This window comes from Solanum stenotomum, chromosome 3 (assembly GCF_019186545.1).
Source record: "Solanum stenotomum isolate F172 chromosome 3, ASM1918654v1, whole genome shotgun sequence".
Classification (NCBI taxonomy): domain Eukaryota; kingdom Viridiplantae; phylum Streptophyta; class Magnoliopsida; order Solanales; family Solanaceae; genus Solanum; species Solanum stenotomum.
This window is the reverse complement of record NC_064284.1, coordinates 34,064,288-34,126,340: the sequence shown is the minus strand read 5'-3', so window position 1 is coordinate 34,126,340 and position 62,053 is coordinate 34,064,288. Positions and strand designations below refer to the sequence as shown.

General features: G+C 36.2%; 1 protein-coding gene and 1 pseudogene across 4 annotated transcripts; both read right to left on the bottom strand.

Annotated features, from left to right (window-relative positions):
* Positions 1 to 8,449: 8,449 nt before the first annotated feature.
* On the bottom strand, positions 8,450 to 38,264 carry LOC125860299 (uncharacterized). 4 transcript variants are annotated; one of them, XM_049540225.1, is made up of 15 exons: positions 38,056 to 38,258; positions 37,789 to 37,975; positions 34,817 to 34,896; positions 34,406 to 34,444; positions 32,938 to 32,956; positions 26,853 to 26,906; positions 25,769 to 25,896; positions 25,622 to 25,693; positions 23,160 to 23,245; positions 19,190 to 19,299; positions 17,589 to 17,639; positions 14,315 to 14,373; positions 9,938 to 9,982; positions 9,779 to 9,853; positions 8,450 to 8,761 (listed from the first exon to the last, which is right to left on the bottom strand). In XM_049540225.1, the coding sequence occupies exons 1-15, from the start codon at positions 38,188 to 38,190 to the stop codon at positions 8,606 to 8,608; spliced, it is 1,296 nt and encodes a 431-aa protein (XP_049396182.1). In that variant the 5' UTR covers positions 38,191 to 38,258; the 3' UTR covers positions 8,450 to 8,605. The 4 variants fall into 4 exon arrangements, with proteins under 4 accessions (XP_049396182.1, XP_049396183.1, XP_049396184.1 ...); XM_049540226.1 differs by having other exon boundaries at positions 25,622 to 25,690; positions 38,056 to 38,248; XM_049540227.1 differs by lacking the exon at positions 26,853 to 26,906 and having other exon boundaries at positions 38,056 to 38,264.
* LOC125861090 (U6 spliceosomal RNA) lies at positions 35,067 to 35,163 on the bottom strand (annotated as a pseudogene).
* Positions 38,265 to 62,053: the final 23,789 nt, after the last annotated feature.

Genomic DNA, 62,053 nt, shown 5'->3' with positions numbered 1-62,053 from the left:
ATTTTTTTTTTTTTTTTAAAAAGCTAAAAATATGGAATGGGCGAGTACGGTGAGAGGAAGGATGGAGTGGGGTAAATAAACTATTTGACATTTTATTTTATAATTTTTTGGGGGGGAATAGTAATACTTTAATCTTTAACTTTAACTATTACTAATAATTTATTTAATTGTTATCGAGGTGAAATGTTTTGTCCATGTGGAGTGTGATGTAATAATTTTTTTAAATAAAGAGAGTGTATTACACACACCATGATAAAACTGTAATAAAAGAGAAAAATGTGTTTCTTAAGTGATAGTTTAGGTATAAAACCCACACTTTTAATAGTTTTCATATGAAACTCAAAAAAATGGATAGTTTAAGTGTGCTTTTGAATCTTATTAAATTTGTGGCCTAAAATTGAATTAGCAGTAAATATCAAAAAATTTAATTAACACCCCCAGAAACTGCAACATAAATGATAAAACTATATCGAAACAAAAAGCAATAGAAATTACACCTCAAAAAGTTATATTAGATTTTTTTAAAAATGCGCTCTTCTCTCTCATTCAAAACCCCACACTCGCGATTGAACCCTACAATTCATGTGTCCATGACCACTTATTAGCCATCGTTGGTGGCTAGCCTTTCCTCTTCATATCTACGTTACAATGTCAACCACTAATTCATGACCTAACACAACAAACACAATGAAATATGTTATTTTATTGTAATCCGACACATTATTATTGGTAAGTTCTTATATGATTAACATGAACTGAAATAATTACGTATGATAATTAATACCAACTCAGTGTAATATAAACTAGAGATAGTCTATTCTCACTCAAGCTAATGTCTGGTTGTTCATTGATTGTTATTTTGGAATTTGAGAAAGTCAGAAATAAATACATTTTTTGGGTTGAGAAACCATGAGTTGGGTGTAGTTAAAACCAAGGCTATTCATGCAATAATTAATTCTAATTCATTATAACACCTATCAAAGTCTTACCCCTATCTCGAAGGAAAAATGAGTTAAAAATTGCCTTGTAAGTTTTCAATTAAAAAAATGGAATAAGTGGACCCTCTTTATCTTTTTTCTCTACTTTTTTATTTTTAATATTAATAAAAGGGATTAAACTAATAATGTTAAAAGCTTTAAGACTGAAAATAGTATTTTAAAATTGTGATAATAGGGATTAACATATTTCCAATAGTTTTTCAAGTTTTTCTTTCAAAACGACGAGACGAGGGCAAACGTTCCAAAGAAAAGAGAGCACATTCTTTTTCAAATTTTTTGCTTCCTCTTCAACTTCAAAATCATCAAACTTTTTTATTGTGTTTTCTTCCTCATACAAGGTAAATTTTCTTCTCTTTTCTATTTTAAAAGATTAAAACTAGGGTATCATAAAGAAGAAAATCATTATCATCTGTCTATTATATTTTTTTAGTTTTTTTTTTCGCATCACATTTATTCTGTTTGAACTTGAAATTAGCTCAAAAGAGCTTTTTGTTAAGTATAAACATTATTTTGTGTTAATGAATTTAGTGAATTCAATTTAGTTATTTCATGTAACAACTTTCGTAGTTGTCTAGACAACTATTGAAGTTTTTTGTAGGAATAATTGGACATATCTGTAAGATACAAAATTGTCCAGCAATTGCTTGTAGTTGTCGAACGACTAGAGAAGTTGTCCCCACAACTACGGTTGTTGTTGAACAACTATTTTCAGTTGTTGATCAACTGATTAATTATAGGACAAATAATATAATTATTGGTGTTTAATGTACTGTAATTACTATTTTTCTACTAATTCTATTAAGTTAATTTTATACTATTTACTAATTTTTATATAGATATAATACCTCAATATAAGAGGAAAAGAATCGAAACATCTTCATCCAATCCAAAGTAGAGAAAATGTTGAGAGCTTAACTATTGTTAGAAAAAGAGATACTGCAATACTTCAAAGTATCACATCTAGAGAAGAAAAAAGTGACGAAATAGCGACAAGCAATCAGTGAGATGGAAAAAAATAGTAAGAGCAGTAGTGACCTATCAAGTGAAGAAAAAAGTGATGCAACAAAAATTCAAACGAAGAGAAAAAAGATGATGAGAGTAATGGAGATAATCAAGTACAGAGAAAAAAAATGATGAAAGTGAAAGTGAGCAATCAGCTGAAAAAGAAGAAGAAGGTATTGAATCCTCTCCAAATTATGTCAAAATCATTTCCAATAATACATACAAAATTTAAGACTCACTTGAATGTGTCTGGGTCTTATGATTCAAGGATCAATGTGAGAGTCGGTTTTGAAGCTCAATTTGTTGAGCTTAGAAAAATTCTAATCGCACAATCGCACAACATATGGAAAATGATTTTAAAAAATCTTGCTTTGATCACTTTTTAAGTTGGATAAAGATGTAACAATACAATTTCCAATGAAGTTAGTACACGGCCTTTGTCTTCGTTGTATATTTTCTAAAAAGAAAAAAGGGATTTGGATGGATTATAATGATTTGCCTATTTGTTTTAGCATTAATGAATTTGCTATTATGACTGAACTTCGATGTCATTCTCTTCCTCCTCCAAGTCAGCAATTAGCAAAAATTGAAAAAGAAGGTGAAATTTTGATTGATAAAGTGGGTAAATCTCAGATGTTGTTGTACTCATAGAAAAAATGTGTAATCCAAACTTGACCAAAAAGTAAAAGGTTGCTATTAGTATGACTTGCTTTTTGCATCGTATATTGTGTTAAAAAAGTGTAGATAAGAAGATCGAAATTCATTGTTTAAAAATAGCGTCGAAAAAAAGTGTGTTTGATTCATATTCATGGGGTCGAGTAAGCTTTAATCTTACCATTAGCTATATTTTGAAAGAACTAGATTCAACCAAATCTCAGTATAATTTTCATGACTTTCCGTGGGCATTAGCCGTAAGTAATTAAATAGTGTTTTCATTTTATGATTTTTAGTTAAATTATTATTTGAATATGTTATGTATATATTGTAGACTGGGCTTTTGAAGCTATTCCGATAATTCAATGATTTGCCAAGGATTCTTCACCTTGAAGAACAATTCTAAGAATGATTAAATAGATGGTTGCAACACCTGCTTACAAGACAAATGTTGATCCTATTTATCAGACAAAAAAACAAGTAAGATTATATCTACATAAAATTAAATGTGTTATGCACTAGTTAAACAACAGCTGTAATTCTTGGACAATTGAACTTGTTGTTCCCATAACTACCTTAATTATCCAACAACAATAGAAGTTGTACAATACAACTGAAGTTGTTGTTGGACTACTAATTAGTTGTTTCCAAAGAAATTATATAGCTATATAATCTTGATTTTGTTATGCAATATTTAAATACTACTGTAATTATTAGATAATTGAACTTGTTGTTTCCACAACTATTTCAGTTGTTCAACAACAGTAAAAGTTGTTCCCACAATTATATATTAATTGTGTTATGCAATATTTATGCCTGAGCGCTGCCATAGCGTGTTGGCATGGTATTTTGTCCAAGTCAATCTCTCGATACAAACACATTTTGCTTCGAAGATGGACCATTGTGATCCCATTATCCACGGTGACGCTGAAGTTATCTTCATCAATTTGATGAACCAATAACTTATTTCCCAGATTCTTATTAGCCATTATTTTGATTTCAGCTGAAGGGACAAAAGTGTTTTTTAACTTGGCATATGCCATCCGTCTCTTATAAATTTTTCTGACCATCTCTTATATCATTCAACTGGACAGTAATGAAAAATTCTTTGGAGCGAATTGAATGATCGGGCTGAGGGCTGCCCCTTCTTCCCCTCACTCTCCTTTCCCTAATATGAACCTTGAGTCATCAAAGCCTTCTGACTCGGCCTGGCCCGGTCATCCTACGCGACTGGCGCTTCAAAAGGCGAACTCTCGGTCGTAGTTTGGCGACCTATCTTCAGTAGGGGTCTTTAGTCTTTTGATTAGAGTAGGGGTCGCGAGAGAGAAGAGCGTACCACTCTGCTATAGTCACTAGTTTGTTTATAGTCGCGATTATTGCCATAGGCAACAAGGTTGAAACTTCCACCTCATTGAACATTGCATAACATACTTCACAATATTTGAAGTCAATACATTATATCTGAAATATAAAAATTGAAAAATATCAAGAACCTAAAATACAAAGGATTGTTGATTTTAAATAAAGATTGCATATTTGGAACAACTATTTTAATGTCCCTGCAGTTGTCGAAACAATTGTAAAATTTGTTTCAATAACTATAGTTGTTCCAACAACTACAATAATTGTTTCAACAACCACATTAATTATTGGGAACCTGCAATACTTATGTTCGAACTAGTAAGAAAGTTTACATGTTTCCTGAGAAATATGCTCTACTCCATTCGTGAAATTCAACATTCTCAAGATAATCCGCGACTTCCGCATTGATAATTTTGATTTGTTCAAAATGATCATGGACCACATCTCTCCGATATGCTTTTGTTGCATGATAATAAAGTCCAAGAAAATCTCTACAATGAAAATTTTTACGGGCATTTTCACCAAGATGCCTCGTGCAACACCGTGGTGCACTTCAGAGTAAAACTTTGATATCATTTTTCCTATGCTTGGATGCCGATAAGAAATTATGCATAACTCTGAAGTATTAGGACTATGTCTAACAGTTTCTAAAAAAAATAATACTCATATGCAGCATCACACTCCTTATCTACTACACAAAATATAACAGGAAAAATATATTTTTTTGTATCCTGTGCGACAACTAACAACAAAACTCCATCGTAACGACCTCTTAAAAATGTACCGTCAACATCTAAGACTTTTCTCATATGCACAAACCCGCTAATCCAAGCTCCATATGATATAAAAAAATATTTGAACCTTCCCTTGTCATAAAGCTTCAATGATGTCTTGCTTCCTTCATTTACAGTCATAAGGATATGACGATAACCATCTAAAACTGCATATCCATGCTCCAGTGTCCCTCTTATCATAGCCCTTGCAATTTCACTACTTTTCAAACACTTCCAGTTAGGGGTGTACATGATCGGGTTGGTTTGAATTTTTCAAATATCAAACCTAACCATTTGTGTCAAATTTTTAAATTTATAAACCAAACCATACTAATAAAACTCAATTTTTTTCGTGTTTTTCAATCTCAGATTTTTTGGGTTGGTTCGAATTTTTCAAATACCAAACCAAGCCATTTGTGTCAAATTTTTAAATCACAGCAAACTAATAAACCTTGAATTTTTCCGGCAAAGTATTCGTACAAACATATAATTAACTTGAACTCCAAATATTTCTTTAGTCCAACCAAAATATAACAATGTAAGGTGTTTCTTAAGAATATAACACAAAATACGAGATAAGTGATGACCCTAAAATATTCAATAAAAAATAAGAACGAAATTGTATAAAATAAATATTGCAAATTGATAAGTCGTAATGAAAATTATTATAATTTAAAAGTACTAAATCATGCTAAAATAAGTCTAATATGTATTAATTACATGATTAAACATTAAAGAAAAATTAAAATCAAGTTATCTATATTACCTTAAAAGCATGAACTCCTAACTTGAATGTTAAATTACTAAAATATCCCTAACATAGGTTGTGACTTTTTCAATGAGTTGTGACTTTTTCGATAAGTTGTGACTTTTTTCAAAGTGTTGTGATTTTTCGATGAGTTGTGACTTTTCCAAAGTGTTGTGATTTTTCGATGAGTTGTGACTTTTCCAAAGAGTTGTGATTTTTCCAAAGAGTTGCGACTTTTTTAATAAGTTGTGACTTTTCCAAAGTGTTGTAACTTTTCAATACGTCATGACTTTTCAAATAAGACACAAAAACTATTTGTTCATTCTACCCTTTGTTGACTATAACTAGAGGGACTTCCTCTCCTTTTCCAACCACGATTTTTTCTAATCTTCTACTCTTCTTCTTCTTACATTTTAATTTTTTTTTGTGTGATTTATTGTTGTTGAGTGAGTTCAAAGTTTAGCGGAATATGAGGTACCACTATTCTGACGAAGTAAGTTGTTCTATCCTAAGAGGGCTCCATAACCTCGAGTACTTGAGGAAAATAATATAATTTTGATGATATAATAATTATTTTTTTGCTTAATACACATTAGTATGTAATGTTCCAATATATGAAGTTAAGATGATGTAGACTAAATTCATTTATTTTTGTTAACAATTTCTCTTGTGATGTATTTTCTAAAATTTAGAAAATTGTCACGATTTGTTTTTGATACTCAAGACAAAAGAATGACTTTATTTATCAATGTTACTTATGTGATTTAGAATTCCAGGAAGTTTGCTTCAAAATAGTTATTATACTATATAAAGATTGCCCTTTTGTTTTACTTATTTACTATTTCTTTATATTTCAGTATTTTAGACGAAAAAAATGTTCATATGACTTGTAATAACGCCAGTTAAAGTTTGTATTAGTTTAATTTTTATTATTTATTTAATAGCTAATTTTATGAGATAAATATTTTCATTAATGCAAATATATACTTAAATTTGGGTAGGTATTTATATTTAAATTAAAGTATTATATATGTCACAAATGTATTATCAAGTTAACAAGATCTTCTAATTTCAAATTATACTATTTTAAAATGTTCCGAGTTCTTTTTTTTAAAAAAAACTCACAACAAATGTGAAAATATGTGAATATATAAAATGTTGTTGTTCTCTTCACACGTTCATATGACATCTAAACAATTTAACGTAGAATACACATGTAAAGCACATATGGTTAGATGACAATAAAAATACAAAACAAATATTGTCTATAAGGTAATATTAGTAAGATAAGACTAATTACATTATTGAGCCTCAACACATTGAAATAAATATATACATAATTGCATCTAACTAATAAAAAATTTCGCTGACAATCTTCATAGGTTTGCGTGAATAAGAGATATATATGACGATCCACATTGAACATTCACAAAAGAATCTGCAATATTATTTTTTGCTAAACTTATTATTCAAATCTTCGCTTAAATAAGCAATACTATTTACTAGAACATATATTTTTGAAATTGGTAATCACGTGCAACGCATGTGTCAAAAAACTAGTGTATTTTAAATGTCTAAATCAATGTAAAACTAAAGAACAAATATTCAACATTATTGTCATTCTTAGTGTTGAATTAATTTATTTTGTTAACATTAGTATTGATTTGATTTTGAATTGAACTTTAATAGAGTTACTAATATTTATGGACTATAACCTTTATTGGACCATTCAAAATTCTTAGTCTAAAAAAACTTGAAAAAATATGTTAAAAGATAAAAATTATGAAAACGTATAAATAATATTTAGAAATTACATTAAAGTAAATACTTTTATGTATAAAATAAATTTTAAAGATTATATATATAATATCGAGTTGGTTTGGTCTCGGGTTGACTTTTTTTCGTTAAACCAAACCAACTCAAGTATAGTCGGATTTTTTCTTCCGGTTTGACTCAGTTTGATTCGGTTTTGTACACCCCTACTTCCAGTAGCTAATCTTGCAGCCAAAATCTACTTGAGCAATAATTTTTATATCTTTTATGGAGGGGTCTTTTCCATTCAAGAAACTAGGTAGCATGTATTTTGTGACGACCTTCGCTGAAGCATGTGAATGATGACTTGTAAGATGTTGTGCCCCACATGGACAATGATGATTGTATTATCTCCATAAAACAACTAAAGTTTGCACTCCATTTTGGCATGTCAAAACCTATGTGCAACCCCTTTTCAAATAAATCATTGAGTGATCTGGTTAGTACCTCTGTAAATAAAATGAAGAGAGCTGGAGAGAGGGGATCCCCTAGCTTCACCACAAGTAGAGTGAAAGAAACCTTGTGCTTGGCCATTGATTAGTATGGAATACCAACTATTAACATTATCTCTTCCACCACCGTTGTTTGAACTTTTCAAATATGTTCCAACTACTAGGCCTTGTTTGTTCTTCACCAAAAACAATATTTTCATCAATAGACTCCACAATGCATAATTTTAAGGCATTGTGTTGGAAGGTGAGGAGTACACAAATAATGTGAAATATTGCTTGTGGAACTTGATTTTTCTATTTTTACTAGGAAAGTCATTTTCTTCATTCAATAAAAAATATTTTTCCTACTTTCACTAAGAGAGTCATTTTCCTCAACATTAGATGAAACAATATATTGAGATAAACTTGACTCTGATACCATGCCAATTGCAGCTATTCTAGTTGAGAAATGAAGGAATCATTTTCATGCAATCCATCAACAACCTTCATATTTTAGGAGTTGCATAGAGAGTTTGAAGAGATGAGCTTGTTGCATGCCTAATGTGGTTTACATCTCCTATGTGGTTTGCGAACTATTGCATAGTGAGCACTTGAGCATGAAACCACAAAGTGCTTACCACAGAATGCTCACCCAAACGGCAGAGGTTGTGCGTTTCCCAGGGATTTCCAAGGAAAAAAAAAGCAATTAACACTGCTAAACTACTCTTTAATATCTCACTATAATATAAGTACAACCCAAAAAAGCTATAGACAGAATTGGGAACTCTTTACATCACCATTAGTTTTCAAGACTCGAGTCTCTTATCAGGCAGATGCAACTTTTTGGTGAATGGTATCTACAGTTTGCTTCTCAAGTTTCTTCCACAAATACAAAGTTCTTCTAATTATGTTATCTGCGGAAAATCCTTCCGCATAAGCACTAATAGCTGTTAAGAGGCTAGTAAATTTCTCCCCACCATCCTGCATAAAAAATCTCAGCTTTCAGATTGTAGCAAACATCTAAGCATCAGCACTAGTTATATTTTTTGACAAGTTCCTGAACTGATTTTCTAATGCTTGCTGCCAACTATATAAATTCAAGCTTCAATATAATATACTCACTCATACGAAAAGCTATCAATGGACATATAGCCAATCTCAGAAAATAGAAGTAGCCGTCACAAGGTTCAGGCATCAGTCTAATCAAAACTCTCACAAACACTAAGGAAGACAAGGTGCTTTTAAATGTATGGACTGCTCAAGCTTCTGCCAATGTGGTCCTTGAAATTCATTGATGTGGACAGAGGCGAATCTAGGATTTCTAGAACATAGGTGCACCACTAAAAAAAAGAAGGAAAAAATGTATACAATGGGAATTGATCCTAATCCTCTAGGTGAACAACTCAATATTTAACATGTGCACCATTTGACCTTCTTGTATCACGGGTGCTAGCAGATAATATTATATTAATTTTAGAAAACATATATACATAAATACCTAGTTTTACGGAAAGACCATGGGTTCACGAACCTCATGATTTGGCCAATAAATTTGCCATTGGATGTGGAACATGTATCGTTGAGCAATGTGAAGTCATATTACAAGTCAATTTTTTTATCATTCGGAGCATCTATAGGCTGAAAAAAGTTCCCACCAAATTTGGGCTAAAAGGCCAACATACCTTCCAATTAATAACTATGTATATATTAGAAATATGGTGCGAGAAATTTAAAAGTCTTAATTCCAACCCCCTTTCCTCACTCTAGGAATTAGGAAAACCAATTTACTATTTGACACCCACCACTAAGCAGTGCAAACTTGGATGGTTGGATGCTGGCCTCTAGTCAACACTTAAATAGCTTCTAAACATCAACGAACATGGAGATACTTATAGGACATTGATTCTAAGTGAATTGAGTGAATTGTAGAGTCGCACCCAAACATAGACAGCATTTAGATTTATAGAGGTAGAACGGAAAATATTAAGATTGATTCACCTCTGGTTTCTCAAATATCAAGTCATCAGGGACAAAAGGAACCATGTAGGATGGAAGATCACATCGTAGTATTGCCTGCAAAATTGACAGAATTAGTCACTATCCAGCGGGATGAATTATGAGGTCAGAACAACATATCATAGGGAAAAAGCTACATACTAGATCCTTGCTAAGTCTAGCCAGCTCTGCATTGGATAGCAATGCCTGAAAGCAGATTAACCAATCAAATTAAGAGATTAATTTATTACTCATCTACTCTTCAGAAGTAGAAGAATCAAGAACGTGGAAGGAATGACATACAGACAGGAGGAATATGAGTAGTTCCATGAAGAAATCAGTAGCACAAACAAGAACAATTATGTGCTTATCTTGATATTAGAAGAAAAGGAATCATGATTAAAAAATCAGTAGCACAAACAAGAACAATTCTGCGCTTATCTTGATAAAGGAGTTCCTTTTGAAGAAGAAACCAGGGAGCTACTTAAACCATATTGCCAAATGAGATTGTTACAGGTATTATTACAGATCCCAGCACAGGAATGATAAAATATTATTTCCTGAGAATGTCATTACGTCATACTAAAAGGCCAGTAAATTAATGCAAATTTAACTTTAAGATCTATGAGATAAAAGTCATGAAGAGAACTTTTGACTGCTTCTTGTCAAAGAATGCAGTACATAACTACTTCTGATGGAGGAAAAAAAAAATCAAAATACGAGGAGCTAAACAAACGAGCTAACTTATAATGAGCTATCCCAATCTACAAGATTTGAGTAAATCCGCAGAAATAATACAGCAAACAAACAATGTACACTGATTTAGTTACTAGTTATATCCTAGTTGAATCTTCTATTCTCCAACACTCCACCCAACCAGCTTGTGGATAGCTTCATTGCCAGCATGCTTATCAAACTGTCGATTTGCATTTTTTGTAGTCCTTTGTAAGTAAATTAGTAATTTGACAGGCAGTTGGTATGTATGGCATACTAGACAGCCCATTATCAAGTCTTTCTTGACTGAAGTGCCTATTCACTTCTGCATGCTTTGTTCTGTCATGAATAACCAGATTATACACAATAGAGATTGTTGTTTTATTATTGCAAAGAATACTGAAAATATTCTAAACTTTTACGAATTGTTTACTTCACATTTCACAAATCACATGAGCAACTAGTCTAAATTCAACCATTGCACAACCTCTCGGCGCCTGGCCACCATATTTTGTTTAGTACTTACAATGTCACAAGATTTTCTCTGACAAAGGTTACAACAACCAGAATTGGATCTTACATTAGCTATCCCAAATCTACATCAGCATAGACTTCAGTTCGTAGATGTCCATATCTTAAATAACTAGCCTTTTCCACGAGTCCCTTGCAACTTACAAGTATCTCACAGTTTGCACTCACCATCAAAGAGTTGCTTTTTTAGTGAATGCATGAATTGACTCACCAAGATTACTGCAGAAGTTATTTTTGGACATGTATGGAGCAAATTTACTATTTTCAACAAGCTTTAAGTATCGCACCCACCACATCTTAGTTATTGACGGACTGTAACTTTAAGATCAACCGATGTTTCAACAGCTTTGCGACCAAGTAAGCTTGTTTCAGTGAGCAAGTCATGCACATATGGGCATTGACTGACAAATTTACCTTCCTTAGACGTAGAAAACTCCAGCATAAGGATATATTTGAACATCCCCAAGTCCTTGATATCAAAGTCATCAGCAAGTCTCCTTTTTGATGTTTCTAGTAGAGGGGCACTTAACAAAAATGATGGACATTGGAGCATGGATAACTTGATATGGGGGACCAAGATTGGGTAAAAAAGAAATGAGATTGGTCTGGCTGTGATATCATGTTTAAAAAAAGGACCTTGAGCTTAACTCAACCCCAAAAAGCTAGCTCATAAGATGATGATTGTCCAAGGTCATATGTGTCCCTCAACCAATACGAGACAGTTAACAAGAAAGCAGAAGGCCGGTGCCTTGATTGAGACCTTTTTCGGCGTGAGTTGCTTAGTGTTAATAAAATTGTCAAGATTCGTAGGAAGTTCACTTCATGAATGGAGTGGTCATAATCTGGACAGAGTGTGGACACTAGTTTTTACTAAGATTGCACGTGAAAAGTCAGATGGAACTTCACATGGTGGACAACATGCCAGCCTCTATAAAAAAGGACAGAAAAGAGCAACTAAGCTTTCATACCATGAGAAAGAGAAATATTTTTGAGGAGAACTCTTTGATCACTTCTTGTTAAAGAATGTTGTACACATTTTCTTATAATAGAAGAATGAAGATCAAGATCAAAATACTAGCAGCGAAAACTGCTACAGAATCACAGATAACCTTACAATTAACTTTCTTAAGTTTCTAGATTTGAATAAATGGTATGGAAAATAAAATCAGCACGTCTCTGAAACCAGCAAGTCAATATCTACTGATTTGGTGATATCCTAGCATCTTCCGTTCTCAAACAAACTTCAAGCAAGCAATCAGTTCTATTCAGGCTTATTTTATTCCAATATTGAATAATTGGACACTTAGGCAATTTAGGTGTAGTTGTATTGCCTTGCGAATGTTTAGGCTTGTTAGTTCCTTTAATAGTACTAGTCGTACCCTTGTAGTTCTGGTCATATGTTGTTTATTGTAGTTTGATTACCACACTATTTTGTAGTTGTTATTGTTCTTTCTTGTAGACTTTACACTGTTTTCTTATTAAATTCTATGATTTCTTCATTGTTTTCTTCTTCTTTTACTTGAGTTTGATGCACTTGAGGCTAGGGTCTTTCGGAAACAATCTCTCTACCTCCACGAGGTAGTGGAAAAGTCTGCATATACTCTAACCCTCCTCAGACCCCACTTAGTGGGATTTCACTGGGTGTGTTGTTGTAAGGCAATTTAGGAGTTCTCTTAAGACTTGGTTTACATACAAGTCTCTAACAAAACTAAGAAGGAAAATACAAGTATTAGATTAACTAAAAAGAATAGAGTCTCATTTTAACTAGGTTTATATTTTAATCTGTCAGGTCCTACAAAAGGAAATGCCAAACCCTTTCTAAGACTCAACCAAAAGAGTTTAGATGTAAGACAGTTGCATACTTCAGTTGCTCCATTCAAAGATCAATTGAAAATTGCTGCAATAGAGATGCAACAGTAGAATTGTTTTGGAGGGGGAAGAGAGACAAACCTATGAATACGTTATTACCACTTTCAAAGATGGGTCTAATCCAAAAGATTGACTGTGTCTACTCGCTATAGCCCGCTTCAGGTTATGCACATCCTATAATTTGGTGAACTGTGAAATACAAAGCCAACCCTGACATGCACATGCTGTGATTCCATATACAAAGGGAAGTGACTCAAATTCCAAAAAGATGGCATTTGGCAGATAGAGATGCAACAGTTAATAATGTTGCCAATATTTTGGAGCTGGCTGAGATCCTAGGATGCAGAACTGCTGGTTTTCCAACTACATACTTGAAGTTGGGCCTCTCTCGGTGACAAACATAGGTCACAGGGAGTATGGCAAGGAATTGTGGAAAAAATGGAAAACAGGTTGGCAAGCTGGCATAAATGATGAGACAGAAAGAGAGAACAATAGAATTGTTTTAGAAGGGGAAGACAGACAAACATATAGCTACCATATTCTTACCATTTTCAAATATAGCTTTCATCCATAAGATTGATACTCGCTATGGCCTACTTCAGGTTCGATCCATAAAATCCATTTCTTTACATATCAAAGCAGAACTCCTCCCAAATCTTATTACCCAATGTTGGGCCACCATATTAAAAAAATTGTCGATGCTTCAAATGTCCTACCCTGGAAAGGGAGGGGGGGATCGAAGAGTTCCCACATCAAGGATTTACAGGATTGGTGGTCTCTTTAAATGATTTGGGCAATCTTCCCCTCTTGAGCTAATTTTTGGGGTTGTTAGGCCCAAGATCCAGCTCCTTGCAAAATACAAAACCAACAGACACACTCATGCTGTGATCCATGTAAAAAGCAAGGTGACTCCAATTTCTAAAAGATGGTATTTAGCAGATAACATATCTTAATTGTCAGAAATCACAAGTGATAAACTAGTTTTCTTCTTCTCTTCTGTACATATTCTCTTTTTTTAGCAGAGTGAATTCCAATGGTAGTCCATTGAACAGACATGGTCTAAAACAATTGGGAAATCGTATCATAATTTAAGCTAAGGGAATAAAATGGACAAAACAGTTAAAGTGTAAATAATTCACAGCCAGAGTAATTTGGATCCTGTTCACGTCACCAGTAATACTGGATCAGCAGATGTGGATTCAAGACTGTGATATACTACTTTGTTAATAGAGTACTATTAAATCTAAGCTCAGCTACTGTTTCAAAATGATACCCTGAGATGACAAATTTACACAGGCTTCCTCTGGAGGAGGCAATTTGAATGGACAAATTAAAGAAAGAATAATTGGAAATGGTGAATCTCATGTGACAAGTCACTACCAAGAAAAGCTAAATAGACCACAATCATAAATTAGCAGGAATTACCTTCCTAATTCGCTCCTCCTCAACTTGTTCAATACTTTCTAACAAGTTTTCTAGTGTACCTATTAAATAAAACCAAAATAGAAACAAGTTAAAAGCAACCTAAATTACGACGGAACTGAAGGAAACAAAAACTACTAAATAAATGAAGGAAGATAGAAAAGCAAACACAGAAGAGTAGATAAAAAACCCAATACCATTCAAGGAGATAAATGAACGTCTTATTTTTATTAACAAACAGTTTTTTTTTTTTTTTTTTGATGACAAGGGAAACCCGCAGCCGCTACCCTTTGGGTGCGCACAGGGTAAAGCCCCCGCTCCTATGCAATAGCTTGCAAACCACATAGGAGAGGTAACCCGCACTAGGCAAGCCCGATGCGACGAGCTCAACCCAGAAGGCAAACCCCTTGCTTTCGCTGGCAAGGGGTTTCGAACTTGAGACCTCCAACATGGAAGTCCCAAGCCCAAACCACTGGGCCACCCTGAAGGGTACAAACAATTCATTTTTTAATGAAGAATATTGTAACACTTAAACACACTGCAAAAATATTCTGATGACTGTACGAACTATGGTACCACATTTATGACATGATAATAACATATTTTGGCCAAGGGGAAAGATGTCCGAGTAATGGTGATTTTGGATTATACTAGTGGTGTACGAGAAGGCTCCAGGTCATAATTTGCAGGTAGTTAGCCGCTTTCTTTGTAGGATAAGGCCAATCATCCCTCTGTCCCATAGAGAATGGCCGGGGATTCAGAGTACAAGGATCAATCATATAATTTCCATTGTGACTTTGAGAATCATCTTAAAAGAAAAAGGTATCACGGGTTGCAAACCCGCAAAATCACCACTGAAAGCAATCATAAATTACGAACAAAATTGGAGAGTTAAGTTTTCAAGGAGAGATATCAAAGGAGGGTTGGAAGACTCATTAATCTCTCTCACACTAGACCAAACATAGTCAGTTCATGCATCATCCCCGAGATCCTGATATGCAAAGTTGTCATTCACATTTGCAGTATCTGAAGTGTGCTCCATGGAAAGGTCTACCTTTTTTCAGACACGGTCACTTTCACATAAAAGCCTTTATGGATGCGGATTGGGTATAATCTCTAGATGACAAAAGATCTACATATGATTACTCTACACTTGTATGAGGAAACTTGGTCACTTGGAGAAGCCAGAAGCGAAGTGTAATCAAGTGCGGAGGAAGAATATAGAGCTATGGCCTAGGGTGTTTGGGAACTTTTGTGGTTACAAAAGCTACTAGAGCAATTGAGATTGTCTGAAAAAGTAAAACTTTTCTTGTATTGTGACAACAAGGCTGCAATCAGTGTAAGCTCATAATCAAGTCCAACATGACCAAAGAAAACACGTTGAAATTGATTGATATGTCTTCAAAGAAATGTTACGAGTGGTGTGTTGAGTTTGTTCCATGTATCATCAGAAAAGCAGCTAGTTAATGTGTTTACCAAAGGCCTCAACAAACGGAGTTTCCATACACTTGTTTGCAAGTTGGGCATGTGTGAAGTCTTTGTTTCAACTTGAGGGGGTGTGTTGATTGATTGATATACTAGCTAAATTATAATATATAGGATTAAATTTATATTGTAATTAGATGTAATTGATTGAGTAATATTGTCTTCCCTTATTTAGTCTTAGGATTCCTTGTACAAGTACCCATTCTCATGGGAAGTAAATTCATCAATAAACAAAGAAGTTTTTTCTTCTTCTTGAAATCTTCACTTTCACCAAGTCTTTCACTGGTCCTCGAATAAGTTACATTTTTTTTTTTTGAGAAGGTAACATTTTTTGTATAATTATTACCAGCTTGAGGGGAAGTGCTAGAATATAAATATATAGTGTCCCATAAGGAAAAGGATTATTATAGCATCCCATATGAAAAAAAAATTATTATGTATTGTGTAGTATATAACTATGAATAGGGCTCAGCGGAATAAAGAAGATACACATCTTAATAATATTTTTCTGTGCTTCCACTCATTGTAGGAACGCAGAAGGCCTTGTATTACCTTCCATGTTTCTGAAGAAAAGAATACAGGAAGAAATGGGAGCAAGAAATGTAATTGTAGCTCACATTTCTTGTTATATAAAATGGATTTGAACTTTTCCTTTAAGGGAAGTAAACAGAGCTAACAGAAATGGAGAATAAGATATTATTTTTTTAGTCAGTGGGAATATTTTGGAGTTTTTGGCCAAAAACATCCCTAAACTATACCCCAAACTTAAACTACATCCTTGAAATATTTTTTTAGGCAAAAAACATCCTCTAAGTATTTAAAAGTTAACAATTTCCATCATTCTCTTAGATATCGTCTAAAAACTAAGGGATCCTACAAAAACACGAGCAGTTTAGACTATCAACAAAAGTTTTCCTGCATAATTTCATTACCTGCTATAAAAAGTTCTTGAAAAAAAATCTTACACACCATTGCTTATTGAAACAAAAAATGTTTGGAAGGTGTGAGGATATATGATCTGCTCTTTTTCTCATTTAGTAACGGAAAGAAGCTGGAGCTTTATTATCTTTACCTTTTTCAAAGCCAAACTATATTCAGATCAATAAATTTTTGGGCCAATCTGATATCGAAGTGATCAAAATATTGTTGGAGACTTCAGCTTCTAGCATATTCAATTGAAAAGAAATATATTTCAACTAATAATATTTTTAATATTGAATTACATGAAAATAAAATAAAAAACAATTGTCAAATTAAAAGATTTTGCATAATGCTAAACTTAATTACCGAAAAAGTTCACGATAATATTTTTGGCATATCTAAGAATAATAATTACGAAGGGATGACTTGATTTTTGTGGGATCTGTTATTTTTTTGATAAAATTCAAGTAGAAGGATGAAAATTGTTCACTTTTAAATACATGAAGGATGTTTTCGACTAAGAATGATACTTTAAGGATGTAGCTTAAATTTGGGGTATAGTTTAAGGATGATTTTGGCCAAAAACTCGAATATTTTGCATGCCAGTCTGTTGCATCACACTAATAATTTGTCTAGAAACTAAGCAACCTATAGGCACTGAGAATCAGAATTAGAAGTAGGCATACTCCGGATTATAAGCATTTTCACGTTCACTACATTTGCGAACAATTATAAGTGCAGCAGTAACATGCAGGAAAGGAGGATTATGGAAAGGATTTATCCTTCTAAAGCAGGGGAAGCAGTTCTAACTTGTAACAGCCCGTCAAAATTAAGGTTCCCCAGAGTATATTACTAACAACAATTAACATACCAAATTTTGCAATAAGTTGAATTGCATGTACATCTCCAATCCCGTGAACTCCTGCAAAAGAAATGAAAAAAAAGAAGAAGGTATATAGTGCCAGATCTTTTGAAAATTGAGTTTTATAAAATGAAAGATTCCAATGGAGTACTACCATTAAGCTGAAGCTGATTTGTATCTACTAATAAACTACTTCCTATAAGTCCAGTGAGACAGACTTATCTATTGTGACTTGATATATTGGAAAAATACCAGAATCTGTCTGTAGGCAGCGCACATGTAACTAGCAGCACCATTTTTTATAAGTGATCTATACAACACCATTCCGAAGTAATGAGATATCGATATGACATCCTTTTCTCCTCTTCATTTGGACTTTTACGATGAGAATGGAGGTGCCATGAACTTCCCAGTAAAATTCTAAGTTGGGTGGACTCTTCACTTTCGATGCCGCACTCGTGTCGGTTCTCCAAAAATACACTACTTTTGGAGAATACGGCATGCACCCATTGACACTTTTGAAGAGTCCGAGTAAAATAGGTAAAATTTCTCAAGCCATTTCCATTTTTTAGAACTCACAGCTTTTCTGTCTCGTCATTGCATCAGTCGTTATTGAACTTTAACCTTCAGAATGCTTAAATAGGCCAGCAATGCTTTCAAGTCAGTCACTCAGACCTCCAATAAAGAAGGACCTAAGTATTTTGTCGCGGTCCCCTGTTATGGACTATGGGACGTTGTAAGATGAAATCTGATGTTTTCTTTCTATGACTTATGGTGCTGGATCGTTAAAAGAGAACCTGCAATCTCGAGTTGAAGTACTCAAAAACTGGAGTATTTTCTGCTTATCTTTCCATTGAGTTACAACAACTCTAAATACAACATTGGTGGTTTAACCACCCACCTAATAACAAGGAAATAACTTCCTACTGCCACTGAAATGAGAAAGTGGAGGAAAAACCTCCTTACTGCTAATAACTGCTACAAAGAAATAGGAAAACACAAATAATAGATAAATTGTCCTTACTGCTTATAACTGCAACAGAGAAAACAGGAAAACATAATGAATAGCTGCTAAAGTAATCTACTTTCTGATTTAATTTTCCCTGTGTAAACTATTGGTAGACTAAAAGGGTGCTAACATATTTTGCTAATGCTTTTCTTTTGCTCAAGGCATAAAGGCTTCTGGCGCAATGTTATACTTTCTTGACAGCACTTGACAGAATACTTCTGGGTAATGCCGTTCAGAAGTTGGAGGGACTGAGTGAGTTTAATTGAAAACAAAGAGAAGTCCGGCAATCTACCTTTATTTTAAAAAAATAATATTCGATAGGCAGAGCCTAATGACTTATTTTACTGATTTAATCAGACAGGAAAATAAATCTAATTACATAGTGTTCAAAATTGGAGTTAGCTAAAATTAGAAAAGCTAATGCTAAACTATGATTTACATAGTGTGTTATATGTCTATCTATCTTGTATATACTTGGTGATCTGTGAGCTTGACTTTACTGGTAACTTAATAAAAGATAGCAATGCATCTCCAGATATAGTGCATCTTCTGACTACCTTTCAATCTAATGAAAAGATTATATAAGGAAGCACAAATGAACCTGGTATGTTATCAGATTTATCACCCATAAGTGAGGTCAAATCAACAAACTGAGAAGGTTGCAGTCCTCCATATTTTCCAGCAAACTCCTCCATTCCAAATGAGACCATCCTGCCAAAAGGCCAGAAGCAAGAAGGGACTTGGTAAATATTTCAGACACATGTCAGAAGACTGAAAAATAAACAATTTCGTGATACCCCAATTACCATGTATCTTCTAAGTGAAGGAGATGGGACTCAGAATTATCCATAATGAAACAGCAAACAACATCAAAATCATAGCAAAACTTATGGCAGAGGAGGAAAAGATTATCTGTAGCAATAACTATACCTTATCCTTGAAGATAACGGAACTAAACATTGTGGTTATCCCTACATAATGCTGCCTCAACTTTATAATACACAAAGCTAGTCCAGGATTCACCTATCTCAATCAATCATCAAAATTCATGGTGTACTTCCATGATATGATATATTGGTTCATTAATTTCCCGATCCCCTTTTTAAGGAAATCTGGGGATTCAGAATCCATCCTATCAACTTCAGAACACTGATTTCATGAAAAGTTCCCTCGACAGTTATAGTGTGAGAAACATCAAAATATGGGCACATTATTAAATTTTCTTATACACATGAATCAAATTCACCACTTCCACAAATCCTTAGTCCATCCAATAACTGGAATGTCGCCCCTTTTACTGATCAGAGTCAGAATGACACTTGTTCATAAACAAATTCTGAAGTACATAGACAGTTGATTTTGGGTATAGCAGTAAATTAGCTCTCAATCACTTCAGCAAAAGTTGTATCTCCTACCCTATTCTAAGTGCATCTTGTAACACCTCGTACTTCCGACCTAACAGTTGACCCATTCGAAATGAGTAATTTGATCCGAACACGGAGATTATGGTTGCGCTCGAGAGTTAAAGTTCAATTTGGATGGGTTATGAGGCGTTGATAAGGATGTATGCTTATAAACTTATAATAGATGCCATGCTTGTGTCTAGTTTTCAATGCTTCAAACCATTCGTCAATCCGAGCTCGTTACGGAAAGTATTCAATGCGATGGGACATGCAGCACATCGCCCATCATGTCCGAGTTGGATGTAGTGGACGTCATGGCTCATTTCGATGTGATGCACGATGCAACGCAACACCCATTGCCAGTGGAGAAAGCAACACATCGAAACCCAGGCCCAGTCATCAACTTATATCTATGACCCTATGCGAGTTTTTTTCGAAATTTCACTTTGTTTCTCTGGACCCTAGGACAATATTTCTCTCCTCTCCTTATCCTCCCACATCAAGTTAAGTCTATTCTAAGTGTTTCTAAGCTATTCTATCGTTAATATATGGATTGTTAACAAGAATCTCTCAAATCATAGGGTTTCAAGAAAACCCCTCTCAAAGGATTAAACATAGAGTTTTTGATGTTCTTCGTCAAAGTTCAGATTTTCCTTCAAGTAATTTGGAGCGATTAAGGTATGTAAGGCTAACTCTCTTCATGCGGAAGTGTTATTGTTTTCCCTACATCGCGTTCTTCATATCACGTGAATTTCTCCACTATGAGACGAGTTAGGGTTTGAATTTTGAAATATTATGTATAGTTCATGTATTTCATTATGAACATCATGAACTCCTTATGATATCCCTAGATTCTAACAATATCCATGTCCCATGAATGTTATTGATTTCACTATGATAATGATAAAACAATGATCATATGATTTTCTTCAAAAAGTATGAACTTGATGATTTTATGTTATGATACACATGACGATGAGTATAAATTATGATTATGGCTAAATTTTATCACATAAACAGTTTCGGAGGATTATTGTTAACCGAGAAGGCATGAGTTCTTCAACAAGCGGCCGAAACCAGGGAAGGATTTACGTGGAGGAAGTGGGTTCATGTGAACCCATGCTCCCTTCCTTAGACTAGGTATAACAATAGTATTGTTTCGAGTTAAATACTTAAATAAGGGCATGTGAACCCAGGCTCATGTGACCTCTTTCGGCGGTTGCTGAGTGCACCTTCAACCTGAAAGTCAAGAGATTGATTCCCCATGTGTAACTTTTACAATAACATTCTTCCGTCTTTTTATTGTTTTCTTTTGTACCTTGGTTACTGTGTGATGGTAAGTCTTTTGAATTTTTAATTCCATAATCGCTAGGGACATAAATTTTTTCCACTCGGTTACTCCCGCTTTCTATACATTTTCCCCTTTCTTTCTTTGTATTCTGACTTGGGTTCTTAAATCTCCTAATATAACATTATACTTTTGCTGATTTTTTACTTCCCACATTTTTGTTTTGGACATATCTTAAAATGTTATAAATAAGAAATAATGTTGACTAATTTGTCTTCATTTTTATAATAGATGTGTACTCAATTTATGTGTTTTATATCTAATCAATATTGTTTACACTCAAGAAAAAATAATATTAATGACAAAATGAGAAAAAATTAATGAATTCTATCTTATCTTTCTAAATGATAAAGTATTTTGGACCAAATAATTTTAATAACCATGACCATTCTCCTCAAACACTCTCTTGAAGATCATTACTCATAACGAATTAGGTGTTTGTTGAAGAATTGTTTTATGATTTCTTAGTTTGGTATATAGAATGTAAGGTATTCAAAACTCTAAGCACTAATGCTCTTACTGATAGTTTTCAAAGTATGAAGACTCATTAAGGGAAATTGTAAAATGAATGATAGGTTTTTGTAATAATAGTATTAATTATAGTTTGCTCATCAACTTTTTGTCAATGTACAAATTTATATAATCAAACTTATGATAATAGTATTAATTACAGTTTGTTCATCAAGGTTTTCTCATCATAAAAATTTATATAATTAAACCGAACATCTATCTTAAAGGTGATTGTGCACCCATCTTCTTGAAATCCTGGATACACATCTGCTTGAAACTATATGCCAATGTACGATAAGGGTGGTACTGTTAATTTTCCTCTACGTTACCCTCAATATGAGTATTATGTGGATTTAAATGCTAACTTATGATATCTATGTTTCATTAACCTAACAAGGTAATGGGATGGCTTAGCCAATCGAGCAGAGATCGGACTCCATGTGCTCACATGGTGGATATGTCGGTTATTTAAGAAACTCCTATAAAAGGGATACTTTATGTAAATGATGACAATGTTAATTTTATTCTAATGTATGTATTCCTTGATTCTCCTCACATTTTTTTCACTATGCTTTGGGTTGTCCTTTTTCCCTTCATGCAGCTCTTACGTTTCTTCAATATATTTTACATACGAGTATTATTCCACATGTACTTACACCCATTTTCTTGGGAGCACTGCATTTCACAATGGAGGTTCAAACACCCAGGACGACAAGGCTACTCACTAGGTTTCTGCACACTCAGCTATTAGTGAACCCCACTTGATCTTGGGGTGTAGTCTTTATTTATTTAGCTTCGATAGCTTGAGGGTATGTCAGAGCCTTGTCTCGATAAACGTTGTTATTCACATTATGCTTAGAGGATTCATATATAGACGAGCCTAGGTGCTCAGTTATACATACTTTATCAGTTTTTTATTTTTATGACAAGTTTTGAATTTAAAGCAAGTATTTATGAATGGAATTCTTTTAATGATTTTATCTTATGAATCTATTTCATCTACTTTATGTACGTTTCAAGTCCTATGTTATGTAGAGCTAGTTCACTCAGGCAAGTTGAAGGAATTGCAGGTCTGTCCACCCAGCCCAAGGTTCATGGCGTGATACATCTCATGACACTCCAAATTTAGCATAATAGCTCCAGCAGTTGTAATTAACTACAGCATCTACACCAGTTTGATCCTATACAATCCCAAAGGTAAAAGAAAAGGATGTAGTGCTAAGATATTCATCAAGAAGCAAAGTAATATGAGCTGATTCAAGTCTCAACCAGCACAAATTAATCAACATGCTGAAGGGAAGTGAACTAACTCAAATCCACGAGGAGCTATTCGTAGAAGGCGTAATGATGGAGATAGAATCTGGAAAAAATCTTTATCCGGGGAAACAACTCGTACCTGTATAAATAATAGAGCAAGCAACAAATATATCAGCTAGATAATAAGTCAGGGTTCTTAAGATACAACTTGTTTGCAAGAAAAACTGACCACATCGATCCCTAAAATATAAGAAACGGACTATACGTAAGCTGATGAAATTCTGCAGCCCAAATTTTGGGTATATAAACAAATGAAAAAATCAATGCAGAGATTATGAAAACAAAGAAGACATGCCAACGCTGAGATCTCAAAATGAAGACACGACAAAATACAGGATACTCATATTACAATTCAATATTTATGTCCAGATGACAGTAATTTTCATTATTAAAGACAAAGTGATGTTGGAAAACGAAAAGCTTTTAAGAAGATCAATTCACAGGGGAATGCTTTTCAGATTCACTTATTGAAAGGACCTCTTAGCCCACAAATACTTTGAATACGAAATAACTTTTTATTGGCACTATCAGCTCTCTTCTCCAGCTATGCAGCAGAGATACAAAAGGTCACTACTGTCCAAGTGGCCACCTAACATACCTTTTTCATGCTACAATTATATGTGTGATTGGTATGAAGGAAAATGCTTTCTACGGAAAATGATTTCCTAGAAAAAGTTTTTTTGGAAAATAAGTGGGTTTCTTACTTATTTTCTAGTGTTTGGTAAGTAAACAAGAAAATCTTATCCCTAGAGTATTTATATGTTATCTAACAAAACACTACGGAGGTGGGATGGGATGGGGAGTGAGGGTTCGAGGGTGGCGGGGGTGGGATTGTCAAGGGGTGAGAGTTGGGGAATTAGGTGGGTGGGGAGGAGACAATAAACTTGGAATGCCACTTATGCAACTTGTTTTCCTTACTTCCGTTAGTGAGGTCATTTTCCTCATTTTTTAAGAAACTTGTTTTCCTAGAGAAAATATTTTCCAAACATTTTGACCAACCATAGGAAACCAAACACACCCATATATTTAGGGGTGGCAATTGGGCAGGTTCGTTAAATTTGGGCGGGTCATAATGGGTTAAGACAACAATCGGGTCAAGACCCAACCCAAATTTGCTTGGGTTAAAAAGGGTTAGGTGATGGGTTATACAACGGGTCAAGACCCAACCCAACCCATTTTTTACGAAGCTTAATTGCTTTATTTGTTCTTCTAAACTATTTTAGTACCTAATAAAATTATTTTTTCCTTTATTATGGCTATATATAACATATCAAATTGAAAAAAGTTTTTTAAAAATATTTTGACAAGATTCCTCATGAGCCAATTCGGGTTACATTTTCAACCCAATTTTTCATGGGTTGAGGTAATGAATGGGTGGGTCAATAACCTACCCAAACTTAAATGGGTTGGGCGGGTTGGGCTTGATTTTGCTACCCCTACATATATTATTTTTTTTAGAAAGGTAACATTTACTTCTATATATCCATAGGTATATTACATCAAAGTGTCGTCCCCCTACAAAAAGTTTTACTTACATCATTCCTAAGATCTTCTTGTTACAACCAGTCAATAACATTAAACACATCTTCAGTATCTCCTATCACTACTTGCTTACACCAACAATAGTAAAGCCCTAGGAAGTTTGTCTTTATCTTCTGAATATTGCTCCGTTTTCCTTCAAAACATCTTTGATTCTTTTCCTTCCAAATTAAATTGTCCACCAAACGCAAGTTGGGACAATCCTCCATCTCTTCAGTATATTCCAAATTTGTTTTTGGCCATCCATAGAGCTCCAGTGATCACCACTACAATTTTTTACTCTATCTCAAAGAACTAAGTACATTTCTTTGAGCTCCACTGATCACCATTACAATTTTTTACTTCTATCTCAAAGAACTAAGTACATTTCTTCTCTATAATAAGATTAGTTAGGATAACCTAATAACCTGAAAGAGTAAAATTTGTTGTACTTGTATGCTATGTTGGCGATACATGCCTAGGGATGGGCGAGTGCACAGAGACTCTGAGCCATCATGGTGGAGATGGGGTTGCAAGTGAAGGGTTTCAATGGTGATGTTGCCACATCTGCTCCACTCCCAGACAACTGCCATATCCCCATTCACTTTTCCACCAGATTTCATCAGTTTTCTCGTAAAAAATAATTTTTTGCTTTCTAACATTTCAAGGACAAGACAAGCTTGTTGAAGGAAAATGCAAATACTGTAAGATGAGGCCAAGTATTAATTCAGCAAATTAGTCAGAGAAATTCTAAGAAGGTTCAAAATTCTTTTCGTACGCCTAAGCAGTTTTTTTATTTCTTTATTGTTGTTAAAGTAACAACTTGGATTCTAACAGTTAGGGTTGACATAAGATGAAAATGTAGAAATGTGTATGAAATTCTTAATGTCAGGTAATTTTGTTCCTGCTTAGCAATTTATAAAGATTCTTCATTTACCTTGAATCCAGCATCAACACTTCTAACAGCCAAGGTTCCAATTACATCATCTGCTTCAACACCTGGCACCTGCTGAAGAAACTAATGAACCTAGCATCTCGCAAGCTTAGAGGATTGATCTTTGACCCAGTGCTCGACAAACCTCACCTCAATCACCTTGATAGACATGGCCTTGAGGGAAGCTTTCAAAAATTGAAGTCCTTGAACAATTGTATCAGGTGTTGGAGAACGATTGCTCTTGTAAGAGGGATACATATTGTGACGAAAATTCAGGCCTATGAAAGTTAATCTAGAATATTAAGAATGGAACTATTGACAAGAGAATAATACTTCAAATGATTTTGGCTTAAACGCAAGACCTAAATTATCAATGTGGTCTGCAATGTTTGTCATTTGTTAATGGCTTTATCCCGAAAAAAAACACACTAATTTATTAAAGGCGCATTTGCAGAATTGGAAGTAATATCTCCTATATGTATTATTCAACAGTTACTACTTTCATTTTCTTCAGAAAAATTACAAATAATACTGCCAATGCACATGTAATCTTCTTCTCTGTACAAGCCATGCACTATCTATTATATTGCAAGAAAGTAATTCATATACATAAAATCACATCAACTAGCAAAACCAGAAGAGAAACCTGCTAGAGAACGAATATCTTCAGTAGAACTTCATTTTCAGAACTAAAATAAACTTGATTATCCTATTGTTTCCAGAAAGAACTTTTACCAACTTGACGACTTTAAGTTATATACTAACATCAAACGCTCACTGTTAAAGGTTAGTGCTCAACCAAGCCACTTCCAAATTAGAGTTTACATCCTCCCTCTCCGTTCAAAACAAAAGAAAGTGAAACAAACAAATTTGCTGGTATCAAATCTAAGAGAAAGAAAAATTGACATAATGGTGTAGGATACTAAAATGGCATGAAGTAATCATCAAGAAGATACCATAAGAAACTGATATACTTCATTGCAGTACATGTTTGTTTGTATTTTTGATAGGATAATGAAATCCATTGCAGTTTATGTTAGGGACAGTGTCGCACTGGAATAGGCTTGTAGTAAGTGTTAATATTTTCAATAAAAGAAGTGTTATCTCATACATAAGATATTGTTCGATTCTCTATAATCTCTAGCTGCATCAGTACCAAAGAAATGTTCCAACTTGGCTCTCAGTGTAGTTCACTTATGAAAAAGGACAAAAGAAGAAAAATAGTGAAACATACCTTTTGCAACAAAATTTTGTTTGGTTGAAAGAGACGTATGGCCAAGTGAAAATCCTGTAAGGATTTGGTTTGACAAGCATTATTAAGAGAAACTCGCTTACTCCCAGTTATTTCTTAAAAACTTTAATCAATTATCAATGTTTGTGTAGATCAATGGTATTGCTAGAAAAATTGTATCAAGAAATCGATGTGCCCAAGGACTATCAAAAAAGAAAAAAAAAAGAATCAACCTGAATTTCATCAATTGCATACCAATAAAAGATTAACTGTACAAAATAGAAATTCCGATGTTACTATAAAGAAATTGTTACCTAAAAGGCGGGGATTCAAGATAGAACCGGAGTTTCTAGGAGTTGGACAGGAGCTTAATGGAGAAGCTCGAGTTATTCAGCTATGGTGGATGAGAAGATAGAAGATGAAGAATAAAATTCAATAGGAAAGTGTACTTGTAAATTCAATTGATGATTCAATCTGTAATGATACAATGTCTTATATAGAAATGAGAAAGAATCATATCTTGCTAACTACTTCTAACTAATCCAACAACATAACTTACTGATAAGGCAAAGCTAACTAACTTGATGTAATGACCCTCCAGGTCATTTTTGAGTTAATGCATTCATTTCGGCATTTAGAGCGTTCCTATAGTGACCCCAAGTCATTTATGACTTGTTGGCACTGACTGTTCGGTCGCCTGGTCATTCGTTTGGGTTTTAGGCCCGTTTCCCTGTTTTGGAGCTTCTGAACCTTGAAAAGTTGACTTGAAAAACCACTCAAGATAGCCCTAAGAATCACCGAAATAGGATCTAAAATGGCTGAGATATCAAATCTCAAAAATTCCCAAAATCAAGCTCACAAAAAGGGGCGTGGCAGCAGGTATTTCACGAAATTTACCTCAAACGGAGACCCCAAATCAGTTTCCGAGCTCACCAACGCATTCCTTGCGAAAAACCCCACACGATGGACCTTCGAATCACTTAAATCGGACTTGAAATGAGAGAGTTAAGACCTTTTAAAGTTTTAGAACAAATGCTGATTTTTCTGCATAAATACACCAGATTTTCAGCATTTTTCGGAAACTTAAAAACATCGACAGGGCGCTCCGAACTCCTTCAGAACCCCGTGCACTCAAACAAGATATGCAACCATACCAAAATTGATATTCTGGACTCGATGGCGCAATCGAAATTTCCATATGAGGTCATCTTGACAAAAAGTGGGTCTCACACCCAAAGGCCATTTTTAACCAAAATCCACCGAGGGGCTCAGAATGAGTTCGGAGGCCTCGGGAGTCGAACGAAAGATAGTTCTAGACCAAACTCGACATTCCGGGGCTAACCGCGCTGTTAGAATTTTCATTCGGACACATTTTCCAAGAATGTTGACCAAAGTCAACCGCTGGCCAATTTTCAAGGCTAAAACGCTAAAAATGGTTTAAACTCACACTGAAAACCTCAAGACTAGAGTCAACCACACTTCTAGCCTAATTTGGTCATTCCGGAGCTGAACGCCTTCTACTAACCCGACCGCGGTAGGAAGGGAGGGAATCTAATCCCCTTGAACCCTGGCTCGTACTAGGACCACCCTGTTGATGCTAGCTTCTCTCAGAAGCAGGTAATGCCGCCTTTACAGGCCTGCTGGACTGACCCTGCTGGAACCTCTGGCGGGGCCTATCATAGGAATCCCTCCCTCTAGTCTGGGACCCGTTGTAGTTGCCCTAGTAGCGTGCCCTCTTATCGATGCCCCCTTGGGCCTCGCGATGAATATGCTCCATGGATCGAGCATGATCGACCACATCAAGAATTGAACGGCCGGCTGAAACCATGCTCTGTGTCGACCCTTAGACGGTACCACAACCCACGTACAAAACAACGAACTCTCTCCTACTATGTGGGCAGGATCATGGTAGCATGGCGAGACAACTCATGGAACCTCGCCTCATACTCTGAGACGGTCATAGGGCCCTGCTCCAACCTGGAGAACCGATCGCAAAGCCTATCCCTGACGCTCCGTGGCATAAACCGGGACAAGAAAGTTCTTTTAGTAGTGGATGTTGTAATGACCCTCCAGGTCATTTTTGAGTTGATGCATTCATTTCGGCGTTTAGAGAGTTCCTATAGCGACCCCAAGTTATTTATGACTTGCTGGCACTGACTGTTCGGTTGCCTGGTCGTTCGTTTGGGTTTCAGGCCCGTTTCCCTGCTTTGTTGCTTCTAAACCTTAAAAAGTTGACTTTAGTCAAAATATCAGGTTAACGACCTTAGAATGAAGCTTCGAAATGGCCAAATTAGGCTAGTAGCATGGTTGACACGAGTATCGAGGCCTTCGATGCGAGTTTGGACCATTAGGCGTTTTAGCCTTCGAAATTTGGCCTAATGTTGACTTTGGTCAACATTCTTGGAAAATGTACCGAATGAAAATTCCGTCGGCGCAATTAGTTCCGAAATTTTGAGTTTGGTCTAGAACGACCTTTTGTTTGACTCCCGAGGCCTCCGGACTCATTCTGAGCCCCTCGGTGGATTTTAGTTAGAATGGCCTTTGGGTGTGGGACCCACTTTTTGTCAAGATGACCTCGTATCAAAATTTCGACTGCGCCATCGAGTCCGGAATATCAATTTTGGTATGGCTGCATATCTCGTTTGTGTTTTTTTTTAGTTTCCGAAAAATGCTGAAAATCTGGTGTATTTATGCAAAAAAATCAGCACTTATTCTAAAACTTTAAAAGGTCTTAACTCTCTCATTTCAAGTCCGATTTCAGTGATTCGAAGGTCTATCTTGTGGGTTTTTTCGCAAGGAACGCGTTAGTGAGCTCGGAAACTGATTTGGGGTCTCCGTTTGAGGTAAATTTCGTGAAATACCTGCTGTCACGGCCCTTTTTGTGAGCTTGAGTTTGGGAATTTTTGAGACTTGATATCTCAGCCATTTTAGGTCCGATTTCGGTGATTCTTGGAGCTATCTTCAGTGGTTTTCCAAGGAGAACGCATTGGCGTGGTTGGAATTCGTATTTGAAGCTTTGTTGGAGGTAAGAATTATGTTTTAGCTGCTGCCATAGTTCATTTTCGAGCTCAATTTTTGGGAAATTTTGGAAGATAATTTCTTGGTCATTTTAGGTCCGAATTTGGTGATTCAAGAGCCTAGATTGTGAGGTTTTTCGTGAGGATCGTCGTGGTGTGGTTGGTTTCAGCAGTTGGGCCCTCCTTTCTGGTAATTTCTTGTAAATAGCAGCTGCCATTGTTGTTCTTTTTTTTAGTGTAATTTTGGGTTTTTCGTTGCATGTTCGTGCTGGGACTGTTCCGATCCCCGAATTGTGTTCCAATATGGAACACAAGTTCGGGGAGCTGTTTAGAACCTATTTTTGGGGTTAATTCCGGAATTTCCGGCGCAGGTCCCACTTCGAAATTGGTCTGCCTCCATTTCTTACGAATTTAGTGTCTAAACGACCGTAACGACATTGTGATTCTGTTTTTGACAGCGTGGCAGCGATCCGAGGCCGTTCGGGAGGGAAAAGCTCCGGCAGAGTAGTTTGGAGCACGCGTGATCAGCCTACGAGTAGGCTATGGCTTCCCTCTCTTAGATTAAGCTCGAGAATCTAAATGCATGTTGATTAGTTGGGATTTGGGTTGGGTAGTTATTGAATCATGCATAGGTGTTTAGAAATCATGTTTTTGGCCTATTTCGAGAATTATCGGGTAACTGTGAGCACGCTATGTGTTATTAATTGACCCTCTTTTCTATGTGGAGTACTTGTATGCTTGATTACTGTTTATTTGAAGCATGTTGGGCCTTAGTTTAGGTTTGACTAGGGCTTGCTTTAGAAATGCATGATTCGGAACCGATAGGCCTTTGTTTTGCCCTGACGTCGCTCGGTCGTCTTAGATCCCTATAGATTGGTGTAGCAGACTTGAGTCTGATAGTTTGGGCCTTATTTAGGTGATACGCTTGCTCCAACGATAGTTATCCTTATTTCTCCGATACTACGGCTTCACGAGTTACGTCGGCGACACTGAGTTTTGCTCTGCGATTTGAAGTTGGTTTTCGATTCGGTTCCAAGGACTTACTTTGATTGGCTAAGTGTGGACGGCGTTCCACAGACATTTATGATTATGGATTGATTGGGACTCTTTCAGCAGCTATATTGGCACCTTTGTTGGACATCCGAATCCAAGCTCCGGCCTCGACCTCATTGGTATTTTCGAAGAGCATCCGGTTCAAGGTTCGGCCTTGATCACACGGATACTTATATAGAGCATCCAATTAGAGGTCCTGCCTCAGTTACTTGATACTTGTGATTGGTTACTTGGGTACTTCTGGAGAGCATCCGGTTCGAGGTCCGGCCTCCGTACTGTCAGATTCTACTAATTGGGGATGAGAGTCTGGTTCGATGTTCTCCGATCTTGAGTTCTCAAATACAATTCTCTTTAGTTATAGTTATTTTGTGTACTCGTCGAGCTTATGGGGGTCCGTTCGGGTTTTTATTTAAACTTGTGCACAAGTGTACCTTTTAGGCTTATAGGGGTCCAGTTAGGTGTAGTTAGTTTATATATTACTTTAGTTAGTTCTTTCTACACTCGTGTGCATTCCATTGTTTACTTAGACTTCCGTTCTTGGCCCCTATTTGTGCTATTCCTTCTTGTCATATTGCCTTTACTTTTCAAGCGCAGTCGGCCTATGATGCCTGCTGGGTACCTTTTGTTTTGGTACTCATGCTACGCTTTGCATCTGTTTTCGTGATGCAGGCCCGAGCACCAGTGGTCAGCGTTGATATCGAGCTTGGAGCAGTCTAATCCAGAAACGGAGGCGAGCACACGGCGTTTGTACTATTTCAGTCTCCATCTGTATATATAGACTTGTCTTTTGCCTTTCGAGACAGTCCAGTTTATGTGGTCCACTTTTGGGACTGGTACTCGTTTTGTTAGTAGCTCTGTACTAGTGACTTCCAGGTTCTGGGAGGGATCTTTATTTGTATATATATGTTTTGGTTTGCTTCCGTCTGTTTATATTGTTATCTTAAATTTTGCCTACTCTTGTTTAGTTTCTGCCCTTTTACCCACTACTAGTTGTTCTGGGTTTCAGGTTGGCTTACCTACTGGTGGGATATAGTAGGTGCCATCACGGCTCGAGGAATCGAGTCGTGACACTTGACCAGCTGATTCATTTATTTCTTCTCAAATTCCTGGAGGTTTCACACATTGGGGATTGAGGATTGAGCAATTTCTTACCGTTATTAGGAGTTATTTGGCAATACCTTATGCTTACTAGAAGTTATATGTCTTTATCCTAAATAGTTATTGTGAGAAATATAGGAAAAAAATATTATTGAATTGTTGTTGTGTCTACATTATTACATTGAGACCCTATTTATAGACCCTAGAATACAATCCTTTACCAAGTAGGATACTATTTAGTATTCCTATTTCTATTTCTATTCCTATTCCTATTCTAATAGGATTGTATAAACCTATTCCTATTCTAATAGGATTGTATAAACCTATTCATATTAGAAGTTATATGTCTTTATCCTAAATAGTTATGAAGTAGTTCTAGTTATCTATTATATAATAGTAGATCCAGTAATGTGTAGGCAGGATACAATATATCTTTTAAATGCAAAAAGATTCTTGTTCTAAGAGATACGAGATACTTGTCTCTCTTTGTGTTTTTTATTGTTTCAAGAGATATGAGATACTTGCGTCTCTCTTTGTATTTTCTATTGCTTTTATCCTGTATAAAACCTTAGTTTCTATCATTTGCACATTCTGAATAACATACTACTTTTGATAAATAAAAATTACTATGATTCTAAATCTACCAAATGATTTAACAAGTGAAGTAACAAGAAGGAATCGCGTCATAATAAAAATGAGATAAAGCAAGGAAACACATATCAAAATTACATATGCCCCATCTAATCAAAGAGTCACATGCATAGAACGATGGCAATGCAATAAAAGAAACTTTATCAAAACGTTGCAAGTGTTGGACATTTGTACGAAAAGCAAAGAGCGTGGACACAAAAGCTAAACACATAATGACAACATACTGAGAGTGGTCAAAGAGAAAGAAATGGAACAATAACAACTCTTACCGTCATGATCAAAAACAACCTGCAAAGAATACAACTAAAGTCAGAACATGAGACGGTATTTATCACAGCAAATGCAAAAAAGAAAAGAAACTGATCAAAGAAACTGTACAAAAGCAGTCAAATGAAGAAGATATTATGCAGAGACTCCCATTCGATGACAAAAACTATTAATCATCCATAAGCTAGAATAAGTTCAACTTCAAATAGATATTCTATGAGGAGACTAGGATAAAATGGGCATTCCATCCATTTATATTTTGGGTTCTACAACGATGCCAATATTTGAAATTCATTTGTTTTATTCTTTGGAGACTAGGATAATGACAATTAAGTTAGTCGCTAAGACTTGGATGGTTTGGACATGTGAAAAAAGAGATGTCCAGATGCCCCGATGAGTAGGTGTGGAAGATTGGATATAGTGGGATCGAGGAAAGGCAAGAGGTAGGCCGAAAAAGTATTGGGGGAGGTGATTAGACACGATATGGCACATCTTCAACTTATCGAAGACATGACCTTCGATAGGGGGTTTGGGGGTCGCGGATAACGATAGAAGGTTAGTAGATAGTTAAGAGTTGTCCTATTACTAGCTTATTCATGTATTTGGTGCAGTGGTAGTATAGAGCACATGTGGCCATGTGGGTTGTAGTATTTATGTAGACTTTGGCTTTTGGTATTTGATATCATATGTGGTCCACTGTGTTTAGGTGATTGCACTTTGTTGTTGCTATGGTACCTTGTATATATGGCACCGCAATACTTATGCTTATTTTTTTGACAACTAATACTTTTGCTATTAGTTGTCATGTTTCTCCCCACTATCCTTTTTAATTTTATTATTGTTGTGATTTGCTTGAGCCATGGGTCTTTCGGAAACAGTTTGTTTACCTCAAAGAGATAGTGGTAAGGATTGGGTACACTCTACCCTCCTGAGACCCAACTTGTGAGGGATTTCAATGGGTATGTTATTGTAATGAAATAAAATCATTTTGAAACATAGGATAAAACATGAAGACTAATGACACGTGAAGTTGTAAATTCATCTATGTATTTTTAAAAGAAATATAAGTGATATTAATCCTCACGGTGTTCTTAAATATATAGTAAAAATCCAACACTACGACTTGTTATTGTTACTCTCAATCTTCTTATTTCCATAGATGAAAAAAAAGGTATTAAGCATCATTCATTTAGGCAAGCCCAAAGCTTTGGGCATTAGGCATAAGGTGTTAGGCGTGTTTAGGGCGTACAATCGGGTGCTTAGGGCATAAGCTTCACACGTAAGCCTTGAGGCGTTTTGCTGAATACCCTCACAACTTTGCCCTTCTTGCAGTAATTAAATGACCCAAATTTTTTTGAGTGTTTGTTTGCAGATTTGAAGGCAATTTGTCACAGATTTAAGATTAAAGAAGTAAACCAATTGGCTAATACTGAAGAGTAATTTTGAAATCAAAGAGAAAAAAAGGTATACCGCTATATGTGAAGGAAGAAATTCCAGAACGTCAATAATCTGCAAGAAAAGCATATGGTTAGATCAATATACGAATCATAACCAAAAGAAGGCGACAAACATAGATCCATATAGTAGATCTAAACAAGTTCAAGCAACTAGGGAAGAGCTAACATTAGCAAGTAGCTTAAGCTAAAATGAGCAATTTAATGAAATCTTGGAATTCTTGATTCTGGATATATTAAATTGTTTTTTGGAAGTTCACATTCTTCACATTGGTATTAAACAAGTATGGAGGAGTTCCTTAAGACAGAAAAGCTCTTCATTTAGGGTAGACAGGGTAGTCCCACAATGTAGATATGAAACTGCCTAACTTTTCCCATGTTAAAAAATCACAGGGAACATCAGGGAGCTAAAGAAGTAAAAACTTACAAGTGACAATGCTGTAAATATTGTTAGTACCCAATCTCCATTGCCATCAGCGTGTGAAAGATGACCGTGGTGCAATTTAGCTGTCCAAACATATATAAATAGTTATCACTAAATGTAGATTTCACCAGACTTGAAGAGGAAGAATACATGTCCATATCCAAATAGGCTCATGATAAAAGGACCAGCTTGACTCTCAAGTTACCAAGTCAAATAACACAAAACCCTAACACACACTAACTTTTTTTTCTTTAGAAATTCGGACCATTTCTTGATATGTGCTTGTCGCGCAAGGGCCATGCTGATCTTCTTTGTATCATTTCAATTTTATCGGATGTCCCTGAAGGGACTGACATGCACTAACTTGACTTGAGTGTTCTCTAATTTCTTTTTTCAGTTTTCCAATCCAAGAAATTTAACTATGTTTCAGAAGCAAAATAAGCACCTCATTGATGTCTTAGCAAAGGGTAAATAATTGTGAAAAAAAACTATTAACATAAGCCTAGTAGAAGAAAGTATCCATCATTCAAAGTTAGTCTGGCCGTTAAGCACAAAAAAGAACCTTTGACTTATGCCATCTAGCAAATCAGACATGGCTTAAAATGAAAATTAACATATTAGATAGAGTTGGACTATAAGTATATTCTTTTTTTTTATGATAAGGGAAACCCACAGCCGCTACCCATTGGGTGCGCACAAGGTAAAACCCCCACTCCTATACAATAGCTCACAAACCACACAGGAGAGGTAACCTGCACTAGGCATGCCCGGTGCGACGAGCTCGACCCAGAAGGCAAACCCCTTGCTTTCGCTGGCAATGGGTTTCGAACTTGAGACCTCCAACATGGAAGTCCCAAGCCCAAACCACTGGGCCACCCCAAAGGGTGACTATAAGTAGATTCTACAAGATACTAAAAAAAATTAAAAAAATACTAACACCTCATCTTTTGAAAATTATGCAGGCAATCATTTTAAGCCTTTTCGCAGAAAGCTTCATCAACTAATAGAATTTTGATCACATTATTGAAGTCACTTCATAGGTCTATTAACGATGATAGCATACTTCACGATAGCAACTTGTATTTGAGAATATAACTTTCTGTCACCCTATTTTTAGAGACCCTGGCCTTAGAGCATTGGTTTCTACAAATGTTGGATTTCAATGTGTAGTACCACTTTTAATATCAAATACTTAGCTTTAAGCAATACACCACACCACAAGATTTAATACTAATGTATAAGCAAGAAAAGCAAATTTCTTCACAAATTTTGTATACAGGCACATAAAACTAAAGTTGATTACTCAAAATGACAGTACCATATTAAGAAATCGTGTTTTGCTTATCCACCCAAAAAAAGGAAAAAGGCCTCTTGCTAAACCTTTTGCTTTTCTTGGTTTGGGCCTTTGATCCCATACAATGCTCCATATATAACTAAAAGTTTTTATTGTTCCTTTATTCAACGCATCCTACCTCGTCATGAGGCAAGCAAATAGAAAACAAGGGAAAGAGAAGTTTTTATATCAACAAAATTCTTTTCCTTTTTCACCGTGACACAAAAAGTGTCATATTCCTTTTTGATTGACCCACCTACTTAGTGACTAAAGGAAATAAGTCAATGCTCTAAAAAAATTACAGTCAAATACCTCTGGGTCATCTAGTTTACAAAATATATACACAATGGTAGTATATATTCTATACTAGTATGCATATAATATACATACATATACATATACTATACATACCTATACATATATTATACATATCTATACATACTTATACAAATAATATACATACCTCTATATATATAATATACATGCATATACACAACATATACAACAGAGAATATATGTAGTGTATACATTTTGGTCATGTTCGGTAAACTAGATGGCCGAATGATATATATTGGTAACTATCCCTGCTGCTTAATATCCTTTCCATTTATATCTTCATATCCTCTTAAAGCAAAGATAACAAATACTTCTTTTCACAAAATAATAACTAATGTGAAGGTCCTAGAGGCTCCTATAGAGAGTATTTGGCACCACAAAATTATTGGGAGCTCAAGGAGGTAAATATGATCTACTATTGATTAAGCAACTTTCAAATGTGTAGTTGTTAGCTGAATATAGATTTCTGCTACTTCTCATTATCGGTGGAACTTCAGAGCGTATGGTTCTAGCCTGGAAAACCCATTAATTGAGGACTCAGCACTTTCAGGATGTCTTGTTTCTTATGTTTTAGAATATATTACAGGATTTTCTTCAACAATCACTTGATTTCGTAATAGTTGTGTTCAGTGATGAGTTCAAACATCTGTCATCATCATTAACTGAATGATTAATGCATTATTCACTCCTAAAGAAACTTACTGATACTTGATGTTTCCAACCAAAGACCTTTTCCTTTTACACATGGTTATCAACATAATGGCGAAATTTCCCACGTACAGGGCCTACATAAAAATGTGACTCTCCAAGAGATCATAAAATTCATTAAGCAACTTCAGTAATCCTTTCTTCCAGAATCTTCTTCTCTTTCAATATATTGATTTTTCCATTAACTTCTATCGGTTTTGTTCTTTACTTTAGTCCACCCCTTCCCCTCCCTTAGTTTTCTATATTTTCATATTGCAGAAGTCATCAAACCAAATGTATCATTAACCTAAATACCATTTAAGCATCACAAAATGCCTTTTGGGGTGGCTTCTATGAGACCTAACACAAACTTCCAAAACTATTCAGATGGTATAACAATTTCTTCACTGTTGGAAAATTAAGGTCATCAAGATAAGGAATACATAACTAAAGCAGAAGTTATTGATGCTTAGTAGATCGAATACACCACAAACATCTACAAGAATATCCAACAAAGGATGATATAGTACATAAAGTGTTAAGAGTACAAAAAGTCAGAACTTGAAGTAAACATAACCTATAAAGCTAAAAATAGACCAAAAAAAAAAAAAAAACATACCAAGTAATCTGTAATAAGCTCGGTATATTATTGAGGTTCCGTCGATGAGCATGAGTTTGCCATTGGAAGGATCAATATTGGTTGACCTAATTTCAGTATGAGGAGAATCAAAAAGCCCATCTCTGCGTAACACTTGGTCTGGATCAAAATTTTTTGCATAAATGGGTTGTGAAACCCTGCAGTAACCCTAACCCATATCACAAAATAAAGCATTAGACTGAGAAGTAAAAGGGGTTTGTTAAATGAAGATGAAGTTTTTCAATTTACCTTATCAAGAGATGTTGATAGAGGATAAATGGGATGCAACCTTCGGAAATGGGAACTGCGTAGCTTACTCCCTAAGTGAAATACAGTCCTCCACAGAGATTGAATTTGACAATGTAACAGTTGTTGACATGCCATGTAATTCCAGATATATGAATAACAACAACACTGTGAAATTACAAGTTCTGAAGAAATCCTTTGATCATTCAAATATGAAATTTTCGGAAGAAACAATACTACCACATAGAATTTACAAGCGCCGAAATTTGGATTTGCAGAAAAAACTTTTGGATAGAATGTAGTTCGCACCCAAAACCTGTAAAAGTTTTGGCAATTTATACCCGAGAAAATGATCAAAATGGTCCTTAATGTATGGGCTTTGATTCCATTTGGTCCTTAATGTATGGACTTGATGGAAATGGTCCTTTATGTATCATAAATTGTGATCAATTTGGTCCTTAACCCTAAAATTTTAATGGCAGTAATTATTTAAAAAAAAATTAACAAGCGATTTCCCATTATTTTTTAAGCAGTCCTCGCCTCGGGAATTTTTAATAAAAAAAATTTAAACTTTTTTAAGAAAATGGCTGCTATAGCAGCTATTTCTATTTTTTAAACGATGTTGGGGCAGCGTTGTTAAAAAAAAAAATCACAGCAGCGATTTTAAAGAAATTTTTTTTTTATTTTGGACCAGCAACGATTTTTATGTTTTTTAAAGGAGTAACAACGTCAATTTTGTCAGAAGAAAATCGCTCTGTCAGGAGCGATTTTGCCCTTTTGGTTAAAAAAAATTGATGTGCCATTTTGGAATTTTTGGAAACAGGGGAAGGAAAGTCTTGAACGAGCGCATCTTTTACATATTCCGTGTATTTTGACGGCAAAATAAAATAAAATATTAATTTTAGGGTTAAGGACCAAATTGATTACAATTTATGATACATAAAGGACCATTTTCATCAAATCCATACATTAAGGACCAAATGAAATCAAAGTCATACATTAAGGACCATTTTGATCATTTTCTCATTTATACCCTGAACTCTTGCTTTTAGCAATATGCTAACTAGCCTCATGTTATCTAGGCATTAAAGCAATCATTTGGCGCCCCCAATTTTTTTTATATATAAATGTTGATAAATTTGAAAAGAATTTTTTGGATAGAAAATATAATAGTAAATGTTTACTTTATTAAATATAGAAATCCTTATATTAATTGAGAAATGGGATAGTGTTATATATCGATAGATTTGAAAGAAAAAATTGGGTAAAAAATATAATAGTAAATGTTTATTTTATTTAATGTGGAGTTCATTGTAATAATTGAGAAATGGAATAGTGTGTAGTTAATTGTCGTATCATTTCTTATGTGGTTACCTTATTTGTTGACTTATTCATATCTTAGCAATTATCATGAACCAACATTACTATTTATGCATTTATCTTTTTTATCATCCTTTCTATTTTTATTCTCTTTTTGTTGAGTATTCTAAAGTACATCAAACGGTCAAATCTTTTGCATTATGTAAAATCTATTGTTGTGTGTTTATAAAAATAAATAAATTGAATTTTTGGTGTATTCTTTAAATTTCAAGTACTGCAACAAATCAATATTATTTTAATATCATTATATCAACTTATCAAATTCAACACAACTATTTCAATATCATTATATAAACTTTTTAAATTTTTGAGTCAGGATTTATTATTCTAACATATATTATATTTTGTCATTAAAAGTTTTCATTATTTACATGTTTACTTCGTAAAGTATGTGTTCATTCTACTTTCTCAAGACTTCGCTTGTAGGATTATAATGAGTATATTATAATTGTTGAATTTATATAAAACAACTACAAAAAATAAGGTATCTCTATAAAGTTTGGCTTTAGACCCCCAAACCTGTTGAGACGGTCCTGACTAGCCTATTGTGCTTCTCTCAAAATTACATGTAGTTACTTGTGTGATACTTAGTAGGTTACAAATTCAAGAATACCCTCCCCTCCCNNNCCCCCCCCCCCCCCCCCCCCCCCGACTATATGAAAAAAGAAGAAAAAATCATTTTCACTTCCGTTAAAAAAGTATATAATTCCTAACCCCATGATTATTAAAGTAGCTCGATATAGCCTTTATAGGCAAACGACAACACCTAAGAACAAGTTAGATCATTCACATAGTTATTCAACCCTTTTTACATGAACACTCAATTCCTTTCTACGCCTTCCTATACCACCTTACCTTGTATAAGAAAATAACACTTAAAATCTCCTTTTCCCAACACTTGTTACATATATTTCATGGGACATTAGATGGTATAGTTTAATGTATAAATCAAGTATATGTTTATGTTTTTTGGTATTTTTATAACTGTCTAATATAACTATAATGTAAGAAATATCATGTCTTGAACCTTGGTGGGACGAAAAGGTAACCGATGTCTTGACATGATCGAGTGAACCTTTCTACATGCATACAATGGTATAGTATTTTTTAAGAAAATATACTTTTAAGCAGACGTGTATACTTGAGTCTCATAAGATACCTCTTTTATAAATTTAAAACATTATGACAAGCATACTTGGAGCCTACTTTTTCATAAAATAGCATAAAGAACTTTTCAACATATACATAACTAAAATTCTGGATAAAGACCATGTGGGATGGTTTCCAAAGCATGTGCATAATATGAGTACAATTGACTATGATGACTCTAAGACATGATTCAAAATAGAAATATCAGAACAAGGTCTCAACGTACCCAAAGGACCTAATTACACAAAGTGACATGAATTGTCCTCATATAGTAAGCGAGGCTCACCAATAGGAGCTGCTTTAAGAGAGGAATGCCAATCGAGGAAATGTGTCGTCTTAAATACCAAAATTAGCATTCTGAGTGCAGCACCCTCGACACAAAAAATGTAAGTACCGTAAAATGGTATCGTATGATAAGACATAATCAACTCAATAAGGGAATATGATATCATATAAAGAGAACATGCTACATAAATATAATGAAACTTGAGGAATAAGGTATAGAGTGGAACCAATACTCTTCTAAGTCATTACTTCAAATAAACCTCAAAACTTGAAAATAAATATACTTTTTACCTCATAAAGTCAAGTATCATAGTAGTGTAGAAAACCTTTCAATAAATATAAGTTCATCTAATTAAGAATAGGGCATTTATAAATAGAAATAAAAAATCATAAGCATAATCTTTTTGTGTGGGAATCACCTAAATGGTGACAATAACATTACTATATGTATACAACATGGTGTCCAATCTTTCACCCATCGAAATAGGTCGTCTTACCATAATGTCGTGTGTGAGTACATACCATAACTCGTATCATGAGCCGATAGCGATAGCACCTATAATAGGTGGTATTTGATTAGAGACCGACAAGACTTCAATCTAGCAACTTATCCGAATGCGAAGGGATTTTAACCCAAGTTTGATTAATCCGGTGCGACGGGACTTTAACCCAAGTCAGTTTCACCTGGTGTGATGGGACTTCAACCCAAGTCAGCTTAACATACATCAGTATATATGATTTTGGTCAATCATCACAAGATCTTCTCAGCAATCTAAGTGGTTCTCCAAAAATCATTTCATACATAATATGTATGACTTATTGCCGCCTCTTCTTTTATAACATGAGGCTACAAGTATCCATATACAAAACAACATATGAACCATATGCTTGACAAATGATCCATGTGTTGTATCGTGTGTTGAAGTGCTAAAAAGTTGAGCTACTAGTTTTAGCATGTCAATGTACGGAAGGGGATGGGTCGGGGTCAGTTTAGGTGGTATGTCTTGAAATGAGTGCACATAAGATGTCTTTTACTTGAGTTTTCTTTATCTTTTCTGCATTTTTTTGGTATGTTTTTAGTGTTAGCATATTGTTTTGAAGGTATTCAGAATCAAAATAACCAAAACAAGGAAAAGTTGAGACACTTCCTAGAGAAAAAGAATCTCAACTTGTCCTTATTTTGTCCATTTTGACTCTGAATACCTATAAAACAACAATCTAACATTAAAAACACATGAAACATGCAAAAGGACATAAAGAACTTAAGTAAAAGACATCAAATGTGCCCTAATTTTAAGGCACATCAACACCCCCAACTTAAAACATTTGATTGTGCTCAAGCAAGTAACATAAAAGACTTTACTATAGCTAAGTCTAATCACAATAAAGCAAGTTGTCTATAATGGTCTTATTAAGTCGCTATAGGTATTCACTTATCAAAACATGATCGATGTCACGATTTGAGTCTGCATCCTAGTTGTGATCGATGTTTAGGATCATAAATGATCTTAAGCAAACCTTTGGTATTGACATGTTTAACTCAGAAAGGTGTGGTGTTTGAATGGTCATATGGATGTGAAGAAGGTTTTCAGAAATGAAAGATTGCATTGACTACAATTTTGGTTTTGACCTTACCTACCATGGAGGGTGGTTTCAACATTTATTGTGACGCATCTAGAATCAATTTGGGTTGTGTCTTAATGCAAAATGGTAAAGTGGTAGCATATGTTTCTCGACATCTAAATATTCATGAGAAGAATTATCTAACACATAACTTATAAGTGGCCGCAATCATATTTGCACTCAAGATTTGGAATCACTATCTTTATGGTGAGCCGTGTGAAATCTATATTGATCACAAGAGTTTGCAATACATATTCAAGAAAAGAGATCTGAATTTGAGGCAATGATGGTTGTTTGAGCTACTTAAAAATTATGATCTTACTATTTTGTATCATCCATGAAAGCCAAATGTTGTGATAGATGCCTTGAATAGGAAAGCTATGGCTAGCTTGGCATGGATTGTTGAGGAATGGTGACCTGTGGCTATGTATATTTAGATTTTAACCAATCATGGAGTTTGAATTGATCATACATTTCCTAGAAGGTTTCTTGCAAGTATGGTGGTGCAATCATCCTTGATTGGAGAAGTCAAGACTTGCCAATATGACGATCCCAATTTGCTAGGCTACGAGATCGAGTATAGAATGGGGGGTAGAGTCATTCTCTATTGATGGTGAGGGTGTTCGACATCGAAATGATAGATTGTGTATTCCCATGGTGGGTAATGTGAAACAACTAATACTTGAAGAAGCTCATAGTTCACAATACTCCATCCACGCAGGTGCTATGAAGATGCATCAATACTTGTGTGGATTGTACTGGTGGAAAGGTACAAATTATGATATTTTGAAACATGTAACTAGTTGCTTAAACTGTCAAGGGGTCAAATATGAACATCGAAACCAGGTGGAGTAATGCAAAACTTGATTATCCCATAGTGGAAGTGGGAAATGATTACTATGGGCTTTGTTGTTGGGTTGCCAAATACTTTCAAGAAACAAGTCTTAGTTTGGGTGATTGTGGACAGACTCACAAAATCTACTCATTTTATACAAGTTCAGTTTCTTATACCGCGAAGCAGTTAGCAACGTTTACTTTCGAGAGATAATTCGGTTTCATGGGTGCCTATTTCAACAATATCATATCAAGGTGCACAATTCATTGTTGAGTTTTGGACGTCTTTTCAGAAGTCGTTGGATCAAGAGGTTGAGTTGAGTACAACCTTTCATCCCCAAACTAGCGGATAGTCTGAATGAGTTATTCAGATCTTAGAGGACATGCTTAGAGCTTGTATGACTGATTTTGGTGGTCATTGGGATGATCAGTTACCTTTGACATAATTTGATTAAATGAAGTTATATATGGCAACATATAAGGCTTTATATAGTCGCAAGTGTTGATCACATGTTGGATGGTTTGAACCTGGCGAAGCACAATTGTTACGTATATATTTGGTTGAGAAAGCTTAAGAGAAAGTTGCATTGATATGAGAACTACCACGGACAACAAAAAGTAGACAAAAGTCCTATAGAGATAAGAAAGTTTATAATTTAGAGTTCATGAAGGGCGAAAAGGTTTTTCTGAAAGTTTCCCATATGAAAGAAGTTATGAGATTCAGGTGGAAAGGGAAGCTAAGACCTAGATACATTGGGCCTTATGAGATTTTAGATCAGATTGGATTGTTGGCGCATCTGTCATGACCCAAAAAGGATGTGATGACACCTATGTTTTCCCACCAAGACAAGTCACTCTAAACCCAATGAACATGAAATAAAAATGGAAAACAGTAAAATAAGAATAAGATAACGTGGAAAACTTATTCTTCTACTTAAACCCCCGAAATCTGGTTGTCACGTGTACAAGCCAATAAATACATAAGTGTGGAATTAAGAAATAAATATAAGTCTCAATCTTTATTTCTCAAATACAAGAGAGTGTAATAAAAGGAAAAAGAGGGTCCGCCAAATGACAAACAACTACTTTTTCAAGTCCTTGACGAGCCTCAAGATCAATAAAAGAGAAAGAGATCACATGGGTCCAAGCTCGAAACCTAAACAAGTTTAGAAGCAGGGGTGAGTACCAACAACAAGGTACCCAACAAGCAACCTACTAAACAAAGCAACTAGCTAGAAATCGAATACCCCTTACACTCCAACCAGACCTCTTCAAACTACAACCTGCACAGAAATCAGCCTAACCTCTAGCAATTCTAAAATACACAACTCACGGGCCCAATATTCATAGTTCAACCTTCACAAATCAACAATTGAACAAATCAAATAAGCCAATTTCAATGACAAGTAGTTCAGTCACACATAATAAGCACATCAATTACAATTCACAAGTAAGTCACACATAATCATCAAGTCACAATGATCATCACTAGTCGGAACCATTTTACATCGGCGTATAACACTTGTCGGTAAAGACCTAGACTGGACCTCCGCGAACGCGATAGGTCTCCCGTAAACGTGGTCGAGACTCTGCAAACATGTGGTTCTCATCCTCTCCCCTCCATAAACGCGCCACAAGCTCCGTGAAGGCGGAAGATTGCACCAGAACACAGAAAAATCAGCCATTTAAAAATCATCAAAAGGATCCTTAGGATTTCAGAATCCCGTAAATACAAACCACATATGCAAATCGATTATACTCGATGCTTTAGACCCAATGGAACCGTCAAAACATGAATCAAATGTCTTCTTCACCTAACATCTGTGAAAACTACAATAAACTAATTCAACGTCTAAAAAGGTTAAAACAAACTCGGAACCTCTCAAAAATCAAGCAAGGCCTCACCTAGGCCTAAAATTATCCCCTGAATCCAACAGAACCCTCGAAATTCCGATCCGAGAATCTGAACCCAAAATGTTGACCAAAGTCTATCCAAAGGTTAAAATTCTACAATTTCACAACTTAGGACCTCAAATCCTTAAAAAGACTCGAAAATTGAAACCAAAGACTCTCACAGACTAGATTTCACATTTTGGGACTAATGAAATCGATGGAATCCTATTTTGACACTCGAAACTTCATAAGACACCAAAAACCACTTTCTTAACAACTTAACCTTTCAAACTCCAAACTTACAAAATTCTCAACTTTTAACTCAAAGTTTAAAACCAACTTTTAAAATTCAATCAAAAACGACTCAGGGTCAATATCGAGAGGGAAAAAATGGTAATTTCCACAAAAAATGAGAAATGACTGACTGGTCATTACATTATCCACCAATAATGTTACGACCCAAGGGTACCCGCTAGACGTAACAAGGCACACAATGCCCCTAAAGTCACCATGTAAGCCACTTAACATCATCATCACATAAGTAAAGAACAATAAAAAGTAAAAAGACATTTTTCAAGTCTAAGGAAGTTTTCATAAAAGCAAAGCGGAAGTCTAGACATTATCTCATTTACCCATCTATTACAATCGAAGTCTCAAAATAGGGTCACAGCCCTTACAATAGAAATTCGATATGGAGTGCAATTAAATGAAAAAAGAAAAAATAATCTTATTATTTTTAGATATGGAAAACAGTGCATTTCTACTCACCCCGAGTGATCTTCCCTTTATGCAGGAACAACAAAACATCACTCGTTCTCGGATCCATGAGGACTCACCACAAGCTTTGGATAATAGTCAATCCAAGATTGAACAAGAAGGAAAATCACCTCAAACGTCGGAACCTACACTTTGTGGAAAAATGTAGAAGAAATATTAGTATAAAAATGCACCAAGTATGATAGTCATGCACAAAACCATGAAAATATGCTAAAAAGGGACAATTTAGTTGAAGAGCATGCACTTTGTCAAGTTTGAAAATCATCATGAAAAGTAGAGTGAAAGCATAATTCGTGAGTATATTCAATATATAAGTCATCACATTATAATAGAAGCCTATTATGAATACCCTCAAAGTCTACCTGTGTCATGCATAAGTAAGATCCCATAATCCTACCCATGCTAAGTAGAACTCCTTGAGCAACCATAGTTAATAATTCATCTTTAATTACATTGGGAATAAGCCTTAACCGACATAGACCATGTGAGCTTAACATGGAATCCAGTGTCATGCCCCACACCGAAAAGAAGTGTCCTACTTTCCTAAGGTAGAACTAAATGCATTAGCTTTTAGGTGGATCTACTAGCTAAAGAACTATGAGGGAACATAGTTATGGGATACAAAGATTGTTACTAGAAACCCAACCTTACTTAACGGGGGACTTCCATCTCATGAGATTTACCTTAGAAACCCGACCTTTCTTAACGGGAGAGCCTCTATCTCATAATCAATATCCACTCAGTGCTAAGCATTACTTCCTACAATTTCATATTTAGTCTAAAATTGAATTTACATGCATGAAGGAGTGTCTTACCCTCTACCCAACACAATTAATAATAATAGCTCATAGGTTCAATAGGTAAGAATGGAATTTCAACCTTAGAACCATCGTATAGTGAAAAGAACTTTCACATCATGATCATTATGTGTTTATGAGAATGAACTTTCAATTAACACAATAATTAGATTATAATCATATTCATAAAGTGTATATGCATGAAGCCCAAATTTTGGCATAATTCTCATGTTTTACCCTTCTTAGATCAAGGATCACATTCTCCCAACCAACCTAGGGTTACTACATTCAACATGGATAATAATATGATCAAAGAACTAAATTATAGTACAATTCCACACGATTGACCTTACTACAATTCACCCACATCAAAAGTCATAAATTAGGGTTATGGGGATTTCACGAATTCATGAGAGAATTTATCATAAAAACACCATTAAACAGTAATTAATCCATAATATAAAACAATTAAATCATTGAAAACGTTTTGAGAAAGAATCCATGACTTGGAGTGAAAACCCTAGGTTTTGGCAAATTTTCTACTTTGAAATTGGAAGTTTGAGGACTCCATGGAAGAAAGCATTCCATGAATCAAAGACTACCATACCTAAGATGAAGATTCCTCATGAATTTGGGTAGAAAAGATGGGTTCTTGAACCTTAGACTTCAACTTCTTCTTCTTCTCCAATGGAGGTTTTAGTTAGAGAAATATTTGGGAGGGAATGAGTTTGTTTTGGGGTCTTGAAAAGAATGAATTAATTACCTTAGTTTAGAGGTAAATTAGGTTTATATAGGTAGTCTAACTAGTATTAAACGACCCTACTTAATTAATTAATTAGCCCTAAGCCCCTCTCTTAACCCACCAACTAAATAACTGATGACCGAAAATTGCCCCCACCTACGGACCATGGGTGGGTCCACGAACCGTACTGGTTAAATGTGGGTGCTGGTTAGAAGCTTAGAAAAACAGGGGAGGTCCAGCCTTGACCCACAACCCCCAACTACGGGGCATGGTTCCATCCACCGATCGTGGATGCCCTTCGTGGGTAGGTTGTCTTTTGACAACTTTTTGGGTTGTCTCAAGGTCCTCCTCAAGGACCCTTGGTTGGTCCTTGGGGGTCATACCTTGATGTCTACACCCAAAAATACTTATATTGACTACCAGAGGTTATTTTACGACTCTAACCTTTGTGTTAACCCCTAATTAGGCTACTAGTTTACACATTAGGCTCTAGCTTAGTCTTCTAGGTTTAGGGGCAGTAACAAATAATAACCATGTTCGTACTCGAACATAAGGCAAAAGAAAGTACCCGGAGCTTCGAAAAGATAAGGATATTTGGCACGCATATCATACTTTGTCTCGCCTCACCAATTGAACGACGCTTCCACTTCACCTTCACTGAAGCAATCTCTTTGGTCCTAAGCTTTTGGACATGCATATCTAAAAATGGCTCTAGGCTCATCCTCAAAAGATAAGTTTGTACCCAACTCAACTAAATCAAGAGAAAGTACTTGGGACTCATCCGACACGTACGTTCGAAGCATGGAAACATGAAACACAGGATGCACAATTGACAAGCTAGGTGGCAAAGCCAACTTATATGCCATCTCTCCCGCACGACTCAAAATCTCAAAGGGTCCAATGGATCTAGGGCTAAGCCTGCCCTTCTTTTCGAACCTTATCACACCATTCATGGGTGACACTCAGCGCCAAACACGATCACCCACCATGAATACTAGGGTTCAAACTCTCTGATCCGTATAACTCTTTTGTCGACTCTAAGCTGTCAACAGTCTACCCTAGATGATATGAAACTATTCCATAACATCTCTAAGCAAGTCTGTATCTAATGAATCCATATCATCTAAATCAAACCATCCAATCGAAGATCTATACCGTCTGCTATAGAACGCCTCAAAAGGGGCCATCTGAATGTTGGAATGACAACTATTGTTGTAAGCGAACTCTGCTAAGGGAAAATATTGATCATCTAGCACTAAAAACAATCTCACAAACCTGAAGCATGTCCTCCAACATTTGAATCATCTGCTCGGACTGAACATCTGTCTGAGGGTGAAAGGTTGTAATCATATCTAACTGAGTACCCAAACTATGTTGCAAAGCCTTCCATTAATGGGAAGTGAATAATGAACCTCGATCAGAGACAATAGAAACCGAGACTCCACACAATCACACAATGTGACTGATATAAAGGTCGGCTAACTTTTTTGATGTATACCACTCAAATTGGGAGAAATGGGCGGACTTGGTCAACCTATCAACAACCACCTAAATGAAGTCATAAACACCCGCGGTGGTATGTAGTACCACAACAAAGTCCATAGTGATCCACTCCCACTTCAAAGTAGGAATATGCATCCTCTCAGATATACCTCCAGGTCGCTGGTGCTCACACTTGACCTGTTCACAAGTTGAACACCTTGAAAAAAATCTGCAATATCCCTTTTCTTACCACACCACCAATAATGTTGGCTCAAGTCATGATACATCTTCCCCGCACCCAAATGAATAGAATATCGGGAACAATGGGCCTCTTCAATAATCAGTCTAATCAACTCCCCCACCTTGGGCACATAAATCCTACCTCCAACATGTAAGACACCTTAAGAATCAAGGACAACCTCTTTGGATTCCCCTCTCATTACCTTGTCTCGAGTGAGACATAGTTTCTCGTCATCAAATTGTCGCTCACGAATCTGCTCAACTAAGGAATAAGAAACCTCAATAAAAGCAATCAAACCACTTGTATCCTAAAAAAATATAATAGGATGAGACTGGTGGCTAACCTCTCAACATATATAGCCAATGGTCTCTCCTTCACACTTATAGGGGCAAAACTCCCCATGCTAGAAGTCTTCCTATTCAAAGCATCGACCACCACATTTTCCTTCCCTAGATGATACACGATGGTGATGTCATATTATTTCAATAGCTTAAGCCATCTGCTCTACCTCAAGTTCAGATCTCTCTGAGTGGAAATGTACTGAAGACTCCTATGGTCCTTGAAGACCTCACACTAAACCCTGTACAAATATTCTCACCATAGCTAAAGCACAAACACTACGACTACCAACTCTAAATCATGGGTACAATAGTTTCTCTCATGGGCCTTCCACTGCTAGAAGTATAGGAAATTACCTTATCTTTCTGCATAAAACAACGCCTAACCTGACTCCACAAGCATCACAATAAACGGTGAAATCCACACCCTTCTCAAGTAAAGTCTAAACAAGAGTCGATGTCAATGAGGTCTTGAGCTTCATAAAGCTCTCCTCACACTCGTCAGAACACTAAAAACTCACACTATGATGAGTCAATCTAGTCAAGTGAGATGCAATAATTGAGAAACTCTGCACAAATTGTCGGTAATAGCCCGCAAGTCCCACAAAACTCCAAATCTCAGTAATCGATAGAGGTCTGGTCCAACCCATCACTGCCTCAATCTTGGTTGGATCAACCTGAATACCCTCCTTAGACACCACGTGTCCCAAAAATTCCACGTATTCAAGCCAAAACTCATACTTCAAGAACTTGGCATAAAGTTTATCTACCCTCATCTCTGGGGTACAATCATTAAATGTTGATCGTGATCCTCCTCAGTCTTGGAGTACACCAAGATGTCATCAATGAACACTATCACAAAGGAATCCAAATAAATCTAAAACACCCCGTTCATCAACTCTATGAACGCTGCGGGGGCATTAGTCAAACCTAACGACATCACAAGAAACTCATAATGACTATAACGAGTCATGATAGTTGTCTTAGGGATATCCGATGCCCAAATCTTCAGCTGATGATAACTAAATCTCAAATCAAACTTAGAAAACAAAGATGCACCCTGAAGCTGATTAAACAAACTATCAATATGAGGAAAATGATACTTGTTCTTCACTTTCACTTTGTTTAAATGTAGATAATCAATAAACATCTTCATGGATCCATTTTTCTTCCTCACAAAGAACATAGGAGCACCCCATGGAGAGACACTAGGGCGAATGAACCCCTTACTCAACAAATCTTACAACTGATCCCTTAATTCCTTCGACTCAACTGGAGTCATACGATAAGGATGAATAGAAATGGACTTGGTGCCCAGATTCAAGTAAATAGGGTAAGAACCACTAGCACCCGTCCACTCAACTTTCGGGACACCCGGCATTGCTAAGGTCATAATCTTAGCATAACAATCAAGAATATCATGATGCGGAGAAAGCCAATCTATACCTAAGTTAATATAAAAGTCTACCATTCCCCAAATGAATAGGTATACCCAAGTATCATACCCGACCAAAGAAACAAGACATGATTGATACACTAGATCTACCACTAAGGATTCACCCACTGAAGTAGAAACATGAATAAACACATGTATGCAATCAAACAACATATCAAACCAAACAGCAAAATAGGTAGACATAAATGAGAAAGTAGATCCTCGATAAAGTAATATAGATGTAAGTCGATGGAAAACTGAGACGATATTTGTGATCACAGTATTAGAAGTCTCAACCTCAGGCCTTCTTGGAAAATCATAACACTGGCCATCTCGGCCGCCTATAGTCTGAGTAGAACCTCTACCTTCACCTTGTGGAGATAGAGTACCCCTGCAGTAGTCCTGCCATCTCTACCAGACTGAGATCTGCCTCGACCCTTACTCAGATGTGCTGAATCCCTAGCTGGAGCAGTTGAATAAGAACTTAGAGGTACTGAATGAGTCTGTAGAGGACACTGTCACATACTATGACTTGGATCCCTACAATTAAAACAAGATCTCAACACATATAACTGTTATTGTGAACCATACGAATTACCAGGGCCACCTCGGCCAGAACTAGAGGATCCTCGGGCTGATTGTCCACTCTTAGCTGCTGGCATAAAAGTATTAATCGGCCCACGACACTGGAAGGAACCACTACCTCTATGTGGACGTTTACGTCCAGATGAGGCACCAGAAGAATAGGCCCTCTTGGGCTGCCTAAACTCCTATAAAAACATCAACTCCGCCTCCTTGATGGTGCTCACAATGGACTCAAAGGAAGCCCTCTCTCTAGCTTCCCTAAACATATAATATTTGATAGAAAAAGTCAACCCTCTCACAAATCTATGAACTCTCTCTGCCTCATCCGACACAATAGTCGTAGAAGGCCTAGAAAGCTCAAAAATTGGGCCTCATACTCGATCGCAGACAAACTTCCTTGAACCAAGCTCTCAAATCTTAGACGATTCTCCTTTCTCACGCTCCACAGAATGAAGTGGTCCTGGAAAGCACTAGGAAACACATCCTACTCTACCGGAGGAGATCCAACTAGTCTAGACCTCACAAAATTCCTTCACCACTCTTTGGCATGACCACGAAGCTGAAGGGCGAAAAATCAAACACCACGAGCACCCACTATACCTACAGCCTCAAGCATCTCATGACACAAAGCCAAGAACTCATAAGCATCCTCGCTCTTACCACCCTGAAACTTGGGTGGTTTTATCTTCTAACCTCTCATAACTTTGTTGATCAACCACTGTCAAGACAACCTAAAGAGCAAACTTTACACCCACATCCAGTGTAGGAACCACGGGTGGCTGCCCTACCTAAACATGAACCCCTAGAGTTTGTTGTCAACCTGGGGTCTGCGCTCCGAGAGAAAGGTTCCCTACCACACCAAAAATCCTTAACAAAGTCTCCTGAAATAATGGAGCTCCAAACTCGAAAGGAACCTGATCCTTATTAATCTCAACATGTGGCTCAAGAGAAACCTCTCTAGCTCTACATCTGGATGGTGCCACCCCGCGAGAACGACTTCTAACCGGTTCTAATCCATGAAAATGACCTCTATCTAGGGCCCTACCTTTACCTCTAGTTGGGACCTGCACAACAACCTCGGGGACTGCCTCCTCTCTACCTCCAGAAATAGAAGTTTGGGTCCTCGACATTTGCCAAAACAAGACATGAAAACTCAACACTAGTGAAGGTAACCACACATGATTAGAAATGATGAATTAAAAGAAGTTTCCTATCAATCTTTGTTGCCTCCTGAATATAAGTACAGACGTCTCTGTACCGATCCTCAAGACTTTACTTATACTAGACTTGTACACACGTGAGACCTATGAAATTGGGGTTCTGATACCATTTTGTCATGACCCAAAAATAGACGTAATGGCACTTGAATTTTCCACAAAGACAAGTCAACCTCAACCCAACGAACACGAAAGAAAAGAAGAAAATAGTAAAAACAAGAGCAAGATAAAGCGAAAAACTTGTTCTTTTACTAAAACCTCGAAAATTGGGTTGACACGTGTACAAGCCACTAAATACATAAGTGCGGAATTAAGAAATAAATACACATCTCAATCTTTGTTTCTCAAATAGAACAATGTGTAAGAAAAGGAAAAATGGGCCTGCCGAATGACAAACAACTACCTCTTCAAGTCCTTGATGAGCCTCGAGATCAATAGAAGGAAAAAACATCACACGTATATGGGATCAAATGCTACACAAGTGTAGAAGCAAGGGTGAGTACCAACAACACAATACCCAACAAGCAACTGATCTTAGGTGTATTTCTATGCCTAGGAACCAAATAGCACCCTCATTGTGGCTAAGTTTGGAATCATTTTATGTTAATTTATAGTCGCGTTGAGTCTTTTGATTACATATATACTAACCAACATGAATAGTTGTGTAGGTGAGCTTAAATGAAGAACGAGCATTGAAATGGGCATTGGGAAACACGAAAGGATCCAAGTTGAAAAGAAGAAAGAAAGAAGAATGAAGAAATGAATATCCAGAAGGATCCGGAGAGGGATTTTATCATTGGTTCAAGAAAGGAAAGTGAAACAGAGTGGTCTGTGTCATGAGTGCTAAATTTGCATGAATTAACAATTTGGGACAGAATGGTCCGTGACACCCCCGCGTTGCGGAGAAGAGAAGAAGTCCTCAAACTTGAGTTTAACAACTCCTCCATGTCGCACCCCAAAATGTCAGATTTGGCCAATTCGACTTAACTATAAATATAATAATATTTTATTTTATTAATTATTCTTTTTCTGTGTTTTGAAGAACGACGATTTGGAGAGTTATTTCATCTGTTTTTAGGGTTCATTCCTAAACTCTTCTACTTTCGAAATTCCTATTATGAGTAGTTCTAGGGCTGCGGTTACAAGATGATTGTAAATTATTGAAGTTTTATTGATTGACATTAACTATCATATGAATCTCTCTTATGTTCTTGTTTTTCATATTTCATACTTGATCACTATTGAAATAAACATATTGTCTGAATTGAACTCGGGAGAGGAATAAGAGGATATAATGTGGGGCATGAGGAGCATGATTTTCTCTTAAGAATTAGAGTTAATTTGTTTCTAGGATAGGGATATACCTAGAGACCTTGCTTGGTCATTATATAGGAAGAAATCGTAATGCTCGACAATTGGTCTAACCTATCCCCGCTCAACGATGTAGTTAGGCTGCCATTTATTGTAGGCAATTAGAGGTCGGGAGACCATAATCATATATTTAACCCTGTGATCATTGATTCGATAGTTGATGAATATCCATTTTAGAAGATATTGTGCATGATTCTTGATGTGAGCTACATCCCTGGACTTTACGCAATCATTGTTCAAACCCTTTAAAAATTGAATCGCTTTTGTTTAGCTTTTCCTTAAATTTTAGATTACAAAATCAATCACTCTTTTAACCTTGATAACACTTGTATTTAATTGAAAGTATTGGAAAAATCAAATTATATTAATCGTGATTCTCTGTGGGTACGATACTCGCTCTTAATAAGAGCTACTTTAATACTTGAACGACCACGTACACTTGCGTGCGCGACTAGGCGCAACAAGTTTTTGGCGCCGCTGTCAGGGACTTTAGAATTAGGAAGCATTTGATTAGTCTAATTTCTGAAGTTAAAAAGCAAGTGTTGACAACTTGATCTTAGCTATTCATTTCGCAGGTTGTGTTGAATTCTCAAACTGGAAGATGATCAAGACTTGGTAGAGCCTCTAGCTGATCTAGAAAGATTCATTCATTACCGGAGAAGGTAAATACGACTCACTTACCCAATCACTCTTGCTGCTAGTGAACCCAGAACTCCTGTAGCAAGAACTGAGCAAGAAGAACCTATACTGATGGCTGAGATGAAAGTGAGAGACACGACAATCCCACGTACCACCAGTGTAACTTTATGCATTGAGAAACCTCAAGCTGGTAGAAGATTTGAACTGAAGCAGAGTATGGTGCAACTATTGCACACAAATGGACAATTCACTGGTTTATCGCACGAGGATCAACAAGTTCATATCCAGAATTTCCTCGAGATCAGTGACACTTACACTCCAGCTGGAATGAGTGTAAATTATGTGAGGCTCATGCTATTTCCCTTTTCTTTGCTAGGGGAAGCAAAAAGATGGTTGAATTTTGAGCCCGCTAGATCTTGCACAGAAGTTCTTGATTAGGTTTTTCCCATCTGGGAAAATAACAAAGCGAAGGAGTGACATACTGAGCTTCTTACAAAAAGGAGGAGAGAACTTGTACCGTGCTGGGACAGGTTCAAATCGATGTTGTTGAGCTCTCCGCACCATCATCAGGCTAACAAAGTATTGGTCCATACCTTCATTGAAGGATTGGAGCCTAATACCAAGATTTTACTTGATTCAGCTGCAGGTGGACAAGCTTTGGAGAAGACTTATGCTGAGTTGTTCACCCTGTTGAACAAGATTTCACAAGGGAACCCCAAGTGGAATAGAGGAGGAGCTAAACCGTGATACAGAAAACTGCTAGACTGTTGGAGGTAGATGCAGTGACTGCATTAACTGCACAAATTGTTGCAATGCAGAACATGATGAACACTCACATCAACAACCTATCGCTGGGACAACAGCCAGCTCAGGTGATTGCAGTCCAACAACCACCCATATGGTGTGAAATTTGCGGAGGAGGAGATCAAATGCAGAGGTATATGGTGCAAACCCGGATTCTCTAAATTTTGTAGGAAATGCACAACGTGGAGAAGGTCATCAGAACTATGGGAACTCCTATAATCTTAGTTAGCAGAATCATCCAAATTTTTTTTGGGGAGGAAAGCAGAATCAATATAGACCCCAGGGGGATTCACATGGGTACCAACAACAGGCCCAACGAGAGCAGCCCAACAATCAGCAAAGTAACATGAGTATGGAGGAGATGCTGAAGAAGATCATGGTTGATCAAGCTTATGTAGCTGCTGACGTTAGACATAATCAGTTAGCTACCCAAAGCTTGGAGAAACAATTTGGGAAGTTTGCTGGTGCCCAGAACTCACGACCTCAAGGAGGTTTGCCATGAAACACTAATCCTAATCCCAAGCAAGTGAATGTGGTAGGTACATGCAACAGGTTGCAGTTGGAGGAGTTGGCTCCAAAGAAACGAAATGTGGAAAATGCTAGCAAAGAGAGTGAACCCAAGGAGAGTGAGACTGTTGCACAAGAAGAAAGGGTGCAACCAATAGTGAAACCACCTCCACCATTTCCTCAAAAGTTTAAAAAACAAAAAAAGGACAAATGTTTCAGTTAGTTTCTCTCTCTTTTAAAGCAAGTTCATACAAATTTGCCATTGGTAGATATTTTGCAGGGTATACCTAGGTATGCAAAGTATGTGAATGAGATCGTGGCAAACAAGACGAGGCTGACTGAATATGAAACTGTAGCACTTACTGAAGAGTGCAACTCCCGAATCCAAAATAAGTTTCCCACCAAACTGAAAGATTCAGGTAGCTTTACGGTTCAAATCAGCAACCTACTAAACAAAACAACTAGCTAGAAATCAAATACCCCTTACACTCCAACAGAACCTCCTCAAACTACAACCTGCACAGAAATTAGCCCAACCTAGCAATTTTAAAATACATGGCTCACAGATCCAATATTCACATTTCAACCTTCACAAATCAACAATCTAACAAATCAAAGTCAATCTCAATGACAAGTAGTTCAGTCGTACATAACAAGCACATCAATTATAATTCACAAGTAAGTCACTCATAAGCATCAAGTGTATCAAGTAAAAATGATCATCACTAGAGAGAACCATTTCCCATTAGCTTATAACACTCACTGACAAAGACTTCGACCGAACAAAACTAGCCGGCAAAGACCTCGACATCATAACACTCACCGGCAAAGACCTCGGCCTAATAACACTCACCGGTAAAGACCTCGACATAATAATTCATCACATGTCTCATCACGGTGTTCAATTATCAAAGCACACAAGCAATATCACACCACATAGAAAAGACAACAATTTGCATAATTCAAGTCCACATTCATGAGCATTTCATTAATCAATCCTTACATCAAGGCAATTCACATCATCACACATAGCTTTTTTCATTTCAACCCCTTTTTATTCATTTAGATATAGCTAGTGGACAATTTAAACCCTTCACCTAATTCCCATTACTTTTAACACACAATCAACAAAGGAAGCATATGAATTCAAACTAGAATACAAGGTTTAGGAAGCTACTTGCCTTAAATCAATCAACAATCACCCTAAAAGTTGAATCTTCGCCTTCTGAATCACTTTTGGAGCCACACAATCTATTAATAAGAAAGTATTCACAAACACTTTTCGGAAAAGACAACACCCACAACAATTCCCTTGAAATTTCAGTCATTCAATAGAATATCCATTTTCAAAAATTAAGGTTTGAAGTTGGAAAAACAATACTTGAAAATATTACTCAAGACTTTAGGAACTCATTAGGGAAAATCATTTCAAAAATGGACTTGAAAGTCAGTTCATAACTCACTTTTACTTAATAATTCAAGTTCATGAAGAACTCCCAATTTGTCAACCCAAAATCTTGATGTAACTCATTAATTCAATAATAATAATTAATGAGTAATCGAAGATTTAGAGTTAATAAACGTTACTCAATAATTTTATTTTGAAAAACCCACTTGTAATTGCCTCTACCGAGTTCTCAAAGATTCAAAAAATAAAAATGGGGAAGAAACCCCGAAATTTGGGCTTAGCACTACCACGGGTCCTCCAGGAATGTGAATCCCTACCCGCAAACGTGGATTTTAAATGATTGGACCTCCGCAAACGAGATAGGTCTCCTGTGAATGCGGAGGTCAACACTTTGACCTCCCATGAACGCGGTCGAGAACCCTGATGCGGGGTTTTCACCCCCTCCTCACCGCAAATGCGCCACAAGCTCTGCGAACGCGAAGGGTTGCACTACAACATAGAAAAATCTGCCAACTCAAAAATACCAAAAGGACCCTTAGGATTCATTCGAAACCCTATAAACACAAATCACATATAAAAATAATTATTCTCGATGCTCCAAACTCAATGGAACCGTCAAAACATGAATCTGAGGTGCCCTTGACCTAACATCCGTGAAAACCACAAAAAATAAACTTAATGCCTCAAAAGGCTAAAACAAACTTTGGACATCTAAAAAATCAACCAAGACCTCACCTAGGCCTAAAATCATACCCCAAATCTAATAGAACTCTCGAAATCTCGATCCGAGCATCTAAACCTTGAATTGACCAAAGTCAATCCAAAGACTAAAATTCCACAATTTCACAACTTAGGACATCAAATCTTCAAAAAGACTTGGAAACTAAACCGACGTATCTCACATATCAGATTTCACATTTTGCGACTGATGGAACCGATAGAATCCTATTCTGACACTCGAAACTCCAAAACACCAAAAATTACTTTCTTATCGACTTAGCCTTTCAAACTCAAAATTTACCAAATTCTCAACTTCTAACTCAAAGTAAAAACCAACTTTTCAAAATCAATCAAAAATGACTCGGGGTCAATATCGGGAGGAAAAAAATAGTGATTTCCATAAAAAACAATAAATGATCGACCAGGTCATTACAATATCGACTTGCTTTACCTCTTGGATTGGTTATTATACATCTGGTATTTCATGTGTCAATGCTTAGACAATATGTTCATGACGTTGGCCATAAGATTCAACTATAAGAGGTGGAGCTTGATGAGAATATAGCGTATGAGAAAGTTCTAATATCTATTCTTGATAAGCAAGTGCGTCAGTTGAGATTGAAGAAGGTAACTTCAGTCAAAGTGTTATGACACAATCATCCAATTGAGAATGCTACTTGGGAGTCTGAGGCAGACATCTGAGATAAGTGTAACACCCCGTATTCTAGAAAATAAAAATGCAAAGATTCTAGAAGTTGCAGGTGCCACCAACGGGACCATTTATGGACCGTAGGTGGGATCCGTGGTTGGCCACCTGCAGCCCCTCCCCAGAAATTCTAGAAAAATCAGCTAAGGGTCGACCCACGGTCGGACCGTAGGTCAGACCACGGGTCGTGGTCTTGGTCTATGGATCGAGGCAATCAACGCCCCTTCTATGAATCCAAACGACGGTTGACCAGGACGGACCGTCGGTGGCCTCGTCAGATTTTAAGAATGGGTCATTTGGTCTTTTCCCTATTCGTTGGACACCTAAACTATGTCGTTTAACCCTTAAAATACGTCGTTTTGGTCAGTTTTAGCCTAGTAAATTAATTAGACTTTACCCAAGTCAACCCATTCTCCAAAAATCATCCAAGTTGAACCAAAAAGGGAAGAAAAAGTCGACCAACCCTCTCCAAGAATGAAACAAGGTTTCCTCCGGTTCCAACCCCAAAATTGAAAGATTTCTCCATGAAATTCGTCACCAGGTATATGGGATTTCACTAAGGGGTTCCTTTTACCTATTGGGTCCCTATAATTCAGCATGATTCTTGATTCCCTCCATTATGTTTAGACTTAGGGTTTCTAGAACTTCAAATTCTTTTTGTGATTTAGATGTTAGACTAATCCAAATCAGAATATTACGTTTTCATAACTATGTTGCTTAATTCTTGCATGAAATTCATCACCCTAGTTGTGTAGATTCGTTTAGTTCATGAATTACACTTGCTAGGTTAGTTTATACAGATATACATGCATCATTTTACAAATGTTTCATTATCAATACTTAATGTTGCATTTTCAGTTAGCATGTCAGAATTTTGAGTTATCCAATTTGTTGCAGTTATGTTGTATCTTATACATTCTTGTTGGGAGTAGGGTTAATACCGGGTGGACTAGGGACAGTCACCCTCATAGTCCCAGAATTACGTGTCCCTGTAGGTTAAGTCTTCTCTATGGGCAACATATTTAGTGATCACGCCAGTCATGCTTTTATATCCTGTCAAGGTATATTGGGTCCTCTCGATGGGGCGATACATCAGACTCCATGTTTACTCACGTGGTTTTATGTTATTTATTAGTAGCTCCCACAGTTAAATTCTAGTGTATTGACTAGGTTACCAGTTATATTTGAGTATTCAGTTTTAGCATGTTATGTACTTGGTCATTGTATTCAGTTTAGTTCTTATTTAGTATGCTCAATATATTCATCATGTTATTCTCATATCATTGCTCAGTTATTTCACTTATGTATTGTTGTTTAGCTTTATCCTATCATACATGCTCAGTACCTTTCAAGTACTGACGCATACTCTGTGCTACATCTTCTCGTGATGTAGGTTCAGGTCCTCAATATTCAGATCACGCATAGATCAGTTCCCGATCTCAAATTCAACAGTATCAGTGGCGAGTCATCACTATTCGAGGACGATGGACATGTTTTCTTTCATTTTCAGTCTTTTTAGTTTCAGTTTTGCTAGAGTTAGTTGGGGACATGTCTCAGCATCTTTAGTCAGTTAGAAGCTTTTATTCAGACATAGTTAGATTCAGTTTTAGTTAGAGTTTGATCTTTCAATTTTTATTGAACTCTCAGTCGCTTATATATTCAAACTTAGAATGGGTATTCCCCATCATTTCATTTTATATCATGTTTATGCTTCCACTCAGTATTTCTATTTTCAGTAAAATATTTAAGTATGCTTGTGATATGCCAGATCAGGGTTAGTTAGGGTCACTCGGATCCTAGGTCCCGTGTTACGTCAAAAGGGTAGCCTTGGGGCGTGACAAACTTGGTATCAGAGCACTAGGTTTAGGAGTCCTAGGATATCTGAAAAGTCAGACTAAGTAGAGTCCTTTTCATGAGTGTGAAGCACGCAACACCTATTAGGGGGAGGCTACAAAGTGTTTTAGGAAAAACTTCACTTTCTTGTTATTCTTATCGTGCATGGTATGATCTCATTTTTCTGACTCTACGTTATGCTTTTTTATATCATTTCTCCTTGTAGAGCTTACCTAAGGAATGCTAATGCCCGCAACGCTAATGCAACTCCTCCAGTCCCAAGTCATGAGGTTTCAAATGCTGAATTTTGGAATGTCATTCAACTTTTGGCCAGGAGTGTAGCCAACCAGAATAATCAGCAGGTTCCATTTCCTAGTAATGGAAATGGTGGACCAGTGGAAGCTAGGGTCCGAGATTTTGTTAGGATGAATTCACCTGAGTTTCTAGGGTCACAAATTGGTGAGGATCCGCAGAACTTTATTGATGAGGTCACTGGAAATGATAGAGTAGAGTTGGCGTCCTACCAGCTCAAGGATTTAGCTCACATATGGTTCACGCAATGAAAGGAAAACAAGGGTGAGAATGCAGCTCCTGTGACTTGGGAGTGTTTTACCGGAGCTTTTCTGGATAGGTTCTTTCCAAGGGAGTTGAGAGAGGCTAAAAATCAAGAATTCATGAATTTGAGGCAAGGCTCTATGTCAGTCCAAGAGTATGGACTTAAGTTCACCAAGTTCTCCAGGTATGCTCCACATATGGTTGCCAATCTCAGGGCGCAGATTAGTAAGTTCCTTTTTGGGGTATCTGACCTGGTGAAGACAGAGTGTAGAAATGCAATGTTGTTAGATGATATGACTATCTCTAGGCTCATGACTCATGCTCAGTAGGTTGAGGGAGATAAGCTTAGAGAATAGGATAATGACAACAAGAAGGCTAGGGCAGGAAACTATGAGTACTCTCAGCAGAAATCGGGTGGTGGAAATCACTCAGAGTTTAGCAGAAATCTTCAACCCTAGCACCTTTATTAGCTAGTGCTCCATCCCCAAGGTTTCAACAGAATAAAAAAGGTGGGGCATCATGCTCTAAGTCTCAGGGAAGTGTTTCAGGTACTAGGACCTACCCAACTTGTCCAAAGTGTGGTAGGAACCATCCGGGCGAGTGTCATGCAAGAAAGGATAGATGTTTTGGGTGTGGTCAGACTGGTCACATGTTGAGAGATTGCCCTTCTTATAAACAAG

Excerpts from the sequence above, each read along its gene's own strand:
- LOC125860299 (XM_049540225.1), bottom strand. The coding sequence starts at position 38,190 with ATGGCATGTCAACAACTGTTACATTGTCAAATTCAATCTCTGTGGAGG. Across the intron at positions 19,300-23,159 it reads ATAGCTCCTCGTGGATTTGA|GATGGTCTCATTTGGAATGG; the intron begins GTTAGTTCACTT and ends GCCTTTTGGCAG. Across the intron at positions 14,374-17,588 it reads TCAACTTATTGCAAAATTTG|GTACACTAGAAAACTTGTTA; the intron begins GTATGTTAATTG and ends TTTATTTAATAG.